The sequence below is a fragment of the Malus sylvestris genome, chromosome 16 (assembly GCF_916048215.2).
Source record: "Malus sylvestris chromosome 16, drMalSylv7.2, whole genome shotgun sequence".
NCBI lineage: Eukaryota > Viridiplantae > Streptophyta > Magnoliopsida > Rosales > Rosaceae > Malus > Malus sylvestris.
In genome coordinates, this window is record NC_062275.1 from 39,692,534 (window position 1) to 39,764,622 (window position 72,089).

Below are 72,089 nucleotides of genomic sequence, written 5' to 3' on the forward strand. Positions count from 1 at the left end.
TGGAGATCCACTTGGGGTATTGCACCTCTCGAATGAAGCCTGCTTCTATTAGCTTGTCAATCTCTACCTCGATTTGTGGAATGAGCTCGGATCGATAGCGCCTTTGAGTTTGCTTTATCGGTCGTGTTCCAGGCTTAACTGCAAGATGATGCACAGCGATGACAGGGTCAAGGCCGGGCATTTCCTTGTAAGTCCAAGCAAAGACATCTTTGTACTCTGATAACAGTAGGTAATACTCCTCTACCTCGTCCGCACTTAGCAGCGCACTCACGAAGATAGGTTTCTGCTCCTCTTTTGTGCCTAAGTTGAGCTCCTTGAGATCATCAACCGTGGATTCCCCCCATCCTCAAGTTGCGGTGGCGCAACAGTGACATCTTCTTCGGGGATCTCATCTTCTTTGCTTTCTTGGATCGTGATGTGGAAGACATCTTGGAATTCCTCTTCGGTGTCGTCCTCTTGGGCTGGTTGGCATGAAGATTGTCCAGTATGGATGATGGTGCGCCTTCTTACTTTCAGTGGTCCATTTGTGGCCACCTCCAAGATTGCTTGGCGCTTCATCCTTGAAGGAATTGAGCTTCGAATATCACATTTTTCTGCTATCATGTCGAGCCTTTCTTCCTTTGACGTTGTCTTCCTATTTCTAGAAAACTTCTTATTGTCTTCAAGTCTTTCCAAAGCTGACTGACGAGGAAGAGAGCTAGTCGTGTTGCTTTGCTTCTTAGGTTTTGACAACCTTTCAAAAACAGAGCTTTAGGATGCTGGCATGTTAAGTCTCTTGAAGATGGAGGTTCGGTTTTGACCACCAATGCGATTAAGTGCTGACATTCTGGGTCTTGAACGATTCATCCTATCGAAGACTGACGTCCAAGGGGTGGATTTAGGCTCATCATGATCTTGTTCAATACTCACGCTGATGTGTTGAGTGCTAGCATTTTTCGCTTTGCTTGAAATCTTCACGGGTGCATTTGGTGTGAAGCCAAGTCCAGCTTTGTTGTTATCAACTCCATAACCGTGCTCCTTCAACTTCTTTTGAGTCTCGGTGAGGTCACGCTCTTTATTGTTAACGGTGTTTGAAACCTTCTTTCCATGATTCGAAGAAGAAGCGAAGTCGTAGCCAGCTTTCGACATGAGTTTATAGGCGTTTGGATCAAAACCTTTTTTGGTCCTCTGGGTTGGGAGAAAGCTTGGTTCCACCCCCTTTGGTAGAGCTTTTATGAAGTCTTGTGGTAGTCTTGCAACCTTAGTGCCGCCTAGCTGTGTCAGAGGCAAAACTGCATTCGTCTTGAGCAACTTTACATTATCCATATGCCGCTGTGCATCGGCTTTGTTTGCTCCAGTTTCGAACGGAGATTGATCATTCTTTCTTCTCGACATCGGGATGTATTGGAAGACGGGTGTGTTTGGTCCATTTGAGGGCGTCCTACTCCCCTTTGTTGTTGCACGTTTAGCCAGCTCATTATCGTTCTTGCTTGAAGACGGCGTAACTTCTTCTTCTTGCTTCTTGGGCATGGCTTGTCGCTCCTGCTTTTTAGGTGTTGCTTTGCCCGTGGATTTGATCTCTTTTGGAAGAGCTTTGGGCACCATGTCTTCATCCATGTAGAACTTGGCGTCTGCGAAATGTGATTCAGCTTCAGTGAATGGTTTGGTGTCGCCATAGATCACCTTCACTCATTCTCGGTAGAATTTTAAGCATTGGTGAAGGGTGGACGGTACTACTCCGTTCGCATGGATCCAAGGCCTTCCTAAGAGTAAGCCATAGGAAGTTCTTGCATCAATCACGTGGAATATCGTGCTTGACTTGAGTTCACCAATAGTCATCTCCACTCGGATCATGCCCATCGCTCTTTGTCCTCCTTGATTAAAACCTTGGATTAGTAGACGACTTAGGGACAGTTCATCCGCCTTGATGCCGATTGTAGTCATTGTCGACTTTGGCATGATGTTTATGGCTGATCCACCATCCACAAGCATGCGGTTGACTTTGTGCCCCTTTACATACCCAGAGACGAAGAGAGGACGGTTGTGAGGCTTAGATCCTAGTAGCAAGTCTTCATCGGTGAAATGGATTGCATCCTCGATGGCACAACATGTGGCACATTCATGTGGCCGAGGCTTCAAGCCTTCGTTCTTGCTTTCTTGCACTTCGTGTTCATTGGGACTTTCCAAGACAGTTGGTAATGTTATTCGCATCTTCTTTGGTAATCGTAACGCTTCCTCAATGCTAAAGTGTGTTGGCAGACCTTCTTCGAGCGTGAAAGTTTCTTCTCCCTCAGTGGTGATATCTTTGCTTTTTGAAGGTTCTTCCATTTCTACTTCGACCATATGGCATGCAGCGATAGTGCACTGTTGGAAGAAGTCATTCGGGAAGTACTCTTACAAGGAGACAGGAATGCGTGGCTCTTGCTCCATAGGTTCCCCAGCATACGATGGCTTATCGACTTTTACGTTTCTTTTAGGCTTCCTACTGTTGCGGCGACGGTCTTTTCTCACTTGTTCCACCTTTGGTCTTGTGGCTTGTGGTTTTGGTTTCCTTGTTTTTTTGTAGGTCACCAACGTCCATCCTTCATCATCATCGGTATACGCATCTTGTTCGTTTGCCCCCAGCGATGGTTGTGTAGAAGGCGCCGTGTAGCTTGCACATTGATAGGAATGGTCGGGTGTCGTTTGGAGAGGCACGGGATCGAAGGATCCGAACGCCACTGTAGTAGTATGTGTTGCGGCTGTGTCCTCAAGGTCTAGCTCGATTCTCCCTTGTTGCGCTAGCTTCATAATGAGTTCCTTGAGGACGAAGCACTTGCCCACATGATGGCTTACGATACGATGGTACTTGCAGTACCTAGGATCGTTCATTCGATTCATTTCTTCAGGGCGCTTGCACTCTGGTAACTCAATTACCTTCTTTTCCAGCAAGTCATCTAACATCGCATCCACGTCTGAGTCAGGAAAAGGGTACGTCTTTTGCTCCAACTCTCTCAAGGTGTTTTTATACTTGTCTTGGGTGCAAGGAGGCTCACTTCTCTTTGTCTCCTTTGCCTTGGTCTTGGAGGAAATCTTGATAGGTGCAGAGGTGGTCTTGATAGGCGCGGATGAGGTTTTGATGGGGGTAGTGTTGACAGTAAAAGTTTCCTTGGCAGGCTTTTTTCCGGTCTTGTCCACACTCGGGGCGAACACCTTATCCTTCTTGAAGTGGGTGATCGGCTCATTCTTTCCGTGATTGGCGATACTCAGCTTTATGTCGTGGGAACGCGTTGCCAGCTCCTCAAACGTTCTTGGTTTTATGCCTTGGAGAATGTAATGTAACCCCCAGTGCATGCCTTGAACACACATCTCAATGGTAGAGGTTTCAGAAAGTCGATCTTTGCAATCCAGACTTAATGAACGCCATCTATTGATGTAGTCGACGACGGGTTCCTCCTTCCACTGTTTCGTACTGGTCAGCTCCAGCATGCTTACGGTGCGGCGCGTGCTGTATAAGCGGTTGAGGAATTCCTTTTTTAGCTGATCTCAACTGTTGATAGACTCGGGCTCGAGGTCGGTGTACCAGTCAAAGGGGTTGCTTTTCAGCGAGCGCACGAACTGCTTGACGAGGTAGTCTCCCTCTGTTCCAGCATTGCTGCAGGTTTCAATGACGTGGGCGACATGTTGCTTCGGGTTCCCCTTTCCATCGAACTGCATAAACTTTGGTGGTTGATAACCCCTCGGCATCTTCAAAGCGTCAATCTTCTTGGAGTAGGGCTTTGAGTATAGTACGGAATCATGTGAGCTTCCTTCATACTGCGCCTTGATGGTGTTGGCAATCATCTCCTGCAGCTGCTGGATAGAGAGAGACCCCATGAGCGTCGCCGCTTGGTCTAGCTTCAGCGTCTCTTCGACGTTCTCCACTGGAGGTTCCTCATCTTCGTCGTTTTCCTTCTTTACTGGATTATCCCCTTGCCTGGCTTTCTCATCGGGCTTTGCATCTAGTTGGTTAACGAGTGCTGCGATTTGCAGGTCTTTATCCTCCACAGTCCTTGTGAGCTTTGCGATTGCTTCATTCATCTGAGCCAGCTGCTCCTCAATTGAAGTTGCTCCAGTAACCATGACTTGCATAGTTATGCCGCTGCCTGAGTCGGCATCGGAAAGTAAGGATTCAAAGTACTTCCTCTGGCTTTCCTCTCTTGGCGCCCTGAGCTAGGCCAAGGTGATCACCGGTTCGAACCTCGGGTGCTCTTGTGCCTTCGGCGGAGTTGATGCAGGGGCGAAAGAGGCGGCGGAAAGAGCTTTTGCCTTGCTTCGAGTTATGATGCCTGAAGTGATGCCCCCTGCCGTGATGACGCTCTTGTTTCTTGCATCGGTAGCGAGAACAACTCGGGCCTTCTTTGACGCCATTTGTGCTTGTTGCGGGTTCAAAGATAGAGATGAGAGGTAGAGACTATCCCACTGGGTGTGCCAAATTTGTAAACACGGGAATTCCTGCGATGAATGAGACAAGAACACGTGTACAAAATAATATTTGTATTAATGATTTAGGGGTTACAATCTCTTCTACAAATTTATCCTCTGATTCTATCTTTGAAACGTGTGGATGTAGTGTTGTTGATCCAAGGGCCGTCGAGGCTTGATCTTGGACGAACAGTTGATGAATGATGAACACCTTCTTCAAGGGGCCGTCGGGGCTTGATCTTGAATTGGTGGAAGTTCTTCAAGGGGGCATTAGGGCTTGATCTTGAAGGAGGATTTCACGAAGAACGAAGAGGGTTTTCTTGATCCTTCGGGACTTGCTTGAGAGCTTCAGAGTTTCGAGGCTTCAAGGCTTTGGTGTGGTGTGAATTCTCTTCCAATTTGGGAGTAGAGAAAGTGTATGTCAAAATCCTCCTTTGATTCTTTGATGGAGGAGCCTATTTATAGGCTTTGGGAATGAATCACCACCATCCATTTGTTTTGGTGGATGTTGTAGGTGAATTTTGGTGGGTGTTGTAGGTGAAACTTGGGTGGATGTTGTAGGTGAAGTGAATGGAGGTTGTAATTTTAATACAATGGTCAACATTTATTACACTAAAATTTCAATGTTTACAAATGTAATCTTAATGCAATGGCTAACATTTATGCCACCGAAATTTCAATGTCTACAGTAAGATGCATCAAAAACAAATTCATATAAAAGAACAAAGTTTAGGAGTAGTTTTATACCTCTTGATCTAGATCTTAGACCAAGGATGGACCACCTCCAAGATCTTTGCTCCTTGAACTCCTTGAGCCTAGCCTCCTTCCTTGCCTCCTCCACTTTGTTTAGAATGAGTGCTCCTAGGTTCTCTTCAAGTTTCCAAAATTGAAAACCTCTAAAGATGCTCACCCACTAGTGTAGTGAGAAGGATAAAGGAATAACCAAAAGGGTGAGAAAATGATTAGCTAAATCACCCTTATGGTGGCCGGCCTTGTGTGAGTTTTGAGAGAGAGAGATGGTTTCTTCTTTTTGTGAAAAACAACACACAAAACCCTAATCAACTTTTTCACTATAAAGTTCCTTTTATAACACAAAGAAACCTAGCCAACAACTTGACTTCCTATCTCTCCTTTTCACTCTATATGCCCGGCCCCCTTAGTGTTGTTTGGGCTTTTGGGCTTTTATTTATTTCAAGTCATCCAATGCTTGAATAAAAGCCCAATGGGTTTAGGCCCAATGGGCCCAATTAAACCCGAACGTTTCTTTAAGCCCAAAACGATCTTATATCACTTTTATGATTTCTTTAGACTTTCTAATTAATCACAACACTTAATTAATCCAATTAATTATTTCCATCATCCATTAGTTACTCACTACAAGAGTGTATTGGTGAACAATCGTTTTAGGTTCTAATTAGCAGGCAGTGAGGTGATTGGCACCAATCCAATTGATTATATTTAATCCAATCACTTAGTGAATTAAAACTTACTTTTAATTCACCTTCTTCTTTGATGACTACATTTAATCATCTAAAAGAACTCACAAGCCATGAGTGACATCTAACCATATATCATGGCTACCCAAGCTAATGTAGAAGTTGTTCGGAGAACCTATTCAGTTGGAATTACAATGCAATTCGATCCTTCTCTAAAACAATACTCTCAATCACATCACTAGGGTATGGATATAATATGTCAAACCCCTAATGTGATTATTCCATGTTATATGATTCAATTGAGTCGTATAGGAACGCTTTCCTTTATTACGCTCGATACTTCGGCCGAAGATTCTCGAATCATATCTTAGAGTATTCATCCTCTCATAACGAGGATTAGAGATTCCTTGTTGAACATTCACTTGCCTTCATGACTAAGTGGCTTAACCCCGACTATGCCGTGGACACCCTCGGAATGGGTGACTTTGACATAATCAAAGATCAAGTACTTAACCACAAGACAATGATGATGCCTCAGGTCAAAGGACTACTTACACTATTCCAACCATTAGAGTTACTTGCTTGACATGTGAGTAGACCTCCATGCAAGTACTCTCGTTCGATTGTGTTCAGTGAACTCATTCCCTTAATGAGCACCTACATACTTGTCTTAGTGTCACTACACGAATGGGATGAGACTTTCCATCCTTCTAATTGAAGGGGACATAGTATGTACCGGTCTATGCATTGTCAGTATCCCTCCGACAATCTTATGACCAGGAACCTTTTTGGACATGATGGTTATGTGAAGAAGGTCTCTGTAGTCTAACATCATTAGATTACTTCTTCCATCAATACATTGTCCATGGATTCACTATTTATGACATATATCGTTTATAGAGATAGTCCTAATTAGTATCTTTGCCATTTGATGTATAAGAATCATCCATACATCCATTCATTGTCCTGAAAGGTTTCTTCCAAAGATTGACTTTCAGGGCATATCTCCAACAATCTCCCACTTGCACCAAAGTCAATCACTAGTATATCTTATATATGCTAGTTGAGTGAGCTTATGCTCGTAGTTTAACTTGGTTATGCATTAATCCTTTTAATTTATAAAATGGATTTACTTATCAAATGTTTCTAAAACATTTGATGATGTCTCTTTCTTGTGTTCGAATACTTTGATGAGACCTTGATTCCATGGCTTGAGCTATCGCCCCATTACGTCGTAGTATCCTACTAACGACCTTATGGTTTGGATTCAATCATTGGTTCTAAAAGAACCCCTTCCATTCAAAACACCTTTTGAAGCAGTTTCTAAAACAATATATCGACATATATTTCGTTTGTAAACTTTATACAAACCTTGCTCCAACCTTGAGACCATTGTAGTACAATACTAACAATATATTCATATGATTAGTACTTCATCCATTATGAAGTTCCATTTGTTAAAATGGGTTATTTTCACTTTGGTTAATAACCTAAGTGAATGCACGCTTCCAGAGTCCCACTCTGATGTTCCTTTCTTAAAGGCAATAATACTCTATCAATTGCTTTGGTTCTGATCCTGGGATATAGTAATATCTTAAAGTGACAACCCATGTGGTTTTTCACCTTTGGATATCATCTCACAAGTTCATACATGTGTCCCTTTTGTGATTTTATGACACATATCGTTATAAGGGTTATGAAAGTGATTTTCTATCATATAAGAAAATACTTTCTCAAATCTTCAACATTTGAGATTTAATTTCCCTATTACACATTCTTGAGATAGCCTTGCTATATCAATAAGTCCAATTTCAAGTCTATACTTTAAAATTGACCGTGTCATGTTTTGTCAATTTTCGAGTAACATCTATGTTCTATCAAGTCTATCAAATAGAATTTATTCATATCTTGTTGCCCAAATTATGACATCACTCCCACTGGCCTTGTTTTAACTTAGCATTCATTCAAAAAATTTAACGATTATATTTTCTTGATTTGAATGCATATTGCTCCCACTAACTTGTCTTGGATCTATTGACAATCATTGGGATCCATTAGCTTATTGATGATGTCTCAACAATTTTGAGACTATCAACAACGCTAACTAACACAAGTTATTTAAACGAACATACACAAAAGAATTCCTTCTAAAGTAACTCCATTTGAAATGTGTGACTTGCTTTATCAAGCTCATTCATTTAAATTATATGGTGTCATACACCATATTACAAGTTTTAGTCATACTAAGACCTTTAATGTAGTCATATAAGAATTATCCAAGTCTTTAGTGGAAGCATGGCTCCAACTAAGGATATAGAAACTCAACCATTCCTTCTAGGTGGTTGATATAATTCTTTATCAAAACTACATAGAGCGTTATAGTTACATAAGATGTTGAATTTGGATTGTCTTGTTGTTAAACTATATGTTGTGACTCATTTTGAAACTATTCCCTTTTGTTTCATCAAATTTGTCCATGGGCTTTGTTATTAGCTTGTTCTCATAAAAGAGAATGATGGACAACTCCCAACATATAACCATTTTATGTTAGGTTGACGAAACCAACATTCAAAGACTATTCTTTAGAATGTCACACAACATAGAATTTTAACGTTTTAAGGAGCTTGAGTCTTTTAACAATTAAAATTACAAACTCTTAATAATAGTCAAGTACTATTATTCTTTAGACAACTATAAACCAATCATCTTCAAGTTTATATCCATTTTCACACCTCCCACTATTTCTCATGACTTTAATGAGGAATCACTTCATACATTCAAAATGTATAAACGTGGAGTATACGGGTAGAAGACATTGTGTAGTAGCTTTAAAACCTTTCAAGCTTGTTTGTTTCAATCTTCACTAAGTTAATGTCTCGTTATTAAGTGACTAAAGTCTTTAAACATTTTATAGATTTAGACACTTTTTTCTTGGTTTAATCACTAACACAATTGACATTTTAAAAACAATTTAAAGAAAACCCAATTAGTTGTTCAAAACTACTAATTGAATCAAGAGTGATCTTGATTATTGTGGTTTAAGTGATAACCATATAAGAAACGTTTTTCTTATTACTTATATCATTATAATGTGATCTTCCTTTTCTTCAAGAAAAGAATCTCTAGACCTTTGTCAATTCATATAGAACTCATAGGTAGACAATTGGAACCAAATCTAAAGATTCATTGTATCCTTCTATGTCTTACATGTGAGATCTATCCATAATTGATAAGTCTAAAGTTTGGTTATCACATTACAACAAGTGATATAAATCTTGTATCTCAACTACGATACAACAAGACAATATTCAATTCATAACACTACTTTAAGGAAATAATATATTAAAAGGCATTCATCACATTACATTAATATGATAATTTAAACATTCATAATGTTTAACACAAAAAGTATTAGCTCTATACATTTAGAGACTAATTCAAATACCTTTATACATTTAGGCACTTATAGTGGTCTTCCATCATATGAAGCCACATAATAAGTTCTTAACAAAATAAGAAAGTTTAAAGACCATCTTTAAATGCCTAACAAACTTCCTAAGTAGTAAGCAAAAAACATAGTGGCCGAACCCTTCTCCACATTTTTCCTTGTTTGTTCCTCTTCTACTTGGCTCCTCCACCTATATACAATTATACAAGCGATTAGCCCTTTATATCAAATATAAATATTTAGAAGATCTAACAATTAGAATTGAAGATAAGAACATAAACCATACCTTGTGGCTTGTCCTTAAGAGTTGCAAGGTATAACCTGCAATTCCTCTTCCAATGCCCCTCCTTTCCACAGTGGTGGCAAGTCCCCTTGGGCTCCATTGCCTTCTTTTTCTTCACTCCTCCTTTCGGCTTAGGAGTGGGTGACTTCTTCTCCTTCCCTTTGCCTTTGCCTTACGGCTTGGCCTTGGAAGAGGATGGCTTGTTGTAGGCTACTGCAGCAGTCCCTACAACGTTCTCTTTCTTCATAGTCTTCTCGGCAGTTACTAACATGTTTAGTAACTCAGAGAGAGTACTATCCATCTTATTCATATTGTAGTTCATTACAAACTGCTAGAATGAATCAAAAAGAGAAGCCAATATGAAGTCCTGGGCCAATTCCCCGTCAAGTGGAGTACCTAGGTTCTCCAATTGTTCAATGAGTCCTATCATCTTCAGTACATGTTGATGCACTGGAGCCCCCTTAACCATCTTGGTCTTCACAAGTTCACTGACAGTGCTAAAGCGACGGTTGCGTGTCCCTTCACCATATAACTCCGTAAGATGGAGTATGATGGAAGATGCACTGTCCATGCCCTCGTGCTGTCTCTGTAGCTCCTTATTCATGGAAGCCAACAGATAGCACTTGGCTTGTGTATCATCCTCAACGTGCTTGTCATACTTAGCACGTTCATCCTCAGTGGCCTCGGGGCCAAGAGGTATGTGAGGTGGGGCCTTGTCTAGCACGTAAACAATCTTCTCCAATGTTAGGAGAATCTTGACATTACGATACCATGATGGGAAATTGTGCCCCTCTAGGCAATGTTTGTCGAGTATTTTCGCGAGTGTGCTTCCAACCATATCTAAATACATAAACAATAAAATAATTAGTTTGATTGTTGATTAAGTCAAACGATTCGGGTCTTTAAACCGAATGACACCACCCACCATTTTTGGAAAATTCCATATCCCTCAAGATGGAATCTGGGAGATTTCAAAGAAAGCTCCTAGCGGGTTACGGGAGGCTCACTATTACCAAGCCCACCTCACGATGATACGATGTCGACTAGCAAAAATAATAATGAGAGGGTACAAGTACCCATTCACAACAACCTCTTATGATTACCCATCTTTTTGGCCTCTAGAGAAAAATGCCTCACGATGATACGATGTTGGCACCTTTTCTCTTAGTTAAGTTTTGACCCACCATGCCGGTTTAGATAGGGGTTCAAGTATGACCTCACGATGATACGATGTTGGCCACACTCGTTGCCTACCTTCACCTCATCAAATGTTTTAAATAAACTCCTCCTGAGTATAAGCATGCACTTTGCACTCCCCCATGATAAGGTGAAGGCGGTGTACAAGTCATAAACGATTGGAGCCTACCATGGTGGAAGGCCACGAAAAAGTGTTCAAAGCACTCTTACGCTTTCAACTTAATATTGTATGTTGGTTGAGGGATTTCAAGGTCTCATCAATTTTTATTTATTTAATCATATTCAAATAAATTGTCCTATTATAACTATTAGTCCAAAGTTAATGAAATTAGTAGCATATGATATCCCCACTATTTGTTTTCATAAAACAAATCAATATCAAAACATTTTTAAAAATATTGGAGATAGATATAACTACTAATTGTATTCATTATAGTTTAGTAGCGTATGATACTCCCACTATTTGTTTTAAGAAAAACAAATCAATATCAAAAACGAATTTTTCAAATATTGGAAGTAACTACTATTACTACGGTTTTTGTATTCCTTTGAAATTGGACTTTATAGTTATCTTAGGCTCTTGGATGACCATGGACTTATTGGGTTATTGCAACAACGAGCCAACATTGTTGAATAAGAACTCGGGGAGGTTGTGTCAATTTAATTACGTGTTTTTCAATCCAATTAAAACATTTTCATTGAGCCATTAGAAATGAAAGACAATCATTCATTGCTAATTAGGGCGTTGGACCCATTTAATCTTTAATCTCATGTCAAAACCCTCTTTTAGTTATGTCTCCTTACCAATAGTTAAAGAAACTCTAGTCTAGCACTAGAGGGAATCAACTAACTAAAAGAGATTAAGAAGTAATAAGAATTACAAACCGATTTGCACAAATTCCTACAAATTACACATACTAAGAGGGAGAGATAGATTAATGTCCTAGGTGACAAGGTCCAATTGAAACAGTAATTAAAACACATTCCCAAGGTTCAAACAATTTGAGTTTAGCGCCTTATCTCATAGCTCAATTATCGTTTAAGGCATAAGTCCATAGTCATCCATTTTTCTAACTACTTAATCACATTAAATAATCATATGGAATGCAACATAAACAATTAGATTTAGTGCATATGGGCATAATAATATTATGAGTTTAAACAACCAATAAAATTAAAATCAAATATTTTAACTTTTTATATGGATGGGGCCTATTATGCAAATATGAAAGTTAGGGGTCAAACCGTAAATACTTGAAAGTAAATATCAACTTTTCAAAGATTACAAAATAGCCCCACAAGTGGATAAATCCACTAGGGAGGCCGGCCACTTAATGGGGATGGGAGGTTTCTTACACAACATGCATTAATTCAACATTATGAAGAAAAAATTAAATTTTGCTTGTCACTTGGTTTTGCTTTAAGGACTTTAAGAAAATGGGTGATGGAAATTCACCTAGTCAAGTCTAGGATTGAATTAAATTTTTGGGAAGGCTATGGATGGTATGTGCATCATCCAAAGCCTCAAAACAATGTATGAACACAAAACAAAACCATTTTCACCAAAACCAAAACCATGAACACCAAGAACAAAACCATGAACACAATTTCAAGATTTGCACATTCTTGATGATTTTTCAAACCCAAAAACAAAAGTGACAAGAACTCTTCTTTCTAACTTTAAAAGGAAGTGAGAGTGGTTTACAATAAAACACAAACACAACCCAAAACCACCCCCAAAACCGTGCCCTCCCATTTGGAATAAAAACCCCAAATTTTAGTTCTAAACTCAATCTTCATTCATGCATCCAAAACACTTTTGCATGCATATCTTTTCAACTATTGATTTACATTTTTCAACCATTGAAAAACAAAAGATAAACATACTTTGAATGAAGCAATAATATGTCATACATAAAATTAAAACCCATATGCATAAAATCCAAAAGGACATATCTTACATAAACCTTTGGCTCTGATACCACTTGAAGGGAAATTTATGAGATTTCATGTGGGATTTCTAGTGACTAGCATGCATATATTTTTTTCAACTATTGATTTATATACGAAAGCAACGGCAGCATGTTATCAAATAATATCAAAGCTCTAGTCATGCAAATCCCCTTCAAGATGCATAGGTTTATGTAAGATGCATAAAAAACAAATTCATATAAAAGAACAAAGTTTAGGAGTAGTTTTATACCTCTTGATCTACATCTTAGACCAAGGATGGACCACCTCCAAGACCTTTGCTCCTTGAACTCCTTGAGCCTAGCCTCCTTCCTTGCTTCCTCCACTTTGTTTAGAATGAGTGCTCCTAGGTTCTCTTCAAGTTTCCAAAATTGAAAACCTCTAAAGATCCTCACCCACTAGTGTAGTGAGAAGGATGAAGGAATAACCAAAAGGGTGAGAAAATGATTAGCTAAATCACCCTTATGGTGGCCGGCCTTGTGTGAGTTTTGAGAGAGAGAGATGGTTTCTTCTTTTTGTGAAAAACAACACACAAAACCCTAATCAACTTGTTCACTATAAAGTTCCTTTTATAACACAAAGAAACCTAGCCAACAACTTGACTTCCTATCTCTCCTTTTCACTCTATATGGCGGGCCCCCTTAGTGTTGTTTGGGCTTTTGGGCTTTTATTTATTTCAAGTCATCCAATGCTTGAATAAAAGCCCAATGGGTTTAGGCCCAATGGGCCCAATTAAACCCGAACGTTTCTTTAAGCACAAAACGATCTTATATCTCTTTTATGATTTCTTTAGACTTTCTAATTAATCACAACACTTAATTAATCCAATTAATTATTTCCATCATCCTTTAGTTACTCACTACAAGAGTGTATTGGTGAACAATCGTTTTAGGTTCTAATTAGCAAGGCAGTGAGGTGATTGGCACCAGTCCAATTGATTATATTTAATCCAATCACTTAGTGAATTAAAACTTACTTTTAATTCACCTTCTTCTTTGATGACTACATTTAATCATCTAAAAGAACTCACAAGCCATGAGTGACATCTAACCATATATCATGGCTACCCAAGCTAATGTAGAAGTTGTTCGGAGAACCTATTCAGTTGGAATTACAATGCAATTCGATCATTCTCTAAAACAATACTCTCAATCACATCACTAGGGTATGGATATAATATGTCAAACCCCTAATGTGATTATTCCATGTTATATGATTCAATTGAGTCGTATAGGAACGCTTTCCTTTATTACGCTCGATACTTCGGCCGAAGATTCCCGAATCATATGTTAGAGTATTCATCCTCTCATAACGAGGATTAGAGATTCCTTGTTGAACATTCACTTGCCTTCATGACTAAGTGGCTTAACCCCGACTATGCCATGGACACCCTCGGATGGAGTGACTTTGACATAATCAAAGATCAAGTACTTAACCACAAGACAACGATGATGCCTCAGGTCAAAGTACTACTTACACTATTCCAACCGTTAGAGTTACTTGCTTGACATGTGAGTAGACCTCCATGCAAGTACTCTCGTTCGATTGTGTTCAGTGAACTCATTCCCTTAATGAGCACCTACATACTTGTCTTAGTGTCACTACACGAATGGGATGAGACTTTCCATCCTTCTAATTGAAGGGGACATAGTATGTACGGGTCTATGCATTGTCAGTATCCCTCCGACAATCTTATGACCAGGAACCTTTTTGGACATGATGGTTATGTGAAGAAGGTCTCTGTAGTCTAACATCATTAGATTACTTCTTCCATCAATCCATTGTCCATGGATTCACTATTTATGACATATATCGTTTATAGAGATAGTCCTAATTAGTATCTTTTCCATTTGATGTATAAGAATCATCCATACATCCATTCATTGTCCTGAAAGGTTTCTTCCAAATATTGACTTTCAGGGCATATCTCCAACACTTGTCACCACCCATTCGGTTGACATTGATCTCTTTTTTGCAAAAGAACACTGAGGATGCCCAAAAGATAGCTTTCCTCTTCCTTTCATAGACAGACTTATAGACTCTACAGCAGGGTGTGAACTCATGAGCTTCATGGATGCTTGCTCAGGATACAACCAAATCCTCATGAACCCTCCGGACCAAAAACACACAACCTTCACTACTGACAGGGGACTATATTGCTATAAAGTCATGCCCTTCTACCTAAATAATGCAAGAGCGACTTATCAGAGACTGGTCAATTCAATGTTCATCGAATAGATTGGGAAGAGCATGAAAGTTTACGTTGATGATATGCTAGTCAAGAGCAAACATGATGACCAACACATCACCAACTTATCTAAAACTTTCACCATTCTGAAGAGGTATCGAATGAGGTTGAACCCCAACAAATGTGCCTTCGACGTAGGCTCTGGCAAATTCTTAGGCTTCATGATAAGCCAACGAGGCATTGAGGCCAATCCTGAGAAGATCAAAGCAATCCTCGACATGAAGGAACCGGTAACTTCAAAAGACATCCAAAGCCTTATTGGCAAAGTGGCAGCCTTAACTAGGTTTATCTCTAAGGCCACAGACAGATGTGCTCCTTTCTTCAAAGCACTTAAAGGAGGTAAGAAGTACATTACATGGACTGATGAATGTGCTGAGGCATTCAAGAACCTCAAAGACTACATGAGTAAAGCCCCTCTGTTCTCCAAACTTGAGGTTGGTGACACTTTCATTATCTATCTGTCGGTATCGGCTTCAGTAGTAAGTTCTGTTCTCATTCAAAAGGATGGTAATGTTGAACGGCCTGTTTACTACGCTAGTAAGGCCTTACAAGATATGGAGACACGATACTCTAACATTGAGAAATTGGCTCTAGCATTGGTCATGTCTGCTCGAAAACTTCGCCCTTACTTCCAAGCACACTCCATCATCGTGCTTACCAATCATCCTCTTCGACAGATACTCTAAAGTCCTAACACTTCCGGGCGAATGATCAAATGGGCAATAGCATTGGGTGAGTTTGACATCTCCTACCAACCAAAGCCAGCTGAGAAGGGCTAAGCAGTGGCAGACTTCATCGCCGACTTCACATATCCTGTTGACATTGTTTCTACGCCTAAATAAGTGGTTTCATTACCCTCGGAAACTCAGAAAACAAAACTAACAACCCCAGTATGGAGCCTATATGTTGATGGCTTATCCAACCAACAGGGTTGTGGAGCCGGACTAGTCCTTACGACCCCTGACAAAGTGGCAATGGAGTATGCTCTTCATTTCAAATTCAAGGTGTCGAACAATGAGGCCGAATATGAAGCCCTCATAGCAGGCTTACGTTTGGCCAAACACCTTGGGGTTAAACGAATTGATATCTTCAGTGACTCCCAATTGGTGGTTAACCAGGTCACCAATAACTTTGACGCTAAGGATAGCTCCATGGCAGCATATCTGGCACAAACACAATTGTTGCTCAAGCACTTCCACTACCAGATCACCCAAATTCCTCGAGCGGCAAACAGCCATGCAGATGCTTTGGCTCGCCTTGCCTCAGCGGTGGAAGACAAGATTGGGAGAAAAATTCAGGTCGAATTGTTGACAGCACCAAGCACCATGGCTGCGGAAGTGTGCAACTTACAACAGGGGGATAGTTGGATTTCCCCAATTTATAGATTCCTTACTCATGGCACCCTTCCAAATGACAAAGTCTAAGCTAAGCAAATTCGATACAAGGCTACTCGTTACTTGATCATTAATGACTAACTCTACAAGCGGGGTTTTAACCTACCATACCTAAGATGCCTTACGCCGGCAGAGGCGGAAACTGTCCTTCGAGAAATACATAAAGAAGTCTGCGGAGATCATGCTGGATCTCGATCCCTAGCACACAAGGCTTTTCGCCAAGGATATTACTGGCCAACACTCCACCAAGATGCCATCAGAATATCTCACTCATGTGATAAGTGTCAACGCTACGCAACTATTCCTCACTCCCCTCCTGAGCCGCTCACTCCTATGATCAGCCCTTGGCCCTTCGCCCAATGGGGACTTGATTTGATCGGCCCAATCCCTGCAGGGAAGGGCAAAGTTCTCTATGCAATCGTTGCAGTTAACTACTTCACAAAGTGGGCCGAAGTAGAACCCTTGGCAACCATTACTGAGGAAAAAATAGAAGACTTCTTATGGAAGAACATCCTTTGCAGATTCGACATTCCCAATGCTATAGTCACTAACAACGGGCGATAGTTCGACAACAATAAGTTCAGGATGTTCTGCTCTAAGTTCAACATCAACTTATGTTTTGCCTCCCCAGCTCATCCCCAATCTAATGGACAAGTTGAAGCTATCAACAAAATAATCAAGCGAACATTGAAAACCAGCTTAGACAAGGCTAAAGGTTGTTAGCCAGAATTTGTACCCCAAGTTCTTTGGTCGTACCGCACTTCGTCAACAGAAGAAACCCCATTCTCACTTGCCTTTGGTACAGAGGCAGTTGTCCCAGTTGAGCTTGAGCAAGCAACGTTCCGAATCCAGAACTACGTGCAAAACGAAAATGACAAACAACTTACCCTAAACTTAGATCTAGTCGAGGAACACAGAAACCAAGCTCACTTGAAGAATGTCCCCTACAAACAGCGTATCTCCAACTACTATGACTCAAGGGTCAAACCTCGTTCTTTCAAAGTGAGGGACTGGGTATTGAAGAAAAGATTACTCTACGACAGAGTCCCGAGTGAAGGAACACTTAGTCCAAACTGGGATGGACCGTTTGAAATTGTTAGCATCAGTCGCCCTGGCTCCTACAAGCTTAGAAGCTCCGATGGCAAGACCATTGGCCATCCATGGAACGCTGATCACTTGAAGTACTATTACAAGTAAACTCACATTGTATAAGTGTTAAGCTTCAGCCGTTCGGCATCCTATGTAACGAATACTATTTTGCATGAATTCAATAAAGAGGTGATTTAGACAACTCAGTCCTAATCCTCTTACATTCCTAGCAATGAAACACTCAGGTTTAAAGCTTCAACATGAATGCTTCCAAAATGAAACAAAGTCTAAGTATATGTCAACAAGTGTTATATACATCAAACAATTTGGAGAGCGTGTGGTTATCGTTCACTATATAGTTTACAATAAACTTAGTGAACCATTTGGATAGGGACACAAAAATGAAGTCCTTGCCTAGTTTCCGTCTCGTGAAGTGGTTTTAACACTTCAACACTCAATGATTCAAAATCATCATAAGTCCATGTTGATGGACTATTTTTGTCAACCAACCATTATGTTCTAAACATAATTACAAACTTTCAAGAGTTGTTCAAGGCAACTCTCATTTCTTCATACAACAATTTGTAAGTGAAGAATCATGGCACATAAAGTGTCCATGCCCTTGTGCTTACTTCTCAAGTTCTTTGTTCATTTAACAAAGAAACAAGCACTAGTGTTTGCATTAACTAAGGGTTTGTTCAAAGCAACTCTTATTTCTTCATACAACGATTTGTAAGTGAAGAACTATGACACTAAAAGTGTCATTGTCTTTATGCTAATCTTCATAAGTTCCTTTGTTCATATAACGAAGGAATAAGCATTGGTTGTTTGTGTTGTCCTCTTTATGATAGACTTATCTAACATGTTCTTCCAAGGATACATTATCAATAGGAAGATTGTGAGGATGAGACTACTTAGGTACATATACAATCCATTTAAGACAATATATGGGATTGTGGTACCAAGTCCGGAAACTAAAGCTTTCGGCTTTTTCTTTGTCAAGTTTTGGATAGCATTTGCAAATATATTGGTAAATAAATACATAACGAATATAAATTGATTGATTTTAAGCCATTTGATCCGGGTCTTTAAATCAAATAGCACCACCCACTATTTTTGGCAAATTCCATATCCCTCATCGGAATTCGAGAGTTTTGGAGGAAACTCTTAGTAGGGTATGGGAGACTCATCATTACCAAGCCCACCTCACAATGATATGATGTTGGCTAGCATCAATAATAATGAGAGAGTACACTTACTCATTTGCATCTCTTGCAAGTACCCATCTTATTTGGCCTATAGAGAATAAAGCCTCACAATGATACGATGTTGGCTCCATTCCACTTAGTTAAGTCATTCCCACCATGCAAGTTCGAGTAGGGGTTCAAGAACAACCTCACAATGATATGATGTTGATCATTCTCGTTGCCTACCTTCACAACATCATGTATGCATATAGAACTCCTCCTGAGTGTAAGCACGCACTTTGTACTCCCCCATGATAGGGTGAAGTCGGTGTACGAGTCACAAACGATCGGAGCCTGCCACGGTGGAAAGCCACGAAAGAGTGTTCAAAGCACTCTCACGCTTATCAACTTAATAATGGTTTGGTTGAGGATTTTAGGTCTCATCACTTATAAGCAATCATTTTAATCTTATTAAAACAATTTGGTCCTATTACAACTATTAGTCCATGTGATTGATTTAGTTGTATATGATACTCCCACTATGCTTGTAAAATGGTTTTTAAAGCAAGAGTATATGGTACTACTAACATAAGGTTTGCATTCATTGATGGACTATATTGTTGCCTTAGGGCATTAGGATGACTATGAACCTTTGATTCGATCCAACACGAGCCTAGTGTTGAATCTCGGTCTAGGGATGGTGATTGATTTTAGTTACACGTTTAATCATATTAAGGCGTGTTTTCTTATTGGGTGTTGGACCCTCTACTTCATTTTCATGCATATCAAATAAAGCAAGAAAGAAGTACTTCAAAGTAAAGAAGAGCTTATGCTCTTTTACAACATTTGATAAAAACAAATTACTTTAAAGTAAAGAAGAGCTTATGCTCTTTTACAATATTTGATCATATCAAATTACAACCAAAATCTAATCTACACATTCCTATGGTTCAAACAAATTTGAGACGGCCTTTCACATAGCTCAATTATCGTAGGCTTAGGTTCATAATCACCCTTTCTTTAATTAATTAACGCTTTAACTAATTAAACTTGAATGCAACATTTTCATTTGGTTTTTGTTTCCATACAATTGATTTAAATGGAGCTAAATGAAATGAAAATCCAATTCTCATTTAAAGATACAAAACTATTTTGTTCTCAACTAATTTGGGCCAAATGCAATAACCTCAACTTTTTGGGCTATGTTGCAAAACACAAACTCTTGAGGTCACTTTGTAAGAACACAAAAGTCCACTACTTCATGTAATTACAACTAGAACTCAAAAACTTCATCAAATACAAAAACTTCATTAAAGGAGCAAAACAATTTGTCCTTTAGTGATTTTGGGCCTTTACGTAAAAACGTAAACTTTCGGGTCAAAGTACAAATACACAAAAGTATCAAAACTTTATGTAATTGCATAAAAGCCCCAAAAGTACCCTACTTTTAGGGTGGCTGGTTTTGGTGAGAGTTTTGTCATAAAACTTTTGAAATTTTTCAACAAAGTGAAAGGTGATGGGTTGAAAAGGTGATGGGTTGGTTTGAAAAAAGTAGGTTTCCATAAAACATGGTTCCTTGAAACAAGGAAAAGGTGTAAGTGATTGGTATGGGTATTTATTGAAAATTCAAACCATCCATCACAAACAAAAACTTTATGTAAACAACCAAAAATTTGAATCAAAATACCCAACCTTTTTGTTCTTGCCAAAAACATAACAAGAACAATGAAGAACATCCATGAAAACCCATAAGAGCTCCATAAACATTTTTCACCCAAAGACACCCCAAAAACTCTCAAACTTAAGGGAAAAAACATATTGCCATACTAGGGTACTTAGGGGTTCCTAATGTCACTTTAAAACACTTTTAACAAGACAACCATGTACCTTAAAATCCACCCTTTGGATTTGGCCGAATTTCCCCAAAAACATGGCACCAAATTTTAGCTCCAAAATTCATGCTCATATGAACTACATCTAAAACATTTGAGATGGCAAATTTTCTAACAAAATTTACATTCAAAGAAGCAAGAATAAAGCTTGTAACAATTACAACATTCAAATCATAAACTATGAAAATACAAAACCCAAAAGGATTCACCAACTACTAGACCTAGGCTCTAATACCACTTGAAGGAAATTTTGTGAAAAACATGTTCATTTGAGCAACATCTATGGCATGCAATTAACAATTAAAGGCGGAATCATGCTTGTATGCACTCAAAAACAAAACATTACCCATGAAATTCAAAGCCTAGTAGTTATGTGAACCAAGACTCAACTCAAGAACAAAGTGAGTTGAGAAATCTTATACCTTTGTTGATTCCTCTTTGCATAAGCAAAGGCTAATCACACAAGGAGAGGGCCTTCATTCCTTGCTTCTTAGCTCCATGGATTTCTTGGATGAGGATGGTTGAAAGGATTCTCCAAGTTCCCAAAGTTGAGAACCTCTAATTTTTCCACACCAAGGAGAGACTCGAAGAAGAGATGAGTGACCTTGGAGGAGGGAAGATTGCTAGCTAATCTCTTCCAAGGGGGTCGGCCTCCTAGAGAGAAAGGGAGAGACATTGTGGTCTGATAGGAGCATATTTATGCGACTTAGTTAGCTTGTTTCTTGGCATTTATGTTGTTAGTTTGTATTTATTTTAGTATTTTAAGCTATTTTCGTGTGTTTGTAGGTCCAAAGGGTTAATGTGGCAAAGAAGTGCATTTTGGAGCATTTTTGGGCATGGAATGGATGGCATATGCTTGGAGCAAAAGGAATGGACAAAATTTGAAGTTTGTGCATCATCCTCTCCCTATAAATAACCATTTTAGCACACTCATTTCACCCAACACATCCATTCTCCAAACATCCACCCACTACACCCATTACATCCACTCATTACCACAACCCACTACACCCATTACATCCACTCATTACCAAACATCCACCCACTACACCCATTACATCCACACATTACCACAACACTCACCCACTACACCCATCACATCCACTCATTACCACAACACTCACCCACTACACCCATTACATCCACTCATTACAACTCCATACACTCCTCTCCCTAGCCTATAAATACATCCACCCTTCACCATAATTTGGGGGCTATCATCCAAAGACACCACATCATCTACACAACTCTCCACCCTTCACCATAACTCACCTATATCCATCCACCACCACAAGAGACCATCCATTCACCACTCACACCTTGGTGCCGCATATTTGCAAGGAAGGAGGATTGCTTGGAGTTGTGCTAGTCATTCAATTTGGATTGCTGGAGCATTCTAGGTGTATTCTACTTTGGTTTTCAATGTCTAATTTCTATTGTTTCTGTTTAATTCCAAGTATGAGGAACTAAACCTCTTTTGGCTAGAGGAGAATTCGAAACCATGAATATATTTGCAATATGAATTGATTTCTTCCAATTGTGATTTGATAAGTTGTGATTGCAATTCAATTATCTATTTTATTCATAACGGATTTGTGTATGTTTATTAAGGATGCATACTTAGTTTTCATGCATGAATTTGATGCTAGGATATAAATAAGTTTCACCTAATCGTTACAAGTTTATATTCATGAGTAGTGAAGGTTGCTTGTCACAATCGCGTTAATTGAATTCTTGGCAAACGTATCATGCATTCATAGTTACAATTGCCTCGTCAACGCTTATGATTTTCATGGAACGTAATGATCTTTAATTGTATCTCTATTATGCATTCATATAGGGGACTTTTAGAGAATGATTTGGGTTGTCGCATGCATTCATCCAATTCAATGAGTAAGGGAAAATCTGAGGGTTAATTTGTGCATCACGGTTAATATGGGGTGTTGAGCATCATAGTTTATTGAAAAGCAATTGGAGATTGATTTGTATGCAAGTGTGTCATGTGTGGAGAAAGACCTTCTAGCTAGCCCATCATCCATCCAAAACAACCAATTTCGTGCAAATCTTTTTAGTTCTAGTTTCTGTTTTGTTTTACTTTATTTTCGTCCAAAACCCAATCCCCCTTTACTTTAGTGTGTCTAATTAGTTAGAATCTATTTTAGTTTGTGTTTTTAAGTGTTTTGAGTCTATAGAGTCTAGTTAAGTGTTTTTAAGTTTCTTTTTGTAAGTCAGTTTAGTTTAGATTAGCAATCCCTCCTAATCCCCGGTCCAGAACGATCCCTACTTATACATATACTACAATTGTCAAAAGAGGGTTTAATTTGTGTGTTAAGTTATTTATGCATCATGGTCTCATCTTTTTCTAAAAGAAACCCTAAGGATGAAATGGCTATAAAGTTGCCTTTATACCACTTCACAATGGAGTGGCAAACTTGCAATTAAGCCAAGTTCACTACCCCTCTCTGTATGGCCGGTTTTCCCAAGCCTTTGGGCTGTTTTGGGCTTCTTGAATTTTGTTTGTTAAGTTGTCATACAACTTAAGCTAATGGGCTTGACGATTCGAAGCTCAATTTGGGCTTTAAGGCCTAAACTAACTCAAGGTTTAAAACGAACTTATTCGTTTGATTAATTAACATATTAATTAATTCTTGCCATAAACAATTAAACCATTTAATTGTCCTTACTCATCTCCGTTGTTTCTTCAATCTCTACCTTACACGGTGTACGATCCATTAGGTTCATTTTAGCGAGGCAGTGGGCGATTAGAACTCTTTCAAATCGATTGTGAATTGAAACTTACTTTCAATTCTCCCTTTAGTGATTATACACGTTTAGGGCTCCACAAACCATGAGTGACACCTAGTAGTATGTCATGGTTACCCAAGCTAATCAGAAGAGGTGGAAAACCTATTCAGTTTAGGATTACAATGCAATACGGTTTTTCTCTAATACAATACTCTTGACCACATTGTTTGGTTTGATAGTTTATTCATGTCTACTATCCAATGTGATTCTCTTACTTATATGATTACCTTGAATGTGATTTGGAATGACTTCCTAAATCTTATTCATACTCTGGCCAGAGATTCTTAATCATATCGTAGAGTATTCTCCCTCAAACAGTTTGAAGGTTAGAGATCCCTTGTTGCGCATTCACTTTCCTCCATGGCTAAGTGGCTTAACCCCAACTATGTCGTGGACACCCTCTGATGGAGTGACTTTGACATAGTCAAAGATCAAGGACTTAACCACAAGACAACTATGATGCCTCAGGTCAAAGGACTACTTTGTATTATCCCAACCATGAGTTCTCATGTGACATGAGTATGAGAACTCCTTGTTGATCGTGTTCAGTGGACTCATTCTCTATTGAGCACCTACATGCTTGTCTTGGTGTCAATCACACCAATGACTCGAGACCAGTCACTCTCCCTAAGAGACATAACACGTACTGATCTTAATGGACTGTCAATGCCCAATTGGCAATCCTATCACCATGAACGTTTAGTATATGTATACGAAAGAGAATGGTCTCATGAATCTAACTCTTTAGATCGCATTCTCCCAATTACATATTCCTTGGACTTATCGTTTAAGCGTATAACATTTATATGAGACGGCTTCAAACAATAATCTTTGCCCTTTATATTAAACTATATTAGTTTAACATATGAAATGTCCGTAAAATATCATCATATGATTGGTTTTAGGGCACATTTCCAACACCAAACATATGTTGTTGATGAAATTTCCAACCCCTATGGCAATGGTTACATCAGAGGAGATCAACTTAGTGCACGGTCATGTTACAACACTTCAGTCAAACAACAGCACCTGCCTATGCCCAAGGAAACCCTTTCTATACATGACCAAGTCATAAAGACCAGCCCGAACGGAGCCAACTAGGATCTTCACGATGGCAACAGTCAACCTGACGATCCTCGAGACGACTTTTTCACCCAGCAAGGACAACCCGCTGAAGAGTTGGAGAAGGTTTCTATCTCAAAAGATTATCTAGATCACATGGTGAAGATTAACACCACCTTGTCATCACCCCTGCGGTTGGCATTGATCTCTTTTTTGCAACAGAGCACTGAGGTCTTCGCCTGGTCATACGAGGACATGCCAGGCATCTCTCCCGATATCATATGTCATCGCTTGAGTATTGATCCTAAGACCAAGCCAGTGAGACAGAAGCGAAGATCTTATGACGCTGAACAATACGAAGCAATGAAGGCAGAAGTTGAAAAACTCAAAAGTATAGGCTTCGTCCGCGAAGTCAATTACCCAACATGGGTAGCAAATTTAGTCCTTGTTAAGAAAAATCCAACCAAAGAAAGTCTCCTGCTCCAAAAGTCTTGTGGAGAATGTGTGTCGATTACACCTACCTAAACAAAGGATGCCAGAAGGATAGCTTTCCTCTTCCTCTTATAGAAAAACTTATAGACTCTACGGCAGGGTGTGAACTCCTGAGCTTCATGGATGCTTACTCAGGATACAACCAAATCCTCATGAACCCTTCGGACCAAGAACACACAGCTTTCACTACTGACAGGGGACTATATTGCTATAAAGTCATGCCCTTCGGCCTAAAGAATGCAGGAGTGACTTATCAGAGACTGGTCAATTCAATATTCGCCGAACAGATTGGAAAAAGCATGGAAGTTTACGTTGATGATATGCTAATCAAGAGTAAACATGCTAACCAACACATTACCAACCTATCTGAAACTTTCACCATTCTGAAAAGGTATCGAATGAGGTTGAACCCCAACAAATGTGCCTTCGGCATAGGCTTTGGCAAATTCTTAGGCTTCAGGATAAGCCAACGAGGCATTGAGGCTAATCCCGAGAAGATCAAAGCAATCCTCGACATGAAGGAACCGGTAACTTCAAAAGACATCCAGAGCCTTACTGGCAAGGTGGCAGCCTTAACTAGGTTCATCTCTAAAGCCACAAATAGATGTTCTCCTTTCTTCAAATCCTTATCGACTACCTTGGAGCTTGTGGTATAGGAACTAGGTTGTTATATTTGTTGATTACTATCTTGTCTCTCAAAGAACCCATTCTTTGAGTTCTATCTCTCGTTCATTTGCTTTTAGGCAAATCACATTGTAGAATTACAATGAACTACCCAACAAAACAACATTTGTTAGTTGGTTTATAGAAGCGATATCCAAAAGTTATTTTAAGGATATCCTACAAGATTGTTATCAAACAAATATTGCTTGTTAGCACACAACCCCAAATCTTTAACATGCTTAAGATTTGTCTTTCTTTTCCAACTACATCTTATGGAGTCATGAAAATATTGGAAGATCTTCTCATTGACAATCATATTGTTTTAGAAGTATATATCCTATATATGGGTAATAGATAACATCTAACGAACTAAATCTTATTCAAGTTCGTTCTTCTCCTAATGGAGAAATACATTATCTTATGATGCTATTTTCCTTGATATCTTTCAAGGAAACTCATCTAAAGTGTTACCTTTCCTTGGATCAAATCTAAGGAGGTAAATACTTTAGACGTCTTACTCATCAACTTACATTACTTGAATTCTTTGAAACCTTTTGCAAAGTATTCGGACTTGTGTTTATTCAAAATAAACTATAGTCCAACCGAGAGTGATCTTCGGTGAATGTCATATAACATGAGTAGTATTATGTTGTGGACAAGTGCCACTAACATCTAAGTGAATTAACCTCAACAACTTTGTGATTCTTTCTTCTTTCCAAAAGAATAAAGATTCGAACATTTCGCCTCTATACAATTTTAACAAGAAGGTATTGGATCCGGATCTAACGATCCAAAACATCCTTGTTTCACCAACTCGTAACTTATGTTTTAGAGGTTTCACAATTTAGTTGGGATTAGTCACTACCTTGCAACCTTTTGGGTTTTAAGCATCATTATATTCTAAACAGTTAACACTACCATATCATCTCTACTATAGAGACAATCAATTAGATTACTATAATCCAATTTCTTTGGTAGTTCATATGAGGAAGTAAGTACTATCTGCTTTTGCAGAGATCTATATCTTATTCACGTTCCATATGTGAAGCACCTTTTCTTCTCTCATATATCTTCTACTTCTTATTAGTCACATTTTTACAACGATTTGTAAAACATAGTTACTAATACGGAATCATACATTCAAGTAGAAGAACCAACTGTTTTGAACTATTCAAGAACATTTTACAACACCTTCGAAAGGTGTGTTCTTGACACTTGCAAGACATTTCTTGCAAATACCCCTTCCAATGTCCATCCTTTCATAAAGAAAGTTTGTTCCCTTGGAGTTATTTATCTTCTTTATTTGACTTTCACCTTTGACTACATTAGTCATGGTCCCTAAACTCCCACTATCTCTCTTGAAACCTTTTTCAATTGTGTTATACACATCAAACAATTTGGAGAGTATGTGGTTATTGTTCACTACATAGTTTACCATAAACTTAGTGAACCATTAGGATAGGGAAACAAAGGTGAAGTCCTTGCCTAGTTTCCGTCTCGTTAAGTGGTTTAACACTTCAACACTCAATGATTCAAAATCATCATAAGTCCATGTTAATGGACTATTTTTGTCAACCAACCATTATGTTCTAAACATAATTACAAACTTTCAAGAGTTGTACAAGGCAACTCTCATTTCTTCATACAACAATTTGTAAGTGAAGAATCATGGCACATAAAGTGTCCATGCCCTTGTGCTTACTTCTCAAGTTCTTTGTTCAATTAACAAAGAAATAAGCACTAATGTTTGCATTGATTAAGGGTTGTTCAAAGCAACTCTTATTTCTTCATACAACGATTTGTAATTGAAGAATTATGACATTAAAAGTGTTGTCCTCTTTATGATAGACCTTTTCTAACATATTCTTCTAATGATACATTATCAATAGGAAGATTGTGAGGATGAGACTACTTAGGTACATTTACAAGCCATTAAAGACATTCTATGGTTTTGTAGCACCAAGTCCGGAAATTAAACTTTCGGTTTTTATTTGTCAAGTGTTGGATAGCGTTTGCAAATATATTGGTAAACAAATACATAACGTATATAAATTGATTGATTTTAAGCTATTTGATTCGGGTCTTTAAATCAAATAGCATCACCTACTATTTTTGGCAAATTCCATATCCCTCATTGGAATTCGAGAGTTTTGGATGAAACTCTTAGTAGGTTATGGGAGGCTCACTACTACCAAGCCCACCTCACAATGATATGATATTGGCTAGCATTAATAATAATGAGAGAGTACGCTTACTCATTTGCAACTAATGCAAGTACCCATCTTATTTGGCCTCTAGAGAATGTAACCTCACAATGATATGATATTGGTTCCATTGCACTTAGTTAAGTTCTTCCCACCATGCTTAGTTCATGAAGGGGTTCAAGAATAGCCTCACAATGATATGATATTGGCCATCCTCGTTGCCTACACTCACCTCATCATATGTGTATGGATTCCTCCTGAGTATAAGCATGCACTTTGTACTCCCCCATGATAGGGTGAAGCCGGTGTACAAGTCATAAACGATTGGATCCCACCACGGTGGAAGGCCACGAAAGAGTGTTCTAAGCACTCTCCGCTTATCAACTTAATATTGGTTTGGTTGAGGGTTTTTGGTCTCATCACATATAAACATACATTTTAATCTCTATTAAAACAATTTTGGTCCTATTACAACTATTGGTCCATATGATTGTTTTAGTTGTACATAATACTCCCACTATGCTTTTAAAACGGTTTTTAAAGCAAGAGTATATGTTACTACTAACATAAGGTTTGCATTCATTTGATGGACTATATAGTTGCCTTAGGGCCTTAGGATGACTATGAACCTTTGTTTAGATTCAACACGAGCCTTGTGTTGAATCTCGGTCTAAGGATGGAGATTGATTTTAGTTACGCGTTTAATCACATTAAGGCGTGTTGTCTTAGGGGCGTTGGACCCAATTACTTCATTTTCATGCATATCATATAAAGCAAGAAAGAAATACTTCAAAGTAAAGGATGAGCTTATGCTCATTACAACATTTGCATAAAACAAATTACCTTAAAGTAAAGAAGGACTTATGCCCTTTTACAACATTTGATCAAATCAAATTACAACCAAAATCTAATCTACACATTCCCATGGTTCAAACAAATTTGAAACGCCTTTCACATAGCTCAATTATATTAGGCTTAGGTTCATAATCATCCTTTAATTAATTAACGCTTTAACTAATTAATTGAATGCAACATTTTCATTTGGTTTTTGTATCCATAAAATTGATTTAAGTGGAGCTAAACAAAATGAAAATCCAATTCTCATTTAAAGAGACAAAACAATTTTGTTCTCATCCTATTTGGGCCATCATGCAATAACCACAACTTTTTGGGCCATATTGCGAAAACATAAACTTTTGGGGTCACTTTGTAAAAACACAAAAGTCACTACTTCATGTAAATACAACTAGAACCCAAAATTTAAATAAATTCAAAACTTCATTAAAGGAGCAAAACAATTTGTCCTTTAGCGTTTTTAGGCCTTAACGTCAAAACGTAAACTTTCGGGTCAAAGTACAAATACACAAAAGTATCAAAACTTTATGTAATTGCATAAAAGCCCCAAAAATACCCTATTTTATTAGGGTGGCCGGTTTTTAGGGATAAAAAGGAGTGGTGGATGTTTTGATTTATTAGTTTTGTCAAAAACAATCAAGTAGTGCTTTCACCTTTCATAAAAATAATATATGTTTTGATGATTGATATTTCTTTCATCATTTATACAAATATTTAATACTTTAAATACTTTCATAAAAATAATATATGTTTTGATGATTGATGTTTCCATCATCATTTATACAAATATTTAACACTTTAAATACATGATAAATCATTTGAAAAACATATATCATAAACTTTATGAAATAAATCAAAACTTTGAATCAAAACACCAAACCTTTTTGTTCTTGGCAAGAACATCAAGAACAATGAAGAACATCCATGAAAAACCCAAATTTTTCCATGAACTTTTTTCACCCAAAAACATTCCAAAACCATTCTTACTTAAGGGAAATAACATCTAACCAAACTAGGGTACTTAGGGATTCCAAAGAACACATTAAAACACTTTTAACAAGTCAAACAAGAACCCAAAATTCCACCCTTTGGATTTGGCCGAATTTTCCCAAAAGCATGGCACCAAATTTTAGCTCCAATATTCATGCTCATATGAACAACATCTACAACATTTGAGATAGCAAATTTTCCAACAAAATTTATTTTCAAAGAAGCAAGAATAAAGCTTGTAACAATTACAACTTTTAAATCACAAACTTATGAACTACAAAACCCAAAAGGATTCACCAACTACTAGACCTAGGCTCTGATACCACTTGAAGGATTTATTTTGAAAAACATGTTCATTTGAGCAACATCATATAGCATGCAATTAACAATTAAAGGCGGAATCATGCTTGCATGCACTCAAAAACAAAACATTACCATGAAATTCAAAGCCTAGTAGATTGGTGAACCAATAATCAACTCAAAACAAAGTGAGTTGAAATTATTACCTTTGTAGATTCCTCTTTGCATAAGCAAAGGCTAATCACCCAAAGAGATAGGGCCTTCATTCCTTGCTTCTTAGATCCATGGATTTGGATGGAAGAATAGGTTCTCTAAGTTCCCAAAATTGAGAACCTCTAAATCTCTTCACCAAGGTTAGATTGTAGAAGAAATGAGTGACCTTGGAGTAGTAGGATTGCTAGATGTACCCTCCAAGGTGTTGGCCTCTTTAGAGAGAAAATGGAGAGACAATTCTCACCAATTTTCCCCCAAAATAAACCCTTAATCACTTAATGAATTTTGGCTATAAAATCATTTATATAGTCACTTCTTTAAGTGACCTAAACAACCAAAACCCTAATTCATTTCTTCATGGCCGGCCACCTAAAGGGATTTGGGCTTTTGGGCTTTAATGAATCTTTATTCATTAAATTGTCATACAACTTAAGTTAATGGGCTTGACGTTTGAAGCCCATTGGGCCTTAAGGTCCAAAACTATCCCAAGGTCTTTAACGAACTTATTCGTTTGATTAATTAACATATTAATTAATCCTTGCCATAAATAAATGATTAAACCATTTAATCATTCTTACTCATTTCCGTTTAATCTCCAATCTCTACCTTTTATGGTGTGCGATCCATTAGGTTCCTTTTAGCGAGGTAGTGGGCGATTAAAACCATTTTACATCGATTGTGAATTGAAACTATTTTCAATTCTCCCTTTAGTGATTACACACGTTTAGGGCTTCCACAAACCATGAGTGACACCTAGCAGCATATCATGGTTACCCAAGCTAATCAGAAGAGGATAGAGAACCTATTCAGTTCGGGATTACAAATGCAATACGGTCTTTCTCTAATCTAATACTCTTGACCACATTGTTTGGTATGATAGTTTATTTACTCATGTCTACTATCCAATGTGAATCGTTTGCTTATATGATTTCCTTGAATGTGATTTGGAACGCATTCCCTAATCTCATTCATACTCTGGCCAGAGATTCCAAATCATATCATAGAGTATTCTCCCTCAACTGTTTGAAGGTTAGAGATCCCTTGTTGCGCATTCACTTGTCTCCATAGCTAAGTGGCTTAACCCCAACGATGCCGTGGACACCCCGAGGGGGTGACTTTGACATAATCAAAGATCAAGGACTTAACCACAAGACAACTGTGATGCCTCAGGTCAAAGGACTACTTTGCATTATCCCAACCATGAGTTCTTATGTGACATGGAATATGAGAACTCTTCGTTGATCACGTTCAGTGTACTCATTCTCTATTGAGCACCTACGTACTTGTCTTGATGTCACACACACCAATGACTCGAGACTAATCACTCTCCCTGAGAGAAGACATAGTACGTACCGATCTTTACGGACTGTCAATGCCCAATTGACAATCCTATGATCAGGAACATTTAGGATGTGTCTACGAAAGAATGGTCTCATGAATCTAACTTCATTAGATTACATTCTCCCAATCACATATTCCTTGGACTTTATCGTTTAAGCATATAACATTTATATGAGACGGCTCAAACAATAATCTTTGCCCTTTATATGTAAAACTAGATTAGTTTAACATGTGAAATGTCCGTAAAGTATCATCATATGATTGGCTTTAGGGCACATTTCCAACAGTTAAACCCTAACAAATGTGCCTTCGGCGTAGGCTCTGGCAAATTCTTAGGCTTCATGATAAGCCAACGAGGCATTAAGGCTAATCCCGAGAAGATCAAAGCAATCCTCGACATGAAGGAACCGATAACTTCAAAAGACATCCAGAGCCTTACTGGCAAGGTGGCAGCCTTAACTAGGTTCATCTCTAAGGCCACAGACAGATGTGCTCCTTTCTTCAAAGCACTTAAGGGAAGTAAGAAGTACATTACATAGACTGATGAATGTGCCGAGGCATTCAAGAACCTTACTACATGAGTAAAGCCCCTCTACTTTCCAAACCTGATGTTGGTGACACTCTCATTATCTATCTGTCGGTATTAGCTTTAGCAGTAAGTTCCGTTCTCATTCGAACGGCCCGTCTACTACGCTAGCAAGGCCTTACAAGATGCGGAGACACGATACTCCAACATTGAGAAATTGGCTCTAGCATTGGTCCTGTCTGCTCGAAAACTTCACCCTTACTTCCAAGCACACTCCATCATCGTGCTTACCAATCATCCTCTTCGACAGATACTCCAAAGTTCTAACACTTCTGGGCGAATGATCAAATGGGCGATAGCATTGGGTGAGTTTGACATCTCCTACCAACCAAAGCCAGCTGAGAAAGGCCAAGCAATGACAGACTTCATCGCCGACTTCACATATCCTGTTGACATTGTTTTTACGCCTAAAGAAGTGGTTTCATTACCCTCAGAAGCACAGAAAATATAACCAACAGCCCTAGCATGGAGTCTATATGTTGATGGCTCGTCCAACCAACAAGGTTGTGAAGCAGAACTAGTCCTTACAACCCCTAATAAAGTGGCGATGGAGTATGCTCTTCGTTTCAAATTCAAGGCGTCGAACAATGAGGCCGAATATGAAGCCCTCCTAGCAGGCTTACATTTGGCCAAACACCTTGGGGTTAAACGAATTGATATCTTCAGTGACTCCCAATTGATGGTTAACCAGGTCACCAACAACTTTGACGCTAAGGATAGCTCCATGGCAGTATATCTGGCACAAACACAATTGTTGCTCAAGCACTTCCACTACCAGATCACCTAAATTCCTCGAGCGGCAAACAGTCATGCAGATGCTTTGGCTCGCCTCGCCTTAGTGGTGGAAGACAAGATTGAGAGAAAAATTCAGGTCGAATTGTTGACAGCATCAAGTACCATGGCTGCGGAAGTGTGCAACTTACAACAGGGGGATAGTTGGATTACCCCAATTTATAGATTCCTTGCTCATGGCACCCTCCCAAATGACAAAGTCCAAGCTAAGCAGATTCGATACAAGGCTACCCGTTACTTGATCATTAATAACCAACTCTATAAGCGGGGTTTTAACCTACCATACCTAAGATGCCTTACGCCCGCAGAGGCGGAAATTGTCCTTCGGGAAATACATGAAGGAGTCTGCGGAGATCATGCTGGATCTTGATCCCTATCACACAAGGCTTTTCGCCAAGGATATTACTGGCCAACACTCCACCAAGATGCCATCAGAATATCTCGCTCATGTGATAAGTGGCAACGCTACGCAATTATTCCTCACTCCCCTCCTGAGCCGCTCACTCCTATGATTAGCCCTTGGCCTTTCACCCAATTGAGACTTAATTTGATCGGCCTAATGCCTGCAGGGAAGGGTAAGGTCCGCTATGCAATCGTTGCAGTTGACTACTTCACAAAGTAAGCTGAAGTAAAACCCTTGGCAACCATTACTGAGGCAAAATAGAAGACTTCGCATGGAAGAACATCCTTTGTAGATTCGGCATTCCCAATGCGATAGTCACTGACAACGGGCGACAGTTCGACAACAATAAGTTCAGGATGTTCTGCTCTAAGTTCAACATCAACTTATGTTTTGCCTCCCCAACTCATCCCTAATCTAATAGACAAGTTGAAGCCATCAACAAAATAATCAAGCGAACATTGAAAACCAGGTTGAACAAGGCTAAAGGTTGTTGGCCAGAATTTGTACCCCAAGTTCTTTGGTCATACCGCACTTCGTATCAGACATCAACAGGAGAAACCCCATTCTCACTTACCTTTGGTACAAAGGCAGTTGTCCCAGTTAAGCTTGAGCAAGCAACGTTCCGAGTCTAGAACTACGTGCAAAGCGAAAATAACAAACAACTTACCCTCAACTTAGATCTAGTCGAGGAACACATAAACCATGCTCACTTAAGGAATGTCGCCTAGAAGCAGCGCATCTCCAACTACTATGACTCAAGGGTTAAACCTCATTCTTTCAAAGTGGGGGATTGGGTATTGAAGAAAATATTACTCTGTGACAGAGTCCCGAGTGAAGGAACACTTAGTCCAAATTGGGATGGACCGTTTGAAGTTGTTAGCATCCGTCGCCCTAGCTCCTACAAGCTTAGAAGCTCTGATGGCAAGACCATTGGCCATCCATGGAATGCTGATCGCTTGAAGTACTATTACAAGTAAACTCACATTGCACAAGTGTTAAGGTTCAGCCGTTTGGTATCCTATGTAACAAAGACTATTTGGCATGAATTCAATAAAGAGGTGATTTAGACAACTCGGTCCTAATCCTCTTACATTCCTAGCAATGAAACACTCGGGTTCAAAGCTTCAACATGAATGCTTCCAACATGAAACAAAGTTTATGTCAACAAGACTATTCAAATAAATGAACAGCTTCACAGTATATTCGTTCAATCATACATTCCAACACATTCATACATAAGCCAACTGTGCTTCGAAAGGGTTCAACATACTTTGTGTCATTCGACACTTGCTACAATGTGCCTCGACACCTTGCCCTTATTCTCACCAACTAGGTGATGAAATGTGAAGAAGGAACTCATCTTCATGCCACCAACTAGGTGATGAAATGTACAACCTGTACTTTCCTTTATGCCACCAACCAGGTGATGAAACGTACAACCCGTACTCTCATTCATGCCACCAACCAAGTGATGAAATGTACAACCCATACTCTAATATCATTTGGCAACTTGCCACTCATGCCACCAACCAGGTGATGAAGGAACTCATCTTCATGCCACCAACCAGGTGATGAAATGTACAACCCGTACTCTCCTTCATGTCACCAACCAAGTGATGAAATGTACAACCCGTACTCATCTTCATCAATGGAAGACAACTAAAAATTCTCAAAAGCTTCACACTATCTTGATCAAGATAGTGTGAAGCAAAATCAATTCATGGTACCCAACAAAAGCTTCAACTCCAAAGCTTCACCTACAAAGCTTCAACTCCAAAGCTTCACCTACAAAAACTTCAACACAAAAGCTTCACCTACAAAGCTTTAACTCCAAAGCTTTACCTACAAAGCTTCACCTACACTTCACCTACAAAAGCTTCACCCATAAAAGCTTCACCAACAAAAGCTTCACCCACAAAAGCTTCACCCACCACAAAAGCTTCACCCACAAAAGCTTACAAAAGCTCCACCAACAAAAGCTTCACCCACTACAAAAAGCTTCACCCACAAAAGCTTCACCCATAGAAGCTTCACCAACAAAAACTTCACCCACCACAAAAGCTTCACCTACAAAAACTTCACACAAGCTTTACCTACAAAAGCTTCACACTATCTTGATCAAGATAGTGTGAACCAAAATCAATTCATGGTACCCAACAAAGCTTCAACCTCAAAGCTTCACTTACAAAGCTTCAACACCAAAGCTTCACCTACAAAGCTTAAAAAAAAATATATATATATATATATATATTTTCGAAAATTCTAAAATTCTAAAATTCTAAAATAAAAAAAATTAAAAAAAAAATTCGAAAAAACAATTTCGAAAAAATAAAAATAAAAATTGCCTAGGCCTCCTCTTCTTTGAGCCTAACAACTTTCATATCAAATATATATGAATGAGGAGTTTTGGGCTACCACTTAGAAGGGAAGTGCCTCATTCGTCAACTCCCTCGACCGGAGACTTAGGGGAGTCCTACCATATGCTACTGCACCTTAATACTCGGAAGTCTCACAATCACTCAGTGACTTGGATTTTTCAAGTCTCCAACTGAGAAGTTTTCCTCACTCAGGAAATTAAGGGAGTGCTACCTCAACATACATGCTTCACTCACAAGGCTTCAACATTCAAGCTTCAACAAAAGAAAAAAATCAAAGAACTTAGTGAAGAAGGCCTTGGTGTATTTAACACAATACGTTGAAATGAAGCAAAGCTTGTTTATTGATATCTCTGCTAAGTTACAAATATGTACATATACATGAATCAAAATAAACAAACAAGAGGGAGCCTTCACAAAGGTTGCTTAGAATAAGTCTCAGCAGTTTGCAGAGCCCCAGAAAGAGGAGGCACCGGAGGGTGATTATTCGGAGCCTCAGTACTAGGCAAAACCCCAGAAGAAGGAAGCACCGAAGGTTGATCATTTGGAGCTTCATTACATGGTACAGCCCCAAAAGACAAAGGCAATAAATGCCTTTGGAACAAACCCACAAACCTCTGATGATCAAGTAAAATCTGACCATCAGATTCCTGCAACTGGTCGAGCTTCCTCTTCATGTTTGTAGCATAGTCATGTGCGAGCCTGTGCAACTATTTATTCTTATGCTTGAGCCCTCTGATCTCCTGTTTAAAATTTATCAATTCAGACGCCAATGATTTAACTTGGCGGGTTCGAGCAAATAGGTATTGGGCCATATTAGACACAGAATCTACACACTGAACACTAAGAGCTAGAGAATCCTTAACAGCCAACTCATCAGACCGTTTGGAAAGTAGTCTGTTATCTTTGGGAGTGAGAAGGTTCCTGGCCACCACTGCAGTTGTCATATCATTCTTCATCATAGAGTCCCCAACGGTAAGAGGACAAGTAGGGGATAAGAAGGATGGGCACCATATGTTGTCCTGAGAGGGCATGGCGGCCTCTTCACCAAAGTTCAAGTCAAAATGATGGTCGGATGGGTCAGACATTCTAAAAAATGATGAAGGAGAAATGAGGTGCAATAAATCTCTGAAGTACAAAAATAAGGGGAAAATTCCTACAAGCAATAACTCTCTGAACGTACCTCTTGCCCACAATTGGTGCCCCTATAAAAGAAAGGGGCAACAGGACCGTTGGTTCAAAAATCGAAGGGGTACCACTCTTCGAATTTCGAGAAGCTGATTTTCCTGAGTAAAATATGTCGACAATCCCCACACGCAACATCAGCTTCTCGGGTACCATAGATAACTTTACCAAAGATCTCTGACAAAGTTTAGACACAAAAACTTTGAAGGTCCAACTACCCCACTATTACCCATAAGGGTAACGGAACAACACCACTGCTTGATAACTGGAAAGTCCCTATGTGTGTCAACCTCTGTGCTCCGTGGCAAGGCAGATTGGCAAAAATGCCCAACCTTTACTCACATTCGAGAAAACATTCCCAACAAGATTGCTTGCTCAAAAATCGAAGAGGCACAACTCTCCGAATCTCAAGAGTCAAACTCCCAACAGGATTACTTGCTCAAAAATCGAAGTGGCACTGCCCACCGAATCTCGAGAGCCAAATCCCCGACAGGATTGCTTGTTCAAAAACCAAAGAGGCACCACTCTCCAAACTTCAAGAGCTAGATTTCCTTGGATAAAGCTTGTCTGCAATCTTCACACGCAACATCAGCTTTCCAGATATCACAGACCACTTTTTCAAAGTGCTCAGACAAAGTTAAAACACGTGAATCTTGCAACTTTCACTACATTGGTATGACCGAGAAGGGTAAATGAACAGCGTTACCACTCGTTGTTGGGACAATTCCTATTTATGTCAACCTTCATCCTCCATAGCCAGGCAAACCTACAAATTAAAAAAAATGCTCAACTTTTCTTCACATTCGAGAGGGCACTCTCAGCAGAGTCTCTCAAAATACTCAGCTTATTTTCCCCCCGATAATACCTCTGCAAACAAGCCATACCAGAGCAAAAGTATCTCATATCATCAGGGTTAAAAGCAAGAGTATCCCATATCATGATTTTTCTCTGTCTTTTCCTTTGGCTTTGTTCTTACCTGCAAGACAAGGAGAAAGAGAGCAATCAGTCATCATTTGGAATCAAGCTTCCAGTTAGGAACTGACTGCCTGGAACCCTTGCCTGATTACTTACCTGGCATTGCTCTCGAGTACTCATCTTCAACATCTTATGCTTCTAGAGAAGATACCACATCTGCCTGAGGAAAAGATAGGGCAAGTAAGAAGGATACAAGGAAGTATGTGGAGACAAGCGTAACAGAACACGTGCCTATACATCCACTACTTTGTCAACAACAAAAGTATCTCATATCATCAGAGTCGAACGTACTCTAAATTTGATGGACTTGTTTTGACCCTTAAATTCTTGAGTCGGCCTTATACTCTAGAGAAAACCATAAAACCTTCCAACCCAGTTCAAGAATAAGCCTGTGGAAAGTTACTTCTTCAAAAGAAAAAGTATCTCATATCATTTCTTCTCCATTTGCTTCTCCTTATCCTTGTTGCTGTTTACGACACAAGGAGAAGGAGAACAATCAACCGGAAGCCGAAGTCAAACCTTCGATCCAAGTTGTTTGCTTGGAAGTCTGATTGCTTACCTTGTCTGTTACCTCCTTCGGCAAATCTCCTAGCTCGGCGACTTGGGGGACTCCTACTATAGGGTTTGTATCGCACTGACCAAGCCCGAAACTACAAGTAAGCTTCAAGTGAAATTGATACATTACCTTGTGCATCTTCATCGGTTAAAGATACCACTCTTGGATAGAGGAAAAGTACTTCCAGAGAAGATGCCACATCTACATATGAGACAGATAAGGCAAGTGAAAATGATACCACACTTCAGTACTTAGAAGTTTCGTGATTACTCAATGGCTTGGATCTTGCAAGTCCCCAACCAAGGAGCTTCTCTCACTCGGGAACTTAGGGGAGCACTGTTTGTACCATACTTAACCAATCCCGAAACTACTGAGCACCGATCAACGTTAAACCGTCAAGGACCCAAAAGAGTTTCCCTCCAACCAGGAGGCCAATCACAGTGCAACACGTGTCGACATCAAAAGCCAATCATAGCGCAACACGTGTCAACATCATAAGCCAATCACAACACGACACGTGTCAATGTCAGAATGAAACTAAAAACTCTCTTCTATAAATAGAGGTCATTCTCTTACAATATTTCCTAATGTCATTTGTACTAAATCATTCACTAATACTCACTAAAGGAGAGCTTGAACCTATGTACTTGTGTAAACCCTTCACAATTAATGAGAACTCCTCTACTCCGTGGACATAGCCAATCTGGGTGAACCACGTACATCTTGTGTTTGCTTTCCCTGTCTCTATCCATTTGCATACTTATCCACACTAGTGACCAGAGCAATCTAGCGAAGGTCACAAACTTGAACACTTTCTGTTGTACCAAAGTCTTCACCGATTTTGTGCATCAACATATATCATTCAGATCACTGAAAATCATCAATCCTCATATACCAAGCATACTGAGAGTACCACAAACAAATTCGCCAGAATTCTAGTTTTCCGGTGCTGGAATTCTAACTTAGATCGTTGAATCCTGGTGAAGCAGACGTCCGTAGAACTACAAGCACTCAGTAGGGACAAAATTTCAGTTTCAAGGACATTACGGTACGCAAGCCTCGATCTTCAAGTTGTTTGTTTTATATTTTCGTTTTGTTCATACTCTGTTAATTTTTATATTAGCATTTATTATTTATTAGCATATATAATTAAATCACAGATTGTTAACTTATATCGAACAGACATGACTTACTAGCTGACCCCTCTCTTCTTTAGTCGACACATGGTGACGAACTAACATTTGTTCAGGTCCAGTTGCATGTTTTCTTGAGACAACACATACCGAGCACTTTGCTTGCTCGGCCCTAGAATTTGTGGGAATCCATACCGATGAGTCCAAATTACAATCTATATATTATTTTAAGGGTCCAAAACGGCCTTGTGTTAACTCAAAGAAAAACATACTTCCCTATTTATATGGGGAACAACCTGTGTGAAAACCTAAACTTATTTGACCTTGGTATTTTGACAAGTCAAATCACAACACATAAAACATTCATGACTAGTGTTTGATTTTAGCAAAATATGTAAACAATGAATTCATGTTTCATTTCAATTCATTGTTTTTGTTTGTGGGGATAGAAGATCAAAAGAATTAATTTTTTTTCCTAATATATTATTTACGTCTCAAAGAGAAATTTATCCATCGCCATGCTGCCTAAAAAAATAAGTTAATGCAGTAACCGAATTTCCCTGGCTTTCCAGAGGGGAGGCTAAGTGTACTAAGGGGTGGTTTGGGAATGAGGTGCTTAAAAAAAAGCACCCATGAAAAAAAACTGTGGGGGTTTTAGGTGTTTGGTAAACTTAAAAAAAAAAAGCTTATTTTGGAAGCTACTTTGAGAAAAAGCTGAAGCTGCTCTTTACAGCTTTGGAAAACTGGCTTTTTTTCAAAGCACACGGACCTACATTGCTCCTTTAATGAAAAGACCCACTATCAAACTGCTTTTTTTTCCAAAAGCACTTTTACAAAAAAGTTTACCAAACACTCTGCTGATTTATTTCACAGCCGCTTATTCTCACAGCAGTTTTTTTTCAAAGCACAGCAATACCAAACCAGCCCTTAAGCAAGTCAAGATGACATAAATATCTTTAGGGTTTAACCAGCATTTAACTGTCACGTGGGATGAGAATTAGTGTTAAGGAAATGTCTCTGTAAATCTCGCCCGGCAGAGTTGACACCTCCGCCAGGCCAGCGCTCACACAACACTTCACGTGATGGACTCATGTAAAACAATGCACTAAGCCACACTGAGCAGTGCAGATAGGGTCAGTTGGCTATGCAAAAGCTCAAAGAAGAATCTCGCGGGCAAATGAGTTTAGCCCTATGTCCCCAAGTGTCCCTATGTCCCAAAGTCCCCAAGTCCCTATGTCCTTAGTCCCTAGCTAATTAATTAAAAGACTCAGACCACCAACACCTCTACTAGAATCATAAGCTCCTTCAAAATTGATTTTCCAATTCATACCCTTCAGGAATCAGGACACCAATCAGGAGGAACAAACTGGTTAACAAAATTGTTATTAATTGCACAGAAAATGATCCTACCTCGAGCCAGACAAACAGTACAAGCATAGATTCAACAGTGCATAATCAAGACACTTACACTTAGATAAAAAATTGGAATCGTCTTTGATGCATATCTACACGGGAAACAACTATATAGCTGATAATCTTGCTAATTTACTTATCCTGCTTTAAGCAAGTTTTCTCTGTTTTTGGACCTTGGGCAAGGAAAAAAACACACTACTCAAAGCGAAAACCCTTTATCTCCCATCATCTGACCACGCCACATCGAAATGGTACAGAAAATGCTGCCTGAACAATAGCTAAACTGATGTTGCAATACACGTTCCAAGAATATAATATATATAATATATAACTAACCACATTTCACCAAACACATGTACCAGTTGTTTCATTCACCTACAGCAACAGCATTCATCAATCACAGAGACCGATCACACACCACTGAAAGAACAGGTTACATCATCGGTTAGATCATTCCACCTATCACACAACACCAAACAGAAGCGTAAGCAAAAACACACCATCAAATTCAAACACACATGAAACAACTAATAATGCTTTATTGCTTACTCTTAGTCATTCCACTCAAATTCTCATTTTCTCTCCCGTAAGCTTCTCCCCCTTCTATAATCAATTTCTGCATCTGAGCTAGATTGACCCATCTGATACTTTCTGCTCAATTTAGATGACCCCATCTTTGAAAAAATGTCCTCTTCATCAGCCACAATACGAATTCCACGTGTACTTGATCGAGAGACATCACTAGACTGCCTCCATGATTTGTGATCTGAGTCATACAAGAAAGGAACATTACTATCTAAAAATAAAAGCGGAACCAGAGGGGGAAGAAAGGGGAAAGAGAGACTTCAAGTAAGATGAAACTCATTCATCCCACAGAACTCTCCCTGATTACTTTTCTCTGTCTGCCCTTGACAATTTTCTTCCATTTTAAAAGCACACATGACAGCAAAAGCCGTTATTGGAGAAATTTGCAAAATGAATAGTGTAAATGTTAGTTGCCTTGCCTCTAAAATTTCGATAAACCAGCATGAAAGGCACTGACCGCATAAATTCCAGTTCTTTTGGCGAAAATGAAATCAATCAATGAAGACGACTTAATTAAATGTGCATGAATGAAGCTGTCAGAGATGTACTAGAATACATTTTAATGAGACTAGTACTGCAACATGTTGCCAAGAAAACACGGATAAATCAGAGGCTTGTGAATAAGTAAGGTTCAAGAAGCTGTTCCAGCAGTCGAACAATGACTTTTCTAAATTGAGAACTTTATTAATTAATTTATTTTTTACTTAATACCTGTTATGATTTTCAAATACTAATGAAAAATAGAGAAAATTAGATAAAGTTATGACAGTTCACCTTCGGATCCAGTACCATATATGGCCAAGTCACAATGTCCACCGTCATCAAGATCTGGTTCTGATTTAAGACTATCCTGACTCTGCAAGTTTGTTTTTGTCTTATGTGCTTTTAGTCCTTCACTGACAGATGTCGGTTCCATACTTTCTTCGGTAGGCAATTTATGCGAGGGAAAAGGCGTCATGGTAAATGAGTCCTCCATTACATCAGAAATCTCCACATATTGTGTTGTGGTGATAATTTCATCAGCACTAAACCCAAAGGATGCTCTATACGCTTCTATTTCTTCCACATCTTGCTTGGGGCTTCTACTGTGTCTGCTCTGACTTCCATTCCCACCAGTAGTGTAAACATCTGAATCCTTGGACACACTTAACCTTCCACCAGCATGAGGAAATGGTGGATTATCCAGATAAAACTGTGCAAATGTAGCAGGACAAAAGAAGTTCGAGTCTTGAGATGCCACAGAGGCTCCAACTGGGTCATGTCCAAACATCCTTGCAGAACCAATCCTTGGATAGGTGCCATTTTGAGGAGAAGCTGACGGATCCCAATGTGAGGGGAAATCACGCTCAGGAAAAGATGAAGATGAACAATTGTTTGATGCCCTTGAAATTGGTGATCTGAGACTACTAGCAGGACTTCCAGGATAGAGGGAATATGTTGAATGAAGATCATTTGCAGCAATGTAATTGGTCTTCTCAGTACTTTTAAGGTCTACTGAAGATGAGAGGAAATGAGCGTACGGTACATCTGGGGAAGATGGAGTAGTTAAGTGAGCCAACTCTGGTGGGGGAGTGAGAGGGGCTGTGGACGGCTCAGTTGTGAAGGTTGAGAAAACAGGAGGAGAGACAAGTTGTGTTTCGTTGGCATATGGCCCGGTGGCATACATGGTGGATGAAGGACCTCCAGGTGAGTTGGCAGACAAGAAACAACTAGGAGACTGCGCTGTTGAAGGAAGGGCTGAATTTGTAAATGATGCTGGAGAAGAAGGCGGAGCTAGAAGAGAAGGAGCTAGCGATGTTGTTTGGTTGGCGAGCCCAACTGTTTGGGGTCCATTTGGCTGATTTGCTGATGCATTGCCTTCAGGAATGCGAGTTGCAGGCACTATGCGCTTTCCTCCTTTTTGTGAGGGAAAGCAAGAGAATGCACCCCAACATCCTCCCCATCTCTTTCTCTGTCGATACAAATGGGCATTATCAGTTAGATTGAAAATTGATCTCAAATAAAAGCAAACTCAGAAACCATTCTGGATGTTATGCATCCGTTCTGTTTAACTACGCAAAGCAACGGACATATAAATGCATAAGGAAAATCAAACTTGGTAAGGCCCAAAAAGGGAGTATAATGCGTTGGATAGATTGTGATCCAAGCAAAAATTTATAGGCAAAATTATTTAGAAATTGATGAATGACAGCACTCGGATTAATTAATCAACAATCAGAAATTGGGAGGACGCAGTAGCATCATATGAGAGATAATGACAAAGACGCAGCTAGATAAAATTGGGTATGATGTTGTAACTGGAAAGTGATCGGCGAGCAAGAAACATGCCCATCCTAAATTATATTTTACTAAAGCAGATCTGTCCACATGATGCAAATCAAGTCACGTCATCCCCAGATCTGACTGAAACCCACAAAACAAAACCCAAACATTGCAAAAAAAAGCCCCAGATCTGACAGTAACACTCTCCTCTCCTCTCCTCCCCTCACTCACCCATTACCAGCAACACACTGTATATCTATTCTCTTAATCAAAGAGCAAAGTAACAACATAGAGTCTAGAGAGAGAAAGAGGTAATAGGGGGAGGGAGGGAGAGAGAGAAAGAAGCATTACCCGCTCCTGTTGAGGGAATCTATTCTGCTCGGAGCCCATTAGAGCGGTGTGTTTTGAGCTCTTCCAACCACAAGCTCACTACTCTCGCTACTCCAGCATTCCTTTTGCCAGCAAACCAGGAGCAGCAGACGCCGGTGACTGCCACCAGGCACCACCCACCACCCACCACCACCGCTTCCGTTTGTTTTACTCTCACTCTCACTCTAAAATTGGAAACGATGAAATCTCAAGTAATCAATCAAGGATGCGATCCCATTCCCATTCTAATTGACATTCCCCTTGCCATTCCAAGGAAGTAGAATTGTAAATGAAAAATGGAAGAAAAGGAGAGAATTGCAGTGCGGATCAAAGACAGGGAAAGACAAAAGCGAAAGGGAAAGCAAAGATCCAAGTGAAGTGATCGGGAAAGAGAAACACGACTGAGACTGCCTGCGTGTCTTTGATAATTCACACCGCTCATCTTTTCTTTTGTTTTCTTTTTTTATTTTATAACATATGCCCACAAAATAATAATTAATAATTAATAATATTAATAAAAACAATACGGTGCGTTTCAGTTTACCATAAGACAACGAGAGCGAACCGTGAAAGCGTGGCCTCGAACCGGGATAAGACAAGGAGGGAATTACAAGACAAGAATGGCATGACGGAAAGAGAAAGACGCCATTAAAGTTAGAGCTGCTGCTTAATTATAATTCTTTTTAGAGAATTTTAACGAAAAGTTTTCGGTACTGTTTATTTTGTCCTTATCGTTAAAACTTAAAGTTTTCAAGTCCTTTTTATTAGTTTTCGTTTCTTTTGATTTTATTCTTCTTTTGCCAACCAGCTACTGCGAATTGAAATGTCGAAATGAAAATTGGGTAAAGAATCTGAAACCTTGCCAGATCCTCTTTACTAGGATTTCGAAAATTTGTAAATCGTGTCCGTATATCGTATATCGTACGGTAAAAAATTATTTTAAATATTTTTATTTAAAATTTAACATAAACAATACCTGATAAAAACTGACCGCACGATGTACGATGAACAGATACGATTCACATATCCCTAAGATCCTCACCAAAAGGATCTTGAGAGGATCCTGTTAGGAAAATTGGACCCTACGTACACTATCTGTAATAGTGATGCAAGAAACGCACGTGGGGGGTTTTGATGCCAAGTTTAGTTGCGCAATGTACATGGGCCGTTCGATTAAATAGGCATACGAAAATATATAATTCACCACAATATACAAAACGACGCAAACAAAGAACTTAATGCCGAATATTTACGTCATTTGAATGATGTTATATTGACAAGCCGTATTGATATTAGATTTTGACAGTTGGACACTATATCAATTAGGGGTGTGCGGGTGTGCTATCCACACACCCCTTTTTACTTCTCACACACCCCTTGTTAATTTTTGTCCGTTGATCTTCTTCAATTCATCCAATCTGATGGTCGAAAATCAAAAAGGTGTAGGAGAAGTAAAAAGGAGTGTGTGGATATCACACCCCTATTAATTATATCTACCAAATATTATTGATATACCAACAAGTAGCGTAATTTGTTATGTAAATGTGCCGATGAATATTGAGATTGTGATGACATTTGACAAAAATGACATTAAACGAGACTGAGCTTTTTACCAAAAAAAAAAAAAAAAACAAAAGAGAGACTGAGCTTATTCATATGATGAAATCGATAACAGATGGACTGCATATGTGGTAACCATTTTCTTGGTTGTAGCTCGGCACACCCGAATAATTCTGCGCTTGTGTGACATTCGTTTCCTATCCTATCTCCATTCCATCCAATTTTAGAAAAGGGAGAGGTGACTAATATAAAATTGTAGGGATGAAGTCTTCATTAACAGCAATCGAGATACTGCGAGCAAAACATAAGTAATCCTATCCTCCATTTGACAATCCTATCCTAACCTCATGTATATGGTATAGTTTTTTTTGTTTTCTTCTCACCACCAATTAATGTACAAAGAGAAACACGTCTAACTATCAAATAATCAAATCACACATAAAATAAATCAACAGTTTCGCTTGCCAGTCGCCAGTCGCCACTATTTTTAAATAGCATAAATGTTTGTCGCGCAACCCCAAACCCCCATATTCACTCAAAACTCATCAACTTGGGGCATCACTCTTATTGTATAAGAATAACACTTATTTTTTTTCATTCTCAATCTTGTTTGGTCTTCTATCTTATCTTTTAGCCGCCGATTTCCTCAGGATGGAAACCTGCACGGGGGGAATTGACAAGGTGCCTCCCAGGCGGATCAAATCACTCTCTCTTCCAATCTTTCTGACGGTGGCATGAGCTACCATGTTATCTGGTTAGATGGCTCAGTCCTTGGCTTTCGTTAGACTTCTTTAGCTTTCATTAGATAACTTACGACCTGGAAAGAAAGCACTTAGAGCAACTCCACCGTGTTGAGTAGCCCCATCAACAGGCCCCAAAACAAAGGGCAGTAGCCCGGCCTACTTGCTCCAGCGTGTGCCAGCCCGAGGGAGAGCCCTGGCATGAATTGCCATCCCGAAGGCTTCTTGACGCACAGCTGACGTCAGCTCCTTTTTTTATTTTTTTTCTGTCAAGCGCATGGGCCTCAAGCGCACGTCGACAGACAAGATTGCAGGAACTGGGGGGGAAGCCACGTGGCTTCCCCTAGTCTGTTGGATTTCAACGGTAACAAATTTTGGGTCGTTAGATTTCCAAAGGTAAAAAAAATTTAAAAACCTTATTTAATTTCAGCCATTGGATCTGAGATCAACGGTCCACATTATTCGACGTTATAAATTTAAAAAAAAAACATTTTAAAATTGTGAAATGTTACCATTGTGCCACGTGGCACAATTTGAAGTGTTAAAATTCAAAATTTTTTTAAATCCAACAGTAGAGATTAATTAGGTGAATAAAAAAAATTTTAAAAATGTAAAAAATTAATAAAAATCCGGAAAAAAATAAAAAAAATGATTTTACTTTTCTATAAATACCTTCTCATTATCTTGTACCTTACACCACAATTTCATATTTTCTCAACTACTTTCAACCACATTCCTATCTTTCTATCAAAGTTTCAATCCAAATTTTTCCAACAAAATGACTACTGATGCAGGTACAAATTGGACGCTTCTTGAAGATGTTGCGTTGTGTAGTAGCTGGGTTGAAATTACTCATAATTCACTTACGGGTAATGAGATGCAGTTGCGAGAAATGTGGAGTCTTATTCATACCAATTATCTTGAGAAAATGGGTGGGAAAAGAACCAAAGAATCGATGTCCAGTCGTTGGAAAATACTTAGCCAATCGTTTAGTTGAAGAGACGCCTTGGCACAAGCTAGTGGTAATATTCGAAATGAGGAAAATTTAGCGGATCAGGTAACAATATATTATTTATTTATTACCTACTTTTGTTGGTACCATATATTGGGCCTCGTCTTTGGGCCTCATCTTTGGGCCTCATCCCTAAGCCCATGACAAATGTAAAAGGGGAGGGAGCCCTTATTCTATAAAAGGGACTCTCCCTCACCCTCATTAAGAGGGCCTCACATTCAATCCTCACAATAATAGAAGGCAGTACCCTCTTAGCCAAACAGAGAGCAAAATGGCAAGGGCTGCATCCACAGAGAGCTCCCTTGCCGATCTATTATAATCCACACATACATACATAATCAACATCAGTGTGGATGTAGCTCAAACATTGGGGTGAACCACGATACATCTTTGTGTTCTTGTGCGTTTGTGTGATTCACGGCCGGATTTACGTTGGTCCAAGATCCTCCGGATTTTGTGCATCAACATTTGGCGCCATCTGTGGGAAACGACACGAAAAGTTATGTCGGTTCTCTTTCATTTTTTCCATCTCACCATCGTGAAACCTCACCACAACCTCCACCATGACTCTGCAGAAACCTAAGAACCAAACAACCCAACACCCACACTCAGAGACACATACACACGCTGTCTCTTGGTTTTTCCTCCTATCTATCTCCCTTTTTCTTTCCACAAAGCCTTCGTCTCTCCACTCCTCCAATGGCTTCCTTTCTCCCTCTCTCTCCTCCAAACTGCATGCATTTCCCTCTTATGCGCTCTGCTAATCTCACCCGCTGCACAAGCAACCACTTGCACCTAACAGACATTCAAAAACAAGAAGCTCTACCCCAACTGTCAAAACCTACAACATTAGCACCTACACCTCCATCGTCCCTGGAAAGCACTCGTTCGAAGTTTGGGATGTCAGCGCCGAGTTCTCCAACAGTACGTACAACATATTCGCCATCGTCAAGGTCCCGAAAAACGTAAAGTTCGTCAACCAGGTCTGGTAGGTGGGTCTCAACGTCGACAAAACCACTGGTTTCCCCCAAAAGCATAAGTTCGTCAGCTCTAATCTCGTGTCCTTTGGCACTTTGCACTTGGTTGCTAATGCCACTACTGGCACCACTAACTCCACTATCGGCACAACCAACTCCACAATGGGTGATACATCAGTTTACAGTTCTGTATTTGCAGAGAGAGAGTTGTTGGTTGCAGGAGCACCAGTCTGTCACAAAACCCTTGTCTTCTTCTGCGAAAATGATGAACAATGCAGCCATGACAACTAAAGATGAATCAGAATATGATAGCAGTTGCTAATCCAGTCTGTCACAAAACCCTTGTCTTCCTTCGCCACTGAAGCCTGCCTGCATTCCTCTGCTCACAAGCCCCAAAAGGCCAACCAAGCTGCATGGGAAGCCATGATAAGAAACCCGATGGGTGGGCTTGCCGCAGTGCTTTTATGCCATGAAAATGGTGGACAGAGAAGCACTTGCTATAAGAAAGAGGTTACCCAGAGCTAAGATGGAGAAGGAGATTCTAGACATGCTTGATCACCCTTTTTTGCCTACCCTTTACGCTAAGTTTGATGCGTCTCACTACTCATGCTTGGTTATGGAGTTTTGCCCAGGCAGTGACTTGTATGTCGCCCGGCAATGCCTTCCCCGAAAATGCTTCAGCATCTCATCTGCTAGCGGGATCCTTAGAAGATCCCCAAGTCGCCATATAAGATGCTTCATCTAGTGGACTGCAAATAACAACAGATATCTCCTCAGAAGGCAACGTCAAAAAGAGGAAGGATCTTGATACGCCATTGGAGCCACAACTTGCAAAAAGGCACACGGGACATGATGGAACTGATGTCTAGTACATTACCGAATGAGTCGGACGGTGAGGTGCATGATCTCCACGACTAGATCTCTGACCGTCTGTTCCGACAGTACCACCATCATAGCCCTTGAGAATAATGGAGAAACTGCCTTTTCTGAAAAAGCCACGGAAAAGCAACAAAGAAGATAAGTTTTCTTCAAATTCATATCTTGTTACTAGAAACCACATCATCACATCATCACATGCATCCTGTGATATTTTATTCCTATCTTTAATCACATACTCCGGTTGAGGTTAATCATTCCTTTACAACATCTTTTCCTTTATATCTTTAATCATCCCTGACTTTAATATTTTAGTGTTGTATCTGTAATCATTCGTGGCAGAAAGAAAAAGGGTACAGGGTATAATGTTTACCCACTATCCCTCTATCTGAAAAAATCCATCGGAGAAGATAAGAGCATCTTTTCCTTTACAACTATATTTTTTATTATTTTAAATACTATGTTGACCAAAAATATATCGCATCACACATATTTTATTATTTTAAATCATTAGACACATGGGAAGGCTGATCACATTCACCTAAAAACCCTCTTTCTAGCGCCACGATGTATCAACATGCTGCGTAAATATCTAATTATTAAATGTATGTATTTATATATATCTATTATGTACATGCAATAATGCACTACCACGTAATAGTTTAATTTTATGTAATTATCACTTGTTCAGCTGCATCTGTGTTGTATGTATTGCCATGCTTCCATTTGTGCTGCTAACCTTTTGTGTAACATAATGTTGATGTATCAATGTTTGCATCTATGTTACATGTGCGTGCACTGAGTGTTGGTCATGTTGCATGCAGCTCAATATATGTCTAATGTGCCGTTCGATAATTGAGTATCATTCATGTCTGACAGCCCATGACACACCCCGACCGAGATCAAGGCATGCTGGCCGTCACGTGAGAGTGACGTAGCCATGTGCACAGTGTGGAAGCGATAATGATAAGAATTATACGAATAATTGAAAACCAATTTATTAGAGTGCACTACTAAACAGAAAGTGATAGGAGTTAGTTACAACAGTAAACACTCCTAATCGGAGCATAAAATCTAGGTACAGTCTAGTAGGACAAGTACTAGTTATACATTACCAGGAATGTCCTACTATTATTTAGATAAGTCAGAACTGCCGACGTCCTCAAGCCACCAACAACAAGATTACTTAAAACCTCGAGGGGCACAAAGCAGAAAACGTGAGTGGGCAAAAACAAATGTTTTACTAAGCCATTTCATTTATCAACATACTAACCCTTCGCTGTAAAACATGTATAATTTTTCCCAGAATCAAGATATAAGCATATACATAATATATATGAAATCATATCAATTCAATTGATGCTTCACATAATCATATTCAAATGTATGCTATGCCAAGATATAACATAGTAAGCAATTCAGGTAAGAATAAATTCATAGAAATATAATATGTTAGCCGGAACCCCTGTGGTAGTCTGTATGGCTGAATTCATAGGTCAAAGTTACTCTAGCCAGAGTCACTACAATGACCTATACGGCAACATGCTGCACATAAGTCAGAACCACTAAAAATGGATCTGTACGACAAGGTTGGGTGTAATATAGTTATGCTCAATTCTATTCTTTCATAATAGCCAGGCGATAAATCGCTAGTCACCTACGAGTCGGAACCATAAATAAGGTCTATACAACAAGACTGTGTACTTAAGTTGGATCCAATATGAGCATATAGTGCGGGAGGTGATGTAAATAAACAGGCCTGTACTTCACATCTCTGGCTAAATCACAATCACCCTAGGTGCAGTTTTATGAGCTCAACATTATTCAGTCACATATCATGTCATCGATGATTCACATAACCAAACGTAACTTACCTGAACTTACCTATGCCTCCACAACACCACATTTATATATATATATATATATATGCAACCATGAAATGCATATTCAGAATATAAAAGCATTTGGCACATTATTTCAGAGCATACTTTCCTAAAAAAATGCATTTCTGGGAAATATATCAAGTATATAAGTATATACTGAAAACAAAAGCCCACTCACTGGTATGTCGAAGGGTCGTAGCCCCCGAGTCTCCCGTGGATACGTTCGTCCTCGGGATAAGCCTCACTTATATGCGAATTAACTATAAAAATGTTATTTTAAAGCACATAGGCAAAACTAGCTAATAACTTCTCATACATTGCTCAAAATGGGTATATGAATACACCACAATGACCTACACAACCTCAGGATCATCCCTAAATTTTTAGATAAATTTTTTGAGCTCCCATGCGCCGCCAAGCGCCGGCAAAGGCACGGCAAAACACGCCCCCCACGCACGGCATCTTCAACCTCCAAACGCCAGAATAGTGTCATCGACACCGGATTCTAGGCAGACCTACAACTGCATATTTCTCGCTCATTTTTGCACCATTTTTCATGCAATTTATACCAAAATAAAGCTCTTAGCTTGTAGAACACAATCATACTAATTTAAAGTTCTAAAAGTCACAGGATCTCACCGGAGAATTCCAAGAAAAACTGGCCAAACTTCGTCCACACGATCCTAACGTCCAAAACCTTCAAACGAAGCACTCCGAGCTTCCTTAGGACCTCACTAAGCTTCCTACAAGCTTCAAATTTCCAAAAACATCCATAACTACGTGTGCATGAACAGTGCACAAATTGGGGGTAATGAAAAACTAGGGTTTTCGAAGGTATCCTTACCTGAAATGGGTACCAATCGACTCGTTTGGGCTTCACAAACACAATGGTGCCAACCTTGACCACGATCCGTGAAGTTTCAAGGGTTTTGGTTGATTTTTCGTACGAGTTCGAATGAGAGAGAGTGAAACCGAGAGAGAGAGAGTGCACGGGAGTGAGAGAAAGAATGGAGGAGTGATGTGTGGTCCAAAATAGTCAACAACCCACAATACACCAAACTCTAATCCTAATTGGTTCCAAACATTAGGATTTAAGAATATTGGTCCAAAAACACAATTAAACCAATAATACAACTCAACATCCAAGGGTAATTCCCACTTTTCACACCTCCGATAAATAATTAACGTACATCTCTGGGATGGGCTGTGACAATCTCCCCACCTTATAAAATTTTGTCCTCAAAATTACATACAACCAATACATCTACTAATAATCATAAAACAAGCTTGGATACATCTCTTTCATCTGATCCTCTGTCTCCCAAGTCACTTCTTCCACTGAATGATTTCCCCATAAAACTTTCACCAAGCGTACGGTCTTGTTCCTTAGTTCCTTATCCTTCCAATCCAACAGAGTCATTGGCTCCTCATCATAAGTCAAGTCCGAATTGATTTCCAAAGGTTGAGGAGGAATCACATGTGAAGGATCTGAAACATAATGTCAAAGCATCGAAACATGAAATACATCGTGCACTTTGGATAACTCTAGAGGCAACTCAAGTCCTTAAGCAACCTCACCGACTCGCTCGGTGATCATATATGGTCCAATGAACCTAGGACTAAACTCTCCTTTCTTTCCAAATCGTACCACACCTTTCCAGGGTGATAGCTTTAGAAATACCCAATCACCTACATCATATTTCCGATCAGTGGCATGCTTGTCTGCTAAGCTCTTTTGTCGATCTTGGGCCGCTTTCAGGTTAGACTTAATTACCTGAACATTTTGAGTAGTCACATCCACAATCTCAGGGCCCACTAAAATTCTTTTGCCAACCTCTGACCAACATAGAGGCGTATGGCAAGACTTCCCATAAAGTGCCTCGAATGGTGTCATACCAATACTCGAATGATAACTGTTGTTGTAGGTGAACTCCATTAAATCCAAACAATCATGCCAACTATCTCCAAACTACAGCACTGAAGATCTCAACATATCCTCTAATGTCTGAATAGTTCTCTCAGATTGTCCATCTATCTGAGGGTGATATGCCGTACTATAAAGCAATCTTGTACCAAGAGCTTCTTGGAATGCTATCCAGAACTTGGAAGTAAATCTAGGATCCCGATCCGAGATAATATTAACTGGCACACCATGATACTTCACAATCTGTGATATAAATAACTTAGCTAATCGGCTTAACGAATACTTCTCCCTTAATGGAATAAAATGTGCTGACTTCGTAAGCCGATCAACTACCACCCAAATGCCGTCATAACCATTCTGTGTACGAGGGAGCTTGTACACAAAATCCATAGTAATATTTTCCCATTTCCACTATGGAACGGGAAGTGGCTGCATCAACCCAAATAGCTTCTTTCTTTCAGCTTTAACTTGTTGGCAAATGACACACCTACTCACATATTCGGCAATTTCCCTCTTCATACTTGGCCAATAATAAAATGGTCTAATGGTATGATACATCTTAGTGCCTCCTAGATGCATTGCATATGCCGAAATATGTGCCTCATCCAAAATTTCTTTCTTTAACTCTGCATTATTCGACACATACATTCTGCTTTCCTGTATAAGCATGCCATCAGTTTCTCGTATTTCAAAATCTTTCTTTTTGCCTTGATTTCTTGCTTGAATTATTTCCTGGGTCTCTTCATCATTCATCTGAGCTTCAAGCACACGATCAATTAAAACTGGTCTAACCTGGAAATTAGCAAGCAAGTCTTCTTCTCGATCTTCCACTCCTAACTCCACTCCAGTGGACCTCAAATCTACTAGAAGCGGAACATGACAATCATAGATGGCATTAAGCCTAGCTGGAGTTTTTCTATTAAGTGCATCCGCCACTGCATTTGCACGACCAGGATGATACTCAGTCGTGCAATCATAGTCACTAAGTAACTCAATCCACCTCCATTGACGAAGATTAAGATCTCTCTGAGTAAACAGATACTGAAGACTCTTATGATTTGTGAAGATCTTACATTTCTCACCATAAAGATAATGTCTCCAAATCTTCAAGGCAAAGATGATAATGGCTAACTCCAAATCATGTGTAGGGTAATTATTCTCATGAGGTTTCAACTATCTCGAAGCATAAGTAATCACCCTACCATGTTACATTAATAAACAACCCAAACCACTCAGAGAAGCATCACTATAAACCTCATAATTACCACTATCATCTGGAAGTGCTAGAACAGAAGCATGAGTGAGATAGTACTTCGATTGCTGGAAACTTTGTTCACATATATTATCCCACTCAAACTTAACATCCTTTCGAGTCAACCTCGTCAATGGCAGAGCAATCACTGAAAAATCCTTAACGAACCGTCTATAATAACCTGTTAAGCCAAGAAAACTCCGTACCTCGGTGACGGTTCGAGGTTGCTCCCAATTCTCCACAGCTACCACTTTCTAAGAATCCACTTGAATGCCTTAAGCAGAAATGACATGTCCCAAAAATGCCACTTAATTCAACCAAAATTCACATTTGCTAAACTTAGCATATAGTTGGTGTTCTCTCAAACTGCTCAACACCAACTTCAAATGTCTAGCATGCTCAGCCTTAGACTTAGAGTATACCAGAATATCGTCAATAAAGACAATAACAAACCTATCCAAATATGGTTGGAATACTCGATTCATCAAATCCATAAAAGCTTCTGGTGCATTAGTTAACCCGAATGGCATCACAAGAAACTCATAATGACCATATCGAGTCCTGAATGCGGTTTTAGGGACATCTTCATTTTTAATCTTTAACTGGTAGTAACCTGACCTCAAATCTATCTAAGAAAATACACATGCACCTCTGAGTTGATCAAATAAATCATCTATACGAGGCAATGGATAACAGTTCTTACTGGTAACTCGATTCAATTGCCTGTAATCAATGCACAGCCTCAAAGTTCCATCTTTCTTCCTCACAAATAAAACTGGAGCTCCCCAAGGTGAAGTACTCGGCTGAATAAAACCTTTATCCACTAACTCAGCAGGAGCCATTCTGTAAGGAGTCAAAGATATAGGATTCGTACCTAAAAGCAGATCAATAACAAACTCCACCTCTCTATTGCAAATGCACTTTCAATTATCTTAATTCAGCAGGAACCATTTTGTAAGGAGTCAAAGATATAGGATTCGTACTGAAGGAAAAATTTTGTCCTAGCTAAGAACAAGTATGAACATTTGAATACATATGCATACTATTAACTCATTAATATAGGCATGCATCCAAAAACAATTCAATAAAACCCATGACTTTCAAAGCCTAGTATATGGTGAACCAAAATGAACTCTTTAACAACATTAAAGAGAAAGAAGAATTTAGTGATTCTTTACCCTTGAAGCTCATCCTTGTTTACACAAGGGATTCACCCAAGTGGAGGGCCTTCAAGTCACCTCCAAGCTCCTTGAATCCTTCTTGTGTTTTCTTCCCTTTAGTGCTCCTTTGATGATTTGAGGAAAAAGGATTTGTTCTCCAAAACACCAAAAGCTTGATGTCTCTAAGTCTCTTCACCAAGGTTGTATCTTGTGAAGATGATATGGATGATTAAAAGAAGAAGAGATTGCTAGATATTTCTTCCTTTAATGGCCGGCCTCTTAGAAGAAATAGAGAGAAAATGTCTCATCAAATTTCAACTTACCAAACCCTAAAGCTATAAAGTTGAATTTATACTTCATTTCTTTGGTGAGTGGCAAACTTGCAATTAAGCAAACTTTGCCCATCCAACCCTAATGGCCGGCCTCCTTGGTGTTATTGGGCTATTTGCCCATTTTGTTTTAGTTGTCATACAACTTAAACATAATGGGCCTTTTGGACCAAAACGCTTTTGGGCCCCGAAACCCAAAACCAACATATAAGCCCAATACGAACCTTTCGTATAATTAATTAACTAATTAATTAATCTTGACCATTCTTCAATTAAACCATTTAATTGCTTATCCATTTCATTTGATTTCTTCACATACATCCTTACTCGGTGTATGATCCATTAGGTTCTAATTAGCGAGGCAGTGGGCGATGTTACTTTTAACTATCGATTATGAATTGAAACCACATTTCAATTCTCCCTTTCATTGATTAGTGTTTGCTAACCATTAGGGCTTCCACAAACCATGGTTGACGCCTAGCAGCATGTCATGGTTACCCAAGCTAAGTAGAATTGGTTGGAGAACCTATCCAGTTACAACTACAATGCAATACGGTCCTTCTCTAATACAATACTCTTAATCACATTGTTTAAGTGATAGTTTGTTTCATGTCTACTATCCAATGTGATTCTTTCTTATATGATTCCCTTGAATATGATTTGGAACAACCTTCCTTTAGTCATATTCATTTGCTTTGGCCAAAGACTTTAGAATCATATCTTAGAGTATTCTCCCTCCACCATGGAAGGTTAGAGATCCCTTGTTGTACATTCATATGCCTACATGACTAGATAGCTTGACCCCAACAGTGCCGTGGACACTCCGAGGGAATGCCGTTGACAGGATCAAAGATCAAGGACCTAACCATTAGACATCTATGATGCCTCAGGTCAAAGGACTACTTTGCATATTGCAACCTTAGAGTTCTTACATGACATGTATGTTCAAACTCTGATTTGATCGTAGTTCAGTGTACTCGATTACTATTTCGAGCACCTATGTGTCTGTCTTAGTGTCCAACACCAAATCACTTGAGACTAGTCATACTCACACTTGAGTCAACATAACACATACTAACCTTAGCGGATTGTCAATGCCCAATTGGCAATCCTATGGCTAGGAACGTTTTAGGAATGAACATAAGAGAAAGGTCTCGATAATCTAACTCACTTAGATCACTTATCTCTTAGAACAAATACATTCCTTGGATTCACTTATTGCTTAAACACATGATACAATAAACAGTGATTAACAATAAGATTTGCCCTCCATTAAACATATAAAAGTTTAACATAATAAGTATTCCAAAAAGCTATTACATCAAATGAGTGGCTTTGTGGGCATACTTCCAACACGTACCTGAAAGCAGATCAATAACAAACTCCACCTCTCTATTGTTGGAAATGTGCCCTAAAACCAATCATATGATGATACTTTACGGACATTTCACATGTTAAACTAATATAGTTTAATTTAAAGGGCAAAGATTATTGTTTGAAGCCGTCTCATATAAATCTTATACGCTTAAATGATAAGTCCAAGGAATATGCAATTGGGAGAATGCGATCTAAAGAAATTAGATTCATGAGACCATTCTCTTTCGTATACATATCCTAAATGTTCTTGATCATAAGATTGCCAATTGGGCATTGACAGTCCGTTAAGATTAGTACTTCTCTTAGGGAGAGTGACGGGTCTCAAGTCATTGATGTGACTGACACCAAGACAAGTACGTAGGTGCTCAATAGAGAATGAGTTCACTGAACGCGATCAACAAGGAGTTCTCATACTCATGTCACATGAGAACTCATGGTTGGGATAATGCAAAGCAGTCATTTGACCTAAGGCATCATAGTTGTCTTATGGTTAGGTCATTGATCTTTGACTATGTCAAAGTCACTCCATCCGAGGGTGTCCACGACATAGTTGGGGTTAAGCCACTTATCCATTGAGGCAAGTGAATGCGCAACAAGGGATCTCTAACCTTCAAACTATTTGAGGGAGAATACTCTATGATATGATTAAGAATCTCTGGCCAGAATATGAATGAGATTTAGGAAGTCATTCCAAATCACATTCAAGATAATCATATTAGTAAATGAATCACATTGGATAGTAGACATGAATAAACTATCAAACCAAACAATGTGGTCAAGAGTATTTTATTAGAGAAAGACCGTATTGCATTGTAATCTTAAACTGAATAGGTTCTCCACCTCTTCTGATTAGCTTGGGTAGCCATGACATACTGCTAGGTGTCACTCATGGTTTGTGGAAGCCCTAAATGTGTATAATCACTAAAGGGAGAATTGAAAGTAAGTTTCAATTCACAATCGATTTAAAAGAGTTCTAATCGCCCACTGCCTCGCTAAAAAGAACCTAATGGATCGTACACCGTGTAAGGAAGAGATTGAAGAAACAACAAATATGAGTAAGGATAACTATTTGGTTTAATTATTTATGGTTAGGATTAATTAATATGTTAATTAATCAAACGGATAAGTTTGTTATAGACCTCGGGTTAGTTTTGGGCCGCAAGGCCCAATGGGATTTGAATGTCAAGCCCATTAACTCAAGTTGTATGACAACTTGAAACCACAAAGGGCTTGAAAGCCCAATGAACCCTTAATGGCCAGCCATATAGAGAGGGGTAGTGAACTTGGCTTAATTGTAAGTTTGCCACTCCATTGTGAGGTGGTATAAAGGCAACTTTATAGCCATTTCATCCTTAGGGTTTCTTTTGGAGAAAAGATGAGAACACAAGGTCCCTTTTCTCTCTAAGAGGCCGGCCACCCTAGAGGATTTTAGCTAGCAATCTTACTTCCTCTAGGTCACTCATCTCTTCTTCAAGTCCTTCCTTGGTGTGGAGACTTAGAGGTTCTCAACTTTGGAAACTTGGAGAATCCTTTCAACCATCTTCATCCAAGAAATCCATGGAGCTAAGAAGCAAGGAATGAAGGCCCTCTCCTTGGGTGATTAGCCTTTGCTTATGCAAAGAGGAATCAACAAAGGTATAAAATTTCTCAACTCACTTTGTTCTTGAGTTGAGTCTTGGTTCACCTAACTACTAGGCTTTGAATTTCATGGGTAATTTTTTGCTTTTGAGTGCATACAAGCATGATTCCGCCTTTAATTGTTAATTGCATGCCATAGATGTTGCTCAAATGAACATGTTTTTCACAAAATTTCCTTCATCTATCTGGCGGCAATCCAGGCAATTCCTCAGGGAATACATCCGGAAAATATCTGACCATACGAACATCGTCCACACTACAAAGAGCATCATCATTCAACACCACATGAGCCAAATATCCTTGACAACCTTTCGACAATAGTCTCTTTGCTTTCATGGCTGAAATAATATCATGCCTTACCCCACTAGGCTCTCCTACAAATGTAACTTCAAGTAATCCAGGACAATGAAATGTGACTGTCTTCCCATAACAATCTATCTTGGCATGATTATAATGTAACCAATCAGTGCTAGGACCATCTCCTCTTGCTCTCACTTCTCAAGGTAAGAAGGCTTCAAAGAGAAAAGGGAGTGCTTCCAAGAATGATTATGCAAAGTATATGGAAGAACTTGCTCGCCAAGGTGAAATGAATTTGACGTTGTTGGAAGTATGCCCACAAAGCCACTCATTTGATGTAATAGCTTTTGGAATACTTATTGTATTAAACTATTATATGTTTAATGAAGGGCAAGGCTTATTGTTAATCACTATTTATTGTATCATGTGTTTAAGCAATAAGGGAATCCAAGGAATGTATTTGATCTAAGAGATTAATGATTTAAGTAAGTTAGATTAACGAGACCTTTCTCTTATGTTCATTCCTAAAACGTTCCTAGCCATAGGATTGATAATTGGGCATTGACAATCCGTTAAGGTTAGTATGTGTTATGTCAACTCAAGCGTGAGTATGACTAGTCTCAAGTCTTTTAATGTTGGACACTAAGACAAACACATAGGTGCTTGAAAGAGTGATCGAGTACACTGAACAACGATCAAAAGAGAGTTCGAACATACATGTCATGTAAGAACTCGATAGTTGCAATATGCAAAGTAGTCATTTGACTTGAGGCATCATAGATGTCTAATGGTTAGGTCCTTGATCTTTGATCATGTCAAAGGCATTCCATTGAGAGTGTCCACGACATTGTTGGGGTCAAGCTATCTAGTCATGTAGGCATATGAATGCACGACAAGGGATCTCTAACCTTCCATGGTAAAAGGAGAATACTCTAAGATATGATTCGAGAGTCTTTGGCCAAAGCATATGAATATGACTTAGGAAGTTTGTTCCAAATCATATTCAATTGAATCATATAGAGAAGTATCACATTGGATAGTAGACATGAAACAAACTATCACTCAAACAATGTGATTAAGAGTATTGTAGTAAAGAAAGACTGTATTGCGTTGTAGTTGTAACTGGATAGGTTCTCCAACCACTTCTACTTAGCTTGGGTAACCATGACATGCTGCTAGGTGTCACTCATTGTTTGTGGAAGCCCTGAAGATTAGCAAACACTAATCTTAATCAAAGGGAGAATTGAAATGTAGTTTCAATTCATAATTGATCGTTAAGAGTAACAATCGCCCACTGCCTCGCTAATTGGAACCTAATGGATCGTACACCGAGTAAGGATGAAAGTGAAGAAATATAAATGAAAATGGATATGCAATTAAATGGTTTAATTGAAAAATGGTCAAGATTAATTAATTAGTTAATTAATTTTACGAAAGGTTCGTATTGGGCTTTTAAGTTGGTTTTGGGTTTCGGGGCCCAAAAGTGTTTTGGTCCACAAGGCCCATTATGTTTAAGTTGTATGACAACTAAAACAAAATGGGCAATAAGCCCAATCACTTAAAAGAGGCCGGCCATAATGAGGGGAGTGTGAAGTTTTGCTTAATTGCAAGTTTGCCACTCACCTAAGAAAAGAGATATAAAAGCATCTTTATAGCTTTTTCTCATTAGGGTTTCTTGAGACAAAAGATGAGAAACACTTTCTCTCTTTTTCTCCAATAGAGGCCGGCCACTTAGAGAGGAGATAGCTAGCAATCTTTTCTTCTCTAAGCCATCCATTTCATCTTCACACCTCATCCTTGGTGTGGAGACTTAGAGACACCAAATCTTTGGTGTTTTGGAGATCCTTTCCTCACATCCTCAAGGAGCAAAGGAGCATCAAAAGGAAGAAAATCACAAGGAAGATCCAAGGAGCTAGGAGGTGACTTGAAGGCCCTCCACTTGGGTGAATCCCTTGTGCAAACAAGGATGAGCTTCAAGGGTAATAAATCTCTAAATCCTTCATTCTCTTTAATGTTGTTAAAGAGTCTTGATGTGATGAAAGTTAAGCACTCAAATTAAACCCTCTTTTGACAATTGTAGTATATGTATAAGTAAGGATCGTTCTGGACCGGGGATTAGGAGGGATTGCTAATCTAAACTAAACTGACTTACAAAAAGAAACTTAAAAACACTTAACTAGACTCTATAGACTCAAAACACTTAAAAACACAAACTAAAACAGATTCTAACTAATTAGACACACTAAAGTAAAGGGGGATTGGGTTTTGGGCGAAAATAAAGTAAAACAAAACAGAAACTAGAACTAAACATATTTGCACGAAATTGGTTGTTTTGGATGGATGATGGGCTAGCTAGAAGGTCTTTCTCCACACATGACACACTTGCATACAAATCAATCTCCAATTGCTTTTCAATAAACTATGATGCTCAACACCCCAGATTAACCGTGATGCACAAATTAACCCTCAGATTTTCCTTTACTCATTGAGTTGGATGAATGCATGCGACAACCCAAATCATTCTCTAAAAGTCCCCTATATGAATGCATAATAGAGATACAATTAAAGATCATTACGTTCCATGAAAATCATAAGCGTTGACGAGGCAATTGTAACTATGAATGCATGATACGTTTGCCAAGAATTCAATTAACGCGATTGTGACAAGCAACCTTCACTACTCATGAATATAAACTTGTAACGATTAGGTGAAACTTATTTATATCCTAGCATCAAATTCATGCATGAAAACTAAGTATGCATCCTTAATAAACATACACAAATCCGTTATGAATAAAATAGATAATTGAATTGCAATCACAACTTATCAAATCACAATTGGAAGAAATCAATTCATATTGCAAATATATTCATGGTTTCGAATTCTCCTCTAGCCAAAAGAGGTTTAGTTCCTCATACTTGCAATTAAACAGAAACAATTGAAATTAGACATTGAAAACCAAAGTAGAATACACCTAGAATGCTCCAGCAATCCAAATTGAATGACTAGCACAACTCTAAGCAATCATCCTTCCTTGCAAATATGCGGCACCAAGGTGTGAGTGGTGAATGGATGATCTCTTGTGGTGGTGGATGGATATAGGTGAGTTATGGTGAAGGGTGGAGAGTTGTGTAGATGATGTGGTGTCTTTGGATGATAGCCCCCAAATTATGGTGAAGGGTGGATGTATTTATTGTTGGAAATGTGCCCTAAAGCCAATCATGTGATGATACTTTACGGACATTTCACATGTTAAACTAATCTAGTTTAACATATAAAGGGCATAAATTATTGTTTGAGCCGTCTCATATAAATGTTATATGCTTAAACGATAAAGTCCAAGGAATTTGTGATTGAGAGAATGTAATCTAATGAAGTTAGATTCTTGAGACCATTCTTTCGTAGACACATCCTAAACGTTCCTGATCATAGGATTGCCAATTGGGCGTTGACAGTCCGTTAAGATCGGTACGTACTATGTCTTCTCTCAGGGAGAGTGATTAGTCTCGAATCATTGGTGTGTGTGACATCAAGACAAGTACGGTAGGTGCTCAATAGAGAATGAGTTCACTGAACGCGATCAACGAAGAGTTCTCATATTCCATGTCACATAAGAACTCATGGTTGGGATAATGCAAAGTAGTCCTTTGACCTGAGGCATCATAGTTGTCTTGTGGTTAAGACCTTGATCTTTGATTATGTCAAAGTCATCCCACCAGGAGAGTGTCCACGGCATCGTTGGGGTCAAGCCGCTTAGCTATGGAGACAAGTGAATGCGCAACAAGGGATCTCTAACCTTCAAACCGTTTGAGGGAGAATACTCTCTGATATGATTTGAATCTCTGGCCAGAGTATGAATGAGATTAGGGAATGCGTTCCGAATCACATTCAAGGTAATCATATAAGCACAAGACACACATTGGATAGTAGACATGAGAAAATAAACTATCAAACCAAACAATGTGGTCAAGAGTATTAGATTAGAGAAGGACCGTATTGCATTTGTAATCTCGAACTGAATAGGTTCTCTAACCTCTTCTGATTAGCTTGGGTAACCATGATATGCTGCTAGGTGTCACTCATGGTTTGTGGAAGCCCTAAACGTGTATAATCACTAAAGGGAGAATTGAAAATAGTTTCAATTCACAATCGATGTAAAATGGTTTTAATCGCCCACTACCTCGCTAAAAGGAACCTAATGGATCGCACACCGTGAAAGGTGGAGATTGGAGATTAAACGGAAATGAGTAAGAATGATTAAATGGTTTAATCATTTATTTATGGCAAGGATTAATTAATATGTTAATTAATCAAACGAATAAGTTCGTTAAAGACTTCGGGATAGTTTTGGACCTTAAGGCCCAATGGGCTTCGAACGTCAAGCCCATTAACTTAAGTTGTATGACAATTTAATGAATGAAGATTCATTAAAGCCCAAAAGCCCAAAATCCCCTAAATGGCCAGCCATGATGAAATGAATTAGGGTTTTGGTTGTTTAGGTCACTTAAAGAAGTGACTATATAAATGATTTTATAGCCAAATATTCATTAAGTGAAAAATGGGTTTATTTTTGGGGAAAATAGGTGAGAATTGTCTCTCCATTTTCTCTCTAAAGAGGCCAACACCTTGGAGGGTACATCTAGCAATCCTACTACTCCAAGGTCACTCATTTCTTCTACAATCGAACCTTGGTGTCGAGAATTAGAGGTTCTCAATTTTGGGAACTTGGAGAACCTATTCTTCCATCCAAATCCATGGATCTAAGAAGCAAGGAATGAAGGCCCTTATCTCTTTGGGTGATTAGCCTTTGCTTATGCAAAGAGGAATCTACAAAGGTATTAATTTCAACTCACTTATGTTTTGAGTTGATTATTGGTTCACCAATCTACTAGGCTTTGAATTTCATGGGTAAATGTTTTGTTTTTGAGTGCATGTAAGCATGATTCCGCCTTTAATTGTTAATTGCATGCTATATGATGTTGCTCAAATGAACATGTTTTTCAAAATAATTCCTTCAAGTGGTATCAGAGCCTAGGTCTAGTAGTTGGTGAATCCTTTTGTGTTTTGTAGTTCATAAGTTTGTGATCTAAAAGTTGTAATTGTTACAAGCTTTATTCTTGCTTCTTTGAAAGTAAATTTTGTTGGAAAATTTGCTATCTCAAATGTTGTAGATGTTGTTCATATGAGCATGAATATTGGAGCTAAAATTTGGTGCCATGCTTTTGGGAAAATTCGGCCAAAATCAAAGGGTGAATTTTTTGGGTTCTTGTTTGACTTGTTAAAAGTGTTTTAATGTGTTCTTTGGAACCCCTAAGTACCCTAGTTTGGTTAGATGTTATTTTCCTTAAGTAAGAATGGTTTTGGAATGTTTTTGGGTGGAAAAAGTTCATGGAAAAATTTGGGTTTTTCATGGATGTTCTTCATTGTTCTTGATGTTCTTGCCAAGAACAAAAAGGTTTGGTGTTTTGATTCAAAGTTTTGAATTATTTCATAAAGTATATGTGATATGTTTTTAAATGATTTATTATGTATTTAAAGTGTTAGATATTTGTATAAATGATGATTGAAATAATTGTGATTGAATTATTTCATAAACTTATCTTACATACACTTGCATGTTTTTGACAAAACTCACTAATCAACACACACACCAACCTTATCCCTCCCCAAAACCAGCCACTCCCTCAAAGGGAGTACTTTTGGGGCTTTTATGCAATTACATAAAGTTTTGATACTTTTGTGTATTTGCACTTTGGCCCAAAAGTTTACGTTTTTACGTTTAGGTCCAAAAACGCTAAAGGACAAATTGTTTTGTTCCTTTAATGAAGTTTTTGCATTATTAAAAGTTTGGGTTCTAGTTGTATTTACATGAAGTTGTGACTTTTGTGTATTATACAAAGTGACCCCAAAAGTTTTTGTTATTGCAATATGGCCCAAAAGTTGAGGTTAATTGCATGATGGCCCAAATAGGATGAGAACAAAATTGTTTTGTCTCTTTAAATGAGAATTGGATTTTCATTTTGTTTAGCTCCATTTAAATCAATCTTATGGATACAAAAACCAAATGAAAATGTTGCATTCAATTAATTAGTTAAAGTGTTAATTAATTAAAGGGTGATTATGAACCTAAGCCTAATATAATTGAGCTATGTGAAAGGCGTTTCAAATTTGTTTGAACCATGGGAATGTGTAGATTAGATTTTGGTTGTAATTTGATTTGATCAAATGTTGTAAAAGGGCTTAAGCTCTTCTTTACTTTAAAGTAATTTGTTATATGCAAATGTTGTAATGAGCATAAGCTCACCTTTACTTTGAAGTACTTCTTTCTTGCTTTATACGATATGCATGAAAATGAAGTAGTTGGGTCCAACGCCCATAAGACAACACGCCTTAATGTGATTAAATGCGTAACTAAAATCAATCTTCATTCCTAGACCGAGGTTCAACACAAGGCTCGTGTTGAATCTAAACAAAGGTTCATAATCATCCTTAGGCCCTAAGGCAACTATATAGTCCATCAAATGAATGCAAAGTTTATGTTAGTAGTATCATATACTCTTGCTTTAAAAATCGTTTTAAAAGCATAGTGGGAGTATTATGTACAACTAAAACAATGAGATGGACCAATAGTTGTAAGAGGACCAAAATTGTTTTAATAGAGATTAAAATGTATGTTATATGTGATGAGAACTAAAACCCTCAACCAAACCAATATTAAGTTGAAAAGCGAGAGATGTTTAGAATATCTCTTCGTGGCCTTCCACCGTGGTGGGATCCAATCGTTTATGACTTGTACACCGGCTTCACCCTATCATGGGGGAGTACACAGTGCATGCTTATACTCAGGAGGAATCCATATACATATGATGAGGTGAGTGTAGGCAACGAGGATAGCTATATATCGTATCATCGTGAGGCTATTCTTGAACCCCTTCACACACTAAGCATGGTGGGAAGAACTTAACTAAGTGCAATGGAACCAATATCATATCATTGTGAGGTTACATTCTCTAGAGGCCAAATAAGATGGGTACTTGCATGAGTTGCAAATGAGTAAGCGTACTCTCTCATTATTATTGTTGCTAGCCATATATCGTATCATCGTGAGGTGGGCTTGGTAATAGTGAGCCTCCCATAACCTACTAGGAGTTTCATCCAAAACTCTCGAATTCCTATGAGGGATATGGAATTTTCCAAAAATAGTGGGTGGTGCTATTTGATTTAAAGACCCAAATCAAATGGCTTAAAATCAATCAATCTATATTCGTTAAGTATTTGATTACCAATATATTTGCAAACGCTATCCAACACTTGACAAAACCGAACGTTTAGTTTACGGACTTGGTACTACAAAACCATAGATTGTCTTTAATGGCTTGTAAAAGTACCAAAGTAGTCTCATCCTCACAATCTTACTATTGATAATGTATCATTAGAAGAATATGTTAGAAAAGGTCTATCATAAAGAGGACAACACTTTTAATGTCATAATTCTTCAATTACAATTTGTTGTATGAAGAAATAGGAGTTGCTTTGAACAACTCTTAGTCAATGCAAACACTAGTGCTTATTTCTTTGTTAAATGAACAAAGAACTTGAGAAGAAAGCACAAAGGCATGAACACTTTATGTGCCATGTTTCTTCACTTACAAATTGTTGTATGAAGAAATGAGAGTTGCCTTGTACAACTCTTGAAGGTTTGTAATTATGTTTAGAACATAATGGTTGGTTGACAAAAATAGTCCATTAACATGGACTTATGATGATTTTGAATCATTGAATGTTGAAGTGATAAACCACTTAACGAGACGGAAACTAGGCAAGGACTTCACCTTTGTTTCCCTATCCTGATCGTTCACTAAGTTTATTGTAAACTGTGTAGTGAAAAATAACCACATGCTCTCCAAAATGTTTGATGTGTATAACACAATTGAAAAAGGTTTCAAGAGAGATAATGGGAGTTTAGGGACCATGACTAATGTAGTTAAAGGTGAAAGTCAAATAAAGAAGATAAATAACTCCAAGGGAACGAACTTTCTTTATGAAAGGATGGATATTGGAAGGGGTATTTGCAAGAAATGTCTTGCAAGTGTCAAGGACACACCTTTCGAAGGTGTTGTAAATTGTTCTTGAATAGTTCAAAACAGTTGGTTCTTCTACTTGAATGCATGATTCCGTATTAGTGACTATGTTTTACAATCGTTGTAAAAGTGTGGCTAATAAGAAGTAGAAGATTAATGAGAGAAGAGAAAGTACTTCACATTCGAAGCGTGAATCAAATGTAGATCTCTGCGAAAGCAGATGGTACTTACTTCCTCATATGAACTACCAAAGAAATTGGAAAAACATAGATTGTCTTTGTATTCCAATTTTAAGGAACTAAATTCCGTCACTATGTGAAATGGATAAATGTTTTGTTTGACAAAACAATGTTCTTTATTAATCAATGATTAGATTATGGTAATCTAATTAATTGTCTCTATAGTAGAGATAATATGGTAGTGTTAACTGTTTAGAAAATAATGATGCTTAAAACCCAAAAGGTTGCAAGGTAGTGACTAATCTCAACTAAAGTTGTGATACCTCTAAAACATAAATTACGAGTTGGTCATAGATGGACGCTTTGGATCGTTAGGTCCGGATCCAATACCTTCTTGTTAAAATTGTATGGAGGCGAAATGTTCGAATCTTTATTCTTTTGGAAAGAAGAAAGAATCACAAAGTTGTTGAGGTTAATTCACTTAGATGTTAGTGGCACTTGTCCACAAACATAATACTACTCATGTTGGATAACATTCACCGAAGATCACTCTCGGTTGGACTATAGTTTATTTTGAATAAACACAAGTCCGAATACTTTGCAAAATGTTTCAAAGAATTCAAGTAATGTAAGTTGATGAGTAAGACATCTAAAGTATTTACCTCCTTAGATTTGATCCAAGGAAAGGTAACACTTTAGATAAGTTTCCTTGAAAGATATCAAGGAAAATAGCATCATAAGATAATGTATTTCTCCATTAGGAGAAGAACGAACTTGAATAAGATTTAGTTCGTTAGATGTTATCTATTACCCATATATAGGATATATACTTCTAAAAACAATATGATTGTCAATGAGAAGATCTTCCAATATTTTCATGACTCCATAAGATGTAGTTGGAAAGAAAGACAAATCTTAAGCATGTTAAAGATTTGGGGTTGTGTGCTAACAAGCAATATTTGTTTGATAACAATCTTGTAGGATATCCTTAAAATAACTTTTGGATATCGCTTCTGTAAACCAACTAACAAATGTTGTTTTGTTGGGTAGTTCATTGTAATTCTACAATGTGATTTGCCTAAAAGCAAATGAACGAGAGATAGAACTCAAAGAATGGGTTCTTTGAGAGACAAGAAAGTAATCAACAAATATAACAACCTAGTTCCTATACCACAAGCTCCAAGGTAGTCGATAAGGATTTATAAACCGTCTCAGTTGAATGGTTTTGAACTTTATGACTACATTGAGTGCATATACGATATATACTCAAGGAAATGGTAAAGTACCATTTGACTCGAAATAATGAAACCTTCAAAGCTAATTGGTAGCTTAAGGTGACTACAATCAAATAGAATGGTTGACTTTAAAGGAACCATTTTTGACGTAGTCTTAGTTTCAATAAATTCGAAGATTGCTAGCTACAACTAAATGGTGATTCAATGTTTGGACATAATATGGGTTTCCGAAACCATTATTAAGATAGTCTTGATAATATATGTCTAAAACTATAAATCACAAGACATGTAAGTTGTAGAGATCCATCCATCATGGATCTTAGCAAGTTAGTGGGAGCTATTTGCATTTTATGAGAAAAAGGATCAAATCGTTTGATTTCTCATAAAGATGTAAATGAATCTTTTGTTTACTAGTTTTACAAAAGATTAGTGGGAGTTAATCATGTTCCTAAAAATTTAAATATATATGATATATTAATTTTGGAAATGAAAAGAATACTTCTTCGTTAAAGTTATGACTTTAAGCATTCTATAAACGATAGAATGTATATGGGAGATATAGTCTATATACATGGGATGGAAATCTATAATGATATATTTCATGATATAATTGGATTATATCAATGCCTAATAATAGACAATGGATGCTAGGAAGTTTCTCATATGATGATAAACTTCAATAAGAAGGACGATTCTAGTGAGACTAGCAAGTTGCCCTTCTCAAAGGGAACGTGCCCCTTTGACTCCCAAAGAAATAATGCGTAAATAGAATCCTTTATGCATACGCAGAAAGGTGATTTATGTATTTCATATTGTATGAAAAACATTGATATGAGTTGTACCTAGAACGGTACAAGACGATATCAGTGCAAGCCCAGGATCAGAACCATGGCAACTGTCAAGTTAGTCCTTAAGTATTTGAGAAATACTAAACGATAAATTCCTCAAAGAATGAGGAAGAATCAAAGTAACGTAATGGAAGCGTAAATGTATTAGATTATGAATCTAATCCATCATTGGATGTTTCTTCATTACGAATGAACAGATAAACGAATATCTCTTTATTATGACTAAAGAGATATTTGGATGGAAACATTAAAGTAATGACTTTAGTGTGTTCCATTATCAATGCAAGATATATTGCCATATAGAAGTTTACAACAATGTTGTTTGGATGGGAAAGTTCATTTATGAACTCTCTATTCGGTTCCAACCAGAAAGTGTATGACACTAATGGGGCGATAGCTCAAGCCTGGGAATCAAGGTCTCATCAAGATCCGAACACAAATGAGAGACTGAACCACATGATTGAGAATCATGTATAATGGTGACGTCGTTATTCTCAAGGTTGCTTCTGTGGATAACACATATAGATATCCACTGCCTAGGCCTACTATTCAACCATTTATGAAATGACTACAGAAGAGATATCATCATTGATGATCAAGCTGATTGGCTCTAGTGCAAGTGGGAGATTGTTGGAAATGTGCCCTAAAGCCAATCATGTGATGATACTTTACGGACATTTCACATGTTAAACTAATCTAGTTTAACATATAAAGGGCATAAATTATTGTTTGAGCCGTCTCATATAAATGTTATATGCTTAAACGATAAAGTCCAAGGAATTTGTGATTGAGAGAATGTAATCTAATGAAGTTAGATTCTTGAGACCATTCTTTCGTAGACACATCCTAAACGTTCCTGATCATAGGATTGCCAATTGGGCGTTGACAGTCCGTTAAGATCGGTACGTACTATGTCTTCTCTCAGGGAGAGTGATTAGTCTCGAATCATTGGTGTGTGTGACATCAAGACAAGTACGGTAGGTGCTCAATAGAGAATGAGTTCACTGAACGCGATCAACGAAGAGTTCTCATATTCCATGTCACATAAGAACTCATGGTTGGGATAATGCAAAGTAGTCCTTTGACCTGAGGCATCATAGTTGTCTTGTGGTTAAGACCTTGATCTTTGATTATGTCAAAGTCATCCCACCAGGAGAGTGTCCACGGCATCGTTGGGGTCAAGCCGCTTAGCTATGGAGACAAGTGAATGCGCAACAAGGGATCTCTAACCTTCAAACCGTTTGAGGGAGAATACTCTCTGATATGATTTGAATCTCTGGCCAGAGTATGAATGAGATTAGGGAATGCGTTCCGAATCACATTCAAGGTAATCATATAAGCACAAGACACACATTGGATAGTAGACATGAGAAAATAAACTATCAAACCAAACAATGTGGTCAAGAGTATTAGATTAGAGAAGGACCGTATTGCATTTGTAATCTCGAACTGAATAGGTTCTCTAACCTCTTCTGATTAGCTTGGGTAACCATGATATGCTGCTAGGTGTCACTCATGGTTTGTGGAAGCCCTAAACGTGTATAATCACTAAAGGGAGAATTGAAAATAGTTTCAATTCACAATCGATGTAAAATGGTTTTAATCGCCCACTACCTCGCTAAAAGGAACCTAATGGATCGCACACCGTGAAAGGTGGAGATTGGAGATTAAACGGAAATGAGTAAGAATGATTAAATGGTTTAATCATTTATTTATGGCAAGGATTAATTAATATGTTAATTAATCAAACGAATAAGTTCGTTAAAGACTTCGGGATAGTTTTGGACCTTAAGGCCCAATGGGCTTCGAACGTCAAGCCCATTAACTTAAGTTGTATGACAATTTAATGAATGAAGATTCATTAAAGCCCAAAAGCCCAAAATCCCCTAAATGGCCAGCCATGATGAAATGAATTAGGGTTTTGGTTGTTTAGGTCACTTAAAGAAGTGACTATATAAATGATTTTATAGCCAAATATTCATTAAGTGAAAAATGGGTTTATTTTTGGGGAAAATAGGTGAGAATTGTCTCTCCATTTTCTCTCTAAAGAGGCCAACACCTTGGAGGGTACATCTAGCAATCCTACTACTCCAAGGTCACTCATTTCTTCTACAATCGAACCTTGGTGTCGAGAATTAGAGGTTCTCAATTTTGGGAACTTGGAGAACCTATTCTTCCATCCAAATCCATGGATCTAAGAAGCAAGGAATGAAGGCCCTTATCTCTTTGGGTGATTAGCCTTTGCTTATGCAAAGAGGAATCTACAAAGGTATTAATTTCAACTCACTTATGTTTTGAGTTGATTATTGGTTCACCAATCTACTAGGCTTTGAATTTCATGGGTAAATGTTTTGTTTTTGAGTGCATGTAAGCATGATTCCGCCTTTAATTGTTAATTGCATGCTATATGATGTTGCTCAAATGAACATGTTTTTCAAAATAATTCCTTCATTTATAGGCTAGGGAGAGGAGTGTATGGAGTTGTAATGAGTGGATGTAATGGGTGTAGTGGGTGAGTGTTGTGGTAATGAGTGGATGTGATGGGTGTAGTGGGTGAGTGTTGTGGTAATGAGTGGGTGTAGTGGATGAGTGTT

General features: G+C 38.5%; 1 protein-coding gene across 1 annotated transcript; it reads right to left on the reverse strand.

Annotated features, from left to right (window-relative positions):
- Positions 1 to 40,935: 40,935 nt before the first annotated feature.
- On the reverse strand, positions 40,936 to 44,571 carry LOC126608387 (uncharacterized protein At1g76660-like). Its single transcript, XM_050276264.1, has 4 exons — positions 44,109 to 44,571; positions 42,270 to 43,446; positions 41,460 to 41,676; positions 40,936 to 41,369 (listed from the first exon to the last, which is right to left on the reverse strand). The coding sequence occupies exons 1-3, from the start codon at positions 44,145 to 44,147 to the stop codon at positions 41,483 to 41,485; spliced, it is 1,410 nt and encodes a 469-aa protein (XP_050132221.1). The 5' UTR covers positions 44,148 to 44,571; the 3' UTR covers positions 40,936 to 41,369; positions 41,460 to 41,482.
- Between the last annotated feature and the right edge of the window lie 27,518 nt (positions 44,572 to 72,089).

Bases quoted from the DNA above. Each gene is read 5' to 3' on its own strand.
- LOC126608387 (XM_050276264.1), bottom strand. From the start codon at position 44,147: ATGGGCTCCGAGCAGAATAGATTCCCTCAACAGGAGCGG. The intron at 43,447-44,108 runs GTAATGCTTCTT...TTGTATCGACAG, and splicing joins GATTCCCTCAACAGGAGCGG to AGAAAGAGATGGGGAGGATG. The intron at 41,677-42,269 runs GTGAACTGTCAT...TGTATGACTCAG, and splicing joins ATATGGTACTGGATCCGAAG to ATCACAAATCATGGAGGCAG.